This window comes from Eurosta solidaginis, chromosome 1, assembly GCF_040869045.1.
Source record: "Eurosta solidaginis isolate ZX-2024a chromosome 1, ASM4086904v1, whole genome shotgun sequence".
Lineage (NCBI taxonomy): Eukaryota > Metazoa > Arthropoda > Insecta > Diptera > Tephritidae > Eurosta > Eurosta solidaginis.
In genome coordinates, this window is record NC_090319.1 from 362,860,828 (window position 1) to 362,932,916 (window position 72,089).

Below are 72,089 nucleotides of genomic sequence, written 5' to 3' on the forward strand. Positions count from 1 at the left end.
AAGGTTAAGGAATACAAATATCTAGGAGTAGTTATAACGTACAATGCATCGTACCAAAAACATTTGTCAAGTAAGCTTAAATCTGCAAAATACGCTATAAACAGCACCTGGAGATCTTTTTTGTCTAAAAAATACATTCCTCATAGTCATAAGTACAAACTATTTGAAGCAGCTGTACGAACAATATTGGGCTATGCATCAGAAGTGTGGGGAATTGAATATTACGAAGAAGTAGAAAAGTTGCTGAGGTACTTTATTAAAAGCCTGTTCAGATTACCGCGTAACACCCCGAACTATATGATTCATCTCGAAACCGGACTCCCAGAATTGTATATTGACTTCTTGAAAACATATTCCAATTATATTTGCAGGGTTATGGAAATGGGTAATAACCGTCTTCCAAAGCTAATCGCAATGCACTTGCTAGAAACTAGGTCTCAATGTTTCCAAAAGTGGGATGCGCTTGCGGTACGGTGAACCAATTCTAATAAATGATAACACTTTGTGGAGACATTGGCACCGCAATATATTAGCTAAAATAGATGCAGTGAAAAGGGAACATTTTCTGTTAAAATCTCAAGCTAGCGAAGTAAGACGAACTTACCCCGTCCTCGAACATAATCTTTGTGAGCTTAATTATTTTAGAGATGAATTTAGCATATATGCGATCAGCAATTTGTTTCGCGTAAGAGGAGGACTATTGAAACTAAATTACGAACCTCATCTTGAGCAGCCAGATAATCGCTCTCCAATTTGCAACTCGGGAAACGAAGAAAACGTTACACACTTTTTAGGTAGTTGTCCCGTACTTATGGAATATAGAATATTATTTTTAAAAAAGTGTATTAACACACCAATAGATTAATGAATACCTAAATGGTAAAAACTGGATCACATTGAATCAGTACGTTAAATCAGCGTTAAAATATAGGAAGCAAATTTTAGAAGAGGAATATTGAAACTTATACAATTTAAGAAATATTTTATTATATAATGTACAGAAAAACCTACTACAAGTACTTATAAACTGACGGCTCTACGCCAAAGTTTAGTTATAAAATAAAATTTGATATTGTAACTAGCAGATCCGGCAGACGCTGTTCTGCCCTAAATTTGGCCTATCTGCAAATATTTTAATAAACTTTTTCCGCCTAACTCTGCCCTAACCCTCTACACTTTTTCCTAATCTTTTTATTCTCTCCTCCCTCCATCTTTTTCGCTTCATCTCTATCTCGGTCTCATTCTATCTCTTTCTCAGTCTTCTTCTCTCTTTTCTCTTCTCTCAAGTTTTTCTCCTTCTTCTTCATCTCTTATTGCCAGTCCGAGAGGGTGCTATATATTTTTTTCCAGTCCCATTCCGAGTCTCAGTCCCAGTCCCACTTCGAGTCTCAGTCTCAATACCAGTCCCAGTCCTAATCCCAGTCCCAGTCCGTCTCTGGTATACTTCCCGGAAAAAAGCATCGTAAATACTAATATAGGCAAATATATATACCAAATTTCAGTCAAATCGAATAGGACGTATGTAAATAGGTATGTGGGTATTATTAATTCATGTCTTTATTTCGGCTTCGCATGCATATTTATCAGTTTTGCCAGGTTGATGCGACTAAATCGAATATCACAATGAAAATTACTTTAAAGCTCTTAGCAACAGCTTTCATTTGATATCCATATTGTATAAACACATTCTAGGGGTACCCGGGTCCACGTTTTGACCTATATCTCGAGACCCTAGTCACCTAGGGGTATGAAAATTATCCTGTACTATAGCACTCATCAACAGCTTTCATTTGATATCCGTATTGTATAAACACATTCTAGGGGTACCCGGGTCCACGTTTTGACCTATATCTCGAGACCCTAGTCACCTAGGGGTATGAAAGTTATCCTGTACTATAGCACTCATCAACAGCTTTCATTTGATATCCGTATTGTATAAACACATTCTAGGGGTACCCGGGTCCACGTTTTGACCTATATCTCGAGACCCTAGTCACCTAGGGGTATGAAAATTATCCTGTACTATAGCACTCATCAACAGCTTTCATTTGATATCCGTATTGTATAAACACATTCTAGGGGTACCCGGGTCCACGTTTTGACCTATATCTCGAGACCCTAGTCACCTAGGGGTATGAAAATTATCCTGTACTATAGCACTCATCAACAGCTTTCATTTGATATCCGTATTGTATAAACACATTCTAGGGGTACCCGGGTCCACGTTTTTACCTATATCTCGAGACCCTAGTCACCTAGGGGTATGAAAATTATCCTGTACTATAGCACTCATCAACAGCTTTCATTTGATATCCATATTGTATAAACACATTCTAGGGGTACCCGGGTCAACGTTTTGGCCTATATCTCGAGACCCTAGTCACCTAGGGGTATGAAACTTATCCTGTACTATAGCACTCATCAACAGCTTTCATTTGATATCCATATTGTATAAACACATTCTAGGGGTACCCGGGTCTACGTTTTGGCCTATATCTCGAGACCCTAGTCACCTAGGGGTATGAAAATTATCCTGTACTATAGCACTCATCAACAGCTTTCATCTGATATCCGTATTGTATAAACACATTCTAGGGGTACCCGGGTCCACGTTTTGACCTATATCTCGAGACCCTAGTCACCTAGGGGTATGAAAATTATCCTGTACTATAGCACTCATCAACAGCTTTCATTTGATATCCATGTTGTATAAACACATTCTAGGGGTACGCGGGTCCACGTTTTGATCACAAGACCCTAGGCATGTAGCGAAAAAAAAGGTAGACGTTGGCCAACTCTCAGACCTACCCAATATGCTCACAAAATTTCACGAGAATCGGTTCAGCCGTTTGGGAGGAGTGAAGCCTCTAAAACCGTGACAGAAGAATTTTATATATTAGATCAACTTTGTAAAAAGATTCTGTTTAATAAAACAAGCTACTACTACTACTACTACTATAACTTTAGAAAAAACTTTGTAAAATGGGTGTTATACCTACCATATTAAGTAGAATAAAATGAAAAAGTTCTGCAGGACGAAATGAAAAGCCCTGGAATCTTGGCAGGAATTCTGTTCGTGGTATTACATATATAAATAAATTGCGGTACCCGACAGATGATGTTGTGGGTCACCCTGATCCACATAAGGGCCACTCCCTTTTAAAACACTCATTAATACCTTTAATTTGATACCCATATCGTACAAACACATTCTATAGTCACCCCTGGTCCATATTTATGGCGATGTCTCGAAGAGGCGTCCACCCATAGCACTAAGGCCCACTCCCTTTTAAAATACTCTTTAACACCTTCCATTTGAAACCCATGTCATACAAACACATTCCAGGGTTACCCTAGTTTAATTTTGCTAAATGGTGATTTTCCCTTATTTTGTCTCCAAAACTCTCACCTGAGTGTGTAATGTCCGGTTACATCCGAACTTAGCCTTCCTTACTTGTTTTCGTTTTGCTCTGTTTACTTTGTTTCCCTGTTTCTCTTTACATACTTGATGACATTAACTATGTAGCCAACTAATTCTGCTTGAAGTTCATAAGTTTGCATTTCAATTTTCGGAATGGTAATTTGTATGAAGAGGTAAATTGTATTGTGTGTCCACTTACTTAGGTTTGTAGTTTCTTTGCTAATTTGAGATGGACGTTAGATAGCGTAAAGCTTGTCTTGAAAGCTTCTCATAGTCTGCTGAGGTACGGCCAATATAAGAATGAGGGCCTACTTGAGTTCAAATAACATGATTAATATCTTGCAAAATAATTTTACCTGCGCCATATTTTGGCTGAGCCAGGTAAGGTTCAATAAAGACCTCACATAGACTGAATGTGTCCATAGTGTTACCATGATTTTTTTGACGACCAAACGGAAGAGCCCCAATCAGGTGCCCGGTCATATGTTATAGAATAAGTCCGTCTTCTTGAGACCCAGCTTAATTGCTGCCTCGGGATCTGACAACTCAGGCGCGCCTAATAGCTGGCGCCTTGACCTGGCGAGCGCAGGACATGAACACAGAACGTGCTCAACCGTTTCTTCCTGCAGCTCACACTTCCTAAACTTACTGTTACTGACGAGGCCTAACTTATAAGCATGTGACGCCAGAAAGTAGTGTCCAGTCAGTATGCCCATTGTGAGCCTTAAGCCTTCTCTCTTCAGAGATATGAGCCACTTTGTCAGTCGAACAACGTTGGCTTTGCACATGATCTTAGAAATTTTGCAGTCTCGCGCTTTTGTCCACGCCTTTCCCGCTTGACGGATTATATGCAACTCCTTTTGATTTCTCCCATACGGATTGGGACGTCTATCGTCGACTCAGCGAGTGCTTTGCCAACTCATCGGCCTTTTCGTTACCTTCTATCCCTTTATGACAGGGAAACCAGTAAAGATGTATGGTCCGACCTGAGCGAAGTTTTACCAATGCTTCTATGCATTCCAGAACACTTCGTTATGAAGTACTGTATTTGTCCAACCCCTTCCATTAATTTGGAACCATCCGTATATTTCTGAAAATATTATAAAATTATCATAACTTTTTTAAATGGATAACTTTTCAGGCCATAAAGCGCGAGTTCGAAGAAATGGTTTCATTACAGAAAGACATTTTTTTGCCAGAAAACCAAAATGAAAAAGTTCACTTTCTCTAAATTGATACGATGTCAGGGCGACGATACTCTATGGTTCTGGTGAAATGCGCAAATCAATTTTCTCGTTTGTATGCCTATGTTATTAGCATTGCATCAAGGGCTATTTCCGCTACTAAAATACCAACTCGCAATTTACTTTGCAATTATCTACAATTATTTTTCAATTTATGTTTTTACAACAATTTATTTGCACAGCAAATTAGCAACAATTTAAACAGACTGTGCCTTCAGCAGGTTAGTGTGCTAACCTTCTTTGCTTAAGAATTTGTTACATACACACGTGTGCATATGTCTGTTCACGCAGCACTTGATATAAAAGTAGTGCATCCTTTACGACAGCTGACAAGCGCATACAATTCACAACGATAACAAGCAAGGTATAAACAGCAGCAGCAACAGACCCAAAAAGATAAAAAAAGGACGAGAAGAAGAAGACAGCCACATCAAAATGTTACTAACGCATACGCACGTCACCACTTTGTTACAACTTTTAAGTAAGTTAACTGCGTAATCCAAGCAAACGACTACTGAAAATAATAGCTTCGACTTTAATGCCGAATTTACGGTGTAATTCCTACCGACAACATGCAGCCCAATGCAATCCAGCACCCATCAATATCAATCCTTCTGCGCTACTTACCTTTCGTACGTTCACTCACTGCTCTCACATTGACTCAACGTTTTTCTTTTGCAGTACAACGATATTTCTCACAGCTATCATTCATGTTGATAGTTCATGGTGGTGTTGGTGGCAGGAGAGGTTGTTTTGGCGTCAATAACAGCGCCTTACAACTCGAATACCTCGAGGCAGTACAGCTAGCATTCCGCAATCTATCTCAACAGGGACGCATAATTGGTCTGCAATGGATTGCTGTCAATCAGTTCAATGGTATGGAAAGCAGACAAGGCAGCATCATCAGCAATGTTGGATCTTTAGCGAATAACAGCAGCAACAGCCAAAGTGGCGACAGCTTGGACTACGATTATGAGTTGGAGCTGTATTTGCTGCGCGCTGTCGAAAGTGTCACTGAGGTAAGGATGCGCAGTTAAGTGCACGCTGTTCAGCACAAACAAGGCTAATAATATTTTCTTACCTTTACTTACCAATTACGCATTTACGCTGGCAGACAAATATACATACATACAAACACACATATAAGACAACCACTTACACTTCAATTACATCAATTTCACTTTCATCTTTTATTCGTTCATGCATTACATGACTTTTTACTTGCCCTGAATGCAAACGAAATATTTTTCAAATTATGTGCCTTTCACATTTTTTTCTTCGTATTTCTTTTATTTTTTCCCCCTTTGGCATTCTTAAGCAATTCCTTAAATCCTTTCACATGCATTTTATTGTTTGTGTTTTTGCAGGGCTTTATCACCATCCTTTCGGACACAGTGCGTTTTCTGCACGCTCGTTACTATGCAACACGCAATGCCGCGCTACGCCTTAAAGATAAATTTTATCTATTTTTGTGCCAGCATGAGAATCCTGAGGATTTTCTCTCCAATGAATTACTGCAATGTAAGTGAAATTTTACTAATATCTATAAATGTTATTTTGGTTGCATATCCTAAAGGTAAATCGATAACTAGTGAGCAAAATTGCTTGTTAAGGCTTGAAGGTAGTGTCAAATGGAACTTTTTGCATCGTTACTAGATCGTGTTCAGCTCAAAAAGGAACAACTTTGTTACTAAAGAAAGCTATGTATAAAGGTGATTGGCTACGCAAGCTCTAGATCTGGCAACTAGCTGGTGCTACATCTGCGTTTATGGACGAAGCCAAAGCACATGCGGCAGAGGGCAGTGTCTAGTTAGTATGCCCATAATAAGCATTTATTCTTTTTTCTTCGTCGAACCGTAGAATTCCCATATGATGATAGAAATTTCGCAGTCCTTCCACATCAAAATGTTACTAATGCATACGCACGTCACCACTTTGTTCCGCGCCTTTCCAGCTTGATTAATTATATGGAACTGCTGTCTCCGTTTTAATTCTCCCCAGCGAATTGAAACGTCTATCGCCGATTAATCGAGTACAGCACTGTCCTGTGCCAACTCATTTGGATACCTTCCTATCCCTTTATGACCGGGCTCCCTAAATGTATAGTGTGACCTGCGTGGGGTTTTTTCAGTGCTTGTTTGCATTCCAGGACTCTTTTTGATGAAGTACTGTGTGATATTATTACCTTTATCGTCGCCCGCCTGTCAATCTTATATATTACTAGAAGAACCGGCAGACGTTGTGCTGCACTAAATTTGGCCTATCTGCGTACATTTTAATAAGCTTCTTCCATCTAAATCTGCGCTCCCCCCCCCCCCCTTTCACTTTTTCCTAATCCTTTTATTCACTCATCCCTCCGTCTTTTTCGCTTCATCTATCTGCATCTTCGCCTCATTCTATCTCTTTCTCAATCTCCTTCACTCTTTTCTCTTCTCTCAATTTCTTCTCATTCTTCTGCATCCCTTATTGCCTGTCGCAGAGTGTGGTATGTATTTTATTCCAGTTCCAGTCCCACTCCAAGTCTCAGTCCCAGTCCTAGTCCTAATCCCAGTCCCAGTCCGTCTCTGGATAATATATTACTTTGTACTAAAGCACTCATCAACAGCTTTCATTTGATATCCATATTGTATAAACACTGTCTAGGCATTCACTGGCCCACTTTTTGGCCTATATCTCGAGACTCTAGTCACCCAGGGGTATGAAAATTACCCTCTACAACACTAAAGACTCTCCTGAATTAAAAAAAATTTCATAGTACCTCTAAATCGCGGGTCCCCTCAGAAACCCCCACCGTCTCGGCGGGCTTGGTGATGTGCTATACTTGATAGCATTCGCTATAATATTTTTTATTCATAAGCAGGTTTTTTAATTAAACACCAAGCAATTACACAGAAGTATATCCGCACTACCTGAAAATATGAGTGCCACTGCGTATACGGAACATTTTATTATTACGTATAAACAAATAAAAAAATGTGCAATAAAATAATATTGCGACTATAGACTGAGATATAGCCTATCCTATCTCTCAATTTAGATCAAACTACACACTGGGTGTAAAACAAATTCAAAATCGGTTCAGGAGTTTAGGAGTCCATCGCGCCCAAAAATGTTGTGACACGTGTATTTTATATATTAAGGTTTCTAATTCCTGTTTTTATGTACAGGTCCCTTTTTCTCTGTTATTTGGAATCCAAATCTATAAATAAAGTTTTGGTTTTAAAGATGGATATTCGTGCTATTAGCGAGCTTTCGGCATTATTGGTCGTAGTGCTTTTATTTAGCTATATTTTATTAAAATAATTTGTTAAAAATAAACGATTGTGAGCACACAAAGAAATCTATTTGTACTATGGCACTATTGTGAATATTTTGATTAGAACTAACACTGCATTACCGGCAGTTGCTAACTTTCGCGAGATGGCAGGGCAAGCGCATCTAAGTTTGTATTTGGTTGCGCAAGATGCGCGCGGGTCCGGCTAGTATATATTTATTCACGGCTAAAACATTCGCCTAAAGTCTCCATTACTAATACTTAGCATAGACTTGACTTGGCTTGCGAACTGTCACTTACAGTTCTGTTAAATGAACATTGCATGTTACTGATTACTCAAAACTTAACTTGACTCAGAAGTCTGTTGAATTTTGATTTTCTATGTAAGTTCTAAGTGACGTTTACATTTTGAGATGCCATTTGTTTGTTTCCATTTCATTTTGACATTTTGTCATACAAATTGACATTTATTTAAAAATAAATTTCAACGCTGATTATGATGCCAGATTTTATGCGCCAAGTGGAGTATAATCGTGGCTAAGTTGCCACCATTAAATTAAGTTGCCAAGTCAAGTCAGGTCTATGCTAAGCATCAGTAATGGGGTCTTAAGGGCACTAAAGTGATCTGGCAGCCAATACATTCAACTTATTTCTTGACCAACATTGTAAACACCAGATCCTCTTCAGTTAAAGTTGTGTCTAAAATGTCCTGTTATTTCCGCACCTTTGAACAAGCTCAGGAACCATGTAGTCTATTCTTCCTTCAATTTATGGGACTAATATTTTTATAGATAGACTAGCCTATACCTGCGGCCCAGTCCGCACGAAGAAAATAAAATGAAGCATTTTTTAAAAAGATGATCCCTAAATATTTTTGATAAAGTTCCAAAAATATTCTTCATATAACCCAGAGATGGTTTAAAAATATCGCGCAGCAGGCCTTCCGATATAATTTTCCAACAGCCTCGAAATGTCTACAAAAACATTTCAAAAGGGGCACGAAATCATCCTGAAATAATCTCGAAAAGAATTTCGAAATTATATGGAGATAGTGCCGAAATAGTCACGAAGTGGTTTTGGCGTAAGGTTTACGAAAACAATCAAGAAACTGATCCGAAACAGTCCCTATCTCGATCCCAATCACTAAAATGTCCCAAAATAGTCCTAAAAAATCATGAAATAGCCCCTAAATAGTCTCACAAAAATATTTCCAAAATACTTCTGCACACGATCCCCAAACGGACCCGAAACAGTCTGAAGTGATCTAGAAATAGTCCCGAAATTATTCCGAACACAATCCCAAACTAGCCCCAACAGTCCCGAATATATCCCGAAATTGTGCCGAAAATTATCCCGAGAACAATGCCGTTTTCATCCGGAAATATTTCCGAAGTCATCGAAATCACACGAAAATTGTCATGAATCGGTCCAGGACACGGTTCGAAAATTGTCAAAGATTTAAGACTTTGAGTTATGTGACGCGCCTTTCACTTTTCCAAAATAGTTGGACCACATTGAGTAAGACGCCTATTCAAAATACAACTGTTCTAAAATTAATAGTCACATTAAGGGTCAGTTATAAAATGGTTGCAGGGGACGGGGAAAGGGTAGGATAGGTTTGCATATCTAAAAACTTTTCCATAATTGCTTTGATCACTATCTTTGTGACCCATATACCAAGTATTATTGTTGTAGGACAAATAAGCTCAGGGTTGTCACAATTTATAAATACGGGTAAAGGGTCACGCCAGCTTTCCCTGTTTCGCGATAAGTGCCACCAATCGGAAGCTCCATGGTAGATCAAGTCTTCCTTCACATACCTCTTCCAGTTCACTGAAGGTCTCCCCTTTCCTTGCTTCCAAAAACGATAGATATACTTAATTGGCGGCCGCCGTGTGTTGATGGTAGCGTGCACCGCCATCCGCACCGAAGATCCTGGGTTCACACTCCGGGAAAAGCAACATCTAAATTTTAGAAACAAGTTTTTTCAATAGGAAGAAAATGTTTCTAAGCGGGGTCGCCCCTCGGCAGTGTTTGGCAAGCACGCCGATTGTATTTCTGCCATGAAAATATTTCAGCGAAAACTTATCGGCCTTGCAGATGCCGTTCGGAGTCGGCATAAAACATGTGGGTCCGTCTCGCCAATTTGTAGGAAAAATTAAAAAGAGCACCACGCAAGTTGGTAGAGAAGCTGTGCCTAAAACCTCTTCGGAGGTTATCGCGCCTTAAATTTATTTTATTTTATACTTAATTGGCCGGAAAGTTTGCCTTAAAAATTTTATTCGTCGCACTATTTTCATAACTGCGTAAATCTCATACAGCTCATACATTTCGATACTGAACTTAAGGATCTCGGATAGTATCATACATTTATCGGAAAACTTTTATTTCGGACATCTCATCTCACCTCAAAAACTTCGAGCTTATGTCCCTTAACAGTGTCGTGGCTGCCAAGCCGTGAATGCGCCGAGACCTTGTCTTGTCCTCATTACCGCAAGACCCACTTTGTCGCCTCTTTTTTTCTCAACATCATTTGGTAAAGACTTAGTGACTTTGAAGGGAACTAAAGTTTAGATATGGCAGCATACAAGCAACTTCTTTTCACGCTATCAAAGGCTGCTTTGATGTCGACAAAAAGATTTTGCGTACCTATTTTCTTATGGGAAGTCTTTGCCAGGATCTGAGCATCTGGTTGGTAGTAGATTTATCAGGTCACTGAGAAGTTACAATCGGTTCGTTGACATTCATCAGTCTCTCACACGGTACGCTAGATGGAACTTTATATGTGACCCGGCCTATAAAAAGATGGCTTATGACTCAAAAAAGAAATTGCGAGAAACAGCTGTTAAAGATAAAAAACTATCGAAAACAGAAAAAAGTGGAAAAAAATTTTTTGACCCATAAGCCACCTTTTCATAGAGCGGGTCACATATGCAATTTTAAGCAGGTTGTAATTAGCGCGATTTGCGGGATCGCCTTTCTTGTGAATTAGGCAGATCACACTTAGATGCCAATCTGATGGCATATGCTCGCCGACTTTACTTTGCATAGGAGTAGATCCATGCTTTTGACTAGCTTTTGTTATTCTTTATCTAAATGTTACCATTCGCTCTTTTCGTTAGGTGCTGAATCAAGAAGTTTCCCGTCATCAGCAGTTGGGGTATCGGGTTCGTCTTCTTCATCGCTATCTATCAATGAGTAGGAGGGCTTCCGCCACAACTTAAGTATACTTTGTACGTCGCCATTATCAGTTCTGCAGAAATCTGTCCGGTCCTGAAACATTCCGTCATACGCCAGTAATTTTGGAAGAACTTTCGGGTTTTATTCTTATCAGCCAGTATCTCAATCTCCTTGCACTCACACCATTCTGCCTCACGTCTTTTACTTTTAAGTAGGCATCACTCTTCTTTCCTCTCGCCCCATTAATGTTCCAGTACATCGCGTGATGCCGCGCAACGTGATCCTTTCCTCATTTACGGGTTATTTTGTGGTGTCTATATTAAAAATTCGTGATGTGCTTGTTCAAAATTTTATTAATAAATAAAAGTTAAAAACTGCGTCAAAAATATTTTCATACAACAACAACAACTAATAATCCCATATCTAAGTCTGGTAACTGCAATGACATTTGCAACTACAGACCGATTGTTAAACAGAGTACTCTTGCAAAAATTTTCGACCACGAACTTTAACGTAAATTGTTCGATTACGTAGGCAAGGCTATAGTGGAGTGTCAGCATGGATTTTTCCCAGGTATGTCTACTTCCACAAATTTAGCTTTAGTTACTAAGCAAATTGTGGGTGCTTTAGAGAACTCTGAGCAACTTGACGTCATATACACTGACTTCTCGAAAGCATTCGACAAGGTTGATCATGCTATTCTAGCACACAAGTTAGCCAAGTATGGAATCAATGGAAACTTGTTGAAATTCTTCACGAGTTTTCTATCGAACAGAAAGCTCTATGTGGCAATTGGAGCCGACAAGTCATCTCTACTTATAAACGCCTGGTCAGGTATTCCGCAGAGTTGCCATTGTGACCCTCTATTATTCTTGATTTTCATAAATGATTTGTCCCAGCAATTCAAATTCGCAAAATGTTTGATGTTTTCGAACGATGTCAAACTATTTCTGACGATCCGTAATAGCTCTGACTGCATTAACTTGCAATCTGATCTGAACTCTTTTGCCGATTGGTGCGCAGACAATAATTTATTTTTAAATACAAACAAATGCTGCGTTGTGTCTTATTCCAAAAAAACAACTGCGACATATTTTAGCTACAAACTAAATGCTAAATCTCTTGATCGTTGTCAAGAGATTAAAGATTTAGGTGTCATTTTTGACTCCAAACTCTCTTTTTCCAGTCATATTGACTTCATTGTTGCAAAGTCCTTTGCAATGGTTGGGTTCATTAGACGAAACACCAGTGACTTTAAGGACCCTATGACGTTTAAGGCACTTTATATCTCCTTGGTCAGAAGTCACCTTGAATATTGTTCAATAATATGGAATCCTTTTTATGAATCTAACTCCTATAAAATTGAAAGACTTCAAAAAGTTTTACGAAAATTGCTTTACGGATGCTTCACTGGCCAGACGGTCCCCATCGTATACCAGCAGGCGCAAATTGCTTTGTCTTCAGCTTTTGCATGACAGAATAACTTGTATCTCACTGATGCTTGCCTATAATGTAATAAACTTGAGTACAAATAAAAATCAATAAAAAATAAAAAATAATAATTATGCATTATTGGTCTCTCAAAAAAAAAAATATTAGACTTATTAAACAATCAATAACTTAAGAAAAAATGTCCGCATCTCTATTACAGTTTACCCACATCATCTAATGGTTGTCTCAGAAACAGAAAAACCCAAAGGTAAATAACACATAAAATATAAGTCACTTAAATCACACTAACAAATTTGACATACAAACTTTAGCAAATGGGGTGCGCCACAAACGTTACACCACAAAACAAGCAACTAAATCAGCATCACATTCACCCTCACTACTATCCAGCATCACCACATCACCATCGTCCACACAGCAAGACTCCAATATTCAACTTTGGACACAAAAATATGTTGGCACTCATGGAAATTTTGATGCTCTTCTATTGGACGCATTCTTGCCGAACAACAGTTTCGCCCGGAATGTTGAACTTTTTCCAAACAAACTTCACAATCTGAGAGGGCGGACCATGCGTGTCGGTTCTATTACCTACCTTCCATGTACGGTGACTAATTATGTGGTAAGAGTAATTTCCAACACTTAATATTTATTGTCATGCTGTTATGTATTGTACGACCCGCGTGTGGGCGATAGACGCGTGATGAGAGGGCGTTATTACATATGTAAGCCCTTAAGTACGAATAGCTTACAGATATGTGGGCCCAGATAAAGTGAGAATTAAAATATAAACACATGTAAGGGAAAGTCTTTAATGGTATTTGTGTGGTAAAACTGTTGTCAAGTTGTTTGCGCTGAGACTGTTTGTCTAGTGATTTTGTATGAGATAAAATCAGTGTAACGGGAACAACATCGAATGACAACGCAACAAAACGGCAAGACGATGGAAAACTTTTGTTCACACTCAATTGTTGACTTAGAAAGAATATACGAATGCATTGAGTATTTGCATATGTATGTGTATATGTGGTGTTTGTGTGCTAAGTTCCTGTCAAAAAAATTAGCGCCTTATCAAAAGGCTTATAGCATGTGGTCTGACATTTTTTATTAGCATGGTTCCTTCGTAGCGTGATAAAAGGTAAACGATCACAAGGTCAGTTGAAATTATTATGCAATTTGTCAATCGCTATTTTTGCTTAACTAGGATAAGTTTCCCTCTATTCAGAAAAATACTCATTGAACCAGTTTTCCATTATATTTTTCCTGCAATTAAATAGGAATGTTACAATTAAGGAAGTCTAACTTTGTGCGATATCGAACATTATATTTAACGAATTCTGGGGATTTCTGATATATATGTACCTTCTGCTAACGTTCGAATCGCCAAACTGTTGAATAAATTACTCCAATATTCAGTATTGCAAACTTGTCTTTACTTAGATTACTTTGGAAGTAGTACTTCGCAATTATACTTCACAACCAATAGCGTGTTTAAATCAAAATTAATTAGTTACTACTCAGCTTGCGCTGCTTTTATACTCTCTGTTGCCTCGTCCGCATACTCATCCAAAGGTCTAGACGTTTCACCTTCTAGAACTTTTGAATATCCCGCATGGTAATTTATTTATATGCGTGAGTAAGAACTACGGTTGATGACTACATGTTTGTGTGAGATATCTCTTCACTTCGAGCTGCTGGTTATGTGTGTTCATGTACTTCTCGTCGCCTTCAATGTATGTGTGTAAATGATGATTGATGTGTTCATGTACACAAGTGTGGATGGCTTCCTTTAATGTTTTTTTGTTGTGATTATTTACTAACAGAATAGTGATGTCAATATTCGCCAAAATATAATCAGCGTGTTCTCTCGTATATATTTATATTAAGGATCCATTTAAAGGGTAATGTCACGAGCATTAAATAATGCGAAAGCTTAAACATACTATCTAATCATAAGGATATATCGTGCTCCGCTAATTTTGTGACGGTTTAAACTTTAAAAAGTTTTATAAAAAAGGGGCGTGGTCGTTAGCAAATTCTCCCCAGATCTAAATTCTATGAGCCTTCATTCTGCAGCCTTAACGGCTTCTAATATACGGCTCACAAACCCTTTAAATTATTTTATTCTAAATGTGGCCAACACCACGCCCTTTATCAAAAATTTTACTATAATTATATATTTCGTTATAGACAATCATTATAAAGTGTCAACCATTTCATCAATTACTAGTTTTTGTTATAGAAGATTTTGAAAAAGGTAGGGGTGGATATTATCTGATTGCGACAATTATCCATAAAAAAAATGTTTGAGTTCTGATAAGCCAGTGTACTAAATTTGATGAAGATATCTCAATTTTCGCGTATTCGTGGGCGGACGGATGGTCAAACGTACGGCTGAGTGTAAAAAGTGGTCATGGCTTCAAGCCGATTACTCCCATTTTTACAAGAAACAGTTTTGCCATAGAAACAATTCTTATAGCAAACTTCATTAGGATTGGTCGATTTTTGTTCGAAATACGGCATGAATAGTATGACAAAGATATTGCCAAAAAATTGGCGGAGCCACGCCCATTTGAAATTTTTATTATTTTTCAATTTTCGTACTTTATCACACTATACCACCGCTGAGTTAAAGTGGAAGTGAAATTTAGTTAAATACCAGAAAGTTATTGAAGTTTTTGGTTTCAAACAATTTTTAAGTGGGCGTTGTCGTCATTCGATTTGGTTAATTTTCGCAAAGTTTATGTATAATTATCAAGGCAAATTTTAAAATTATATCTCCATCGTCTACAAATTGTATCTTCTATGAATGTGATGCCACGCCCACTTTCCAATATTTTATCGTATTTCTATTTTTTTCCATAAAGCAAGCGCACAGTGTTTTATCACTATATCGGTCTTTGGTAATAAATTATAAATTTTTTCATTTTTCGAAATTTCTTTAAGTGGGCGTGGCCACCAAATCTATTCTGCTGGTTTTCACAGGGTGTATATACAATAGGATGGTGGCTTAATGGCTTTTGATTTACGGCTTAAAAACTATTAAATTTTCTTCTTCTAAAAGTGGTAGATGCCACGCCCATTTTTCATTTTAAAAGTTTTTATTTTACGTCATTTCGTTAACTTAGCTATAAACTTTCTTTGGTACTGGATTATGGCATTTGTTCCATTGTTTTTAATTTTCATATGGAAAGAGTAGGCGTGGTATCGTCAATTCCGCCCATTTTCAAAGCCAGTCTATTCTTGATCTAGATAGGAAAGTACGCCAGATTTCGTTAAGATATCTCAATGCCTCCGCTTAGGTCAGTACAGCAAATCTCGTAAAGGTACTTAAATTTTTACTCAGTATGTAGTGTAAACGGAATAACGGACGCGCGTACATGGCCCACTCCAAATCTCTTTCGATCCTGATAATATTGATAAAATGAAATCTATCTTGATGCCTTTATGGCATTGCATACAACCGGTAACCAATCTGGGTTATATCACTCTTGTGCATAAGTTCACGCTGGGTACAAAAACAAAGACACACTGGACATTAAGCACCCAGCAGGGAATGATGCTAGTTCCGAACTATCGGTACTCGTTCTAACTTTGTCTTCTTACAAAGCTTTCAACTGTCATTTTCAACATTTTGATGTCCTACGAAATTGTAATTGTCCCCTTTTCCAAAACTTTTGAATTCGTTCTCAACTGGTTCAGTCGTAGGTTATTCTATTCTATTATTCTATTCATATAACTTAGACCAAAGCGCTGCTGTCAAAAATGTGGCTACCAATTGTATCGCTGCTCATCTGTACACGGCCTGCTTTCTGAACAATGCCATTGTAACTCCATTTCTATAGAAAGTTCTAGTTTTGTTCTACCTTGACATCGGACCTCTGTGAATAAAAAAATCTTGCTAAAAGATTTGTCAGATTTTGGAACAAGTAGCGCTGCCACTTTGTAAATAATTCTCACGCACCCGTTTTCTTGCTGGGTTTAAACAAAAATAACATATCGTTTCAAATTCACAAAGGCCCTTGCCAACAGATTTTTCGAAAGTGCGTTTTTCGCAGATTCTGGTATGGACATATAAACTTTTGTGTTATTTTTATACTCAGTTGAGCAGAGCTCACAGAGTATATTAAGTTTGATTGGATAACGGTTGGTTGTACATATATAAAGGAATCGAGATAGATATAGACTTCCATATATCAAAATAATCAGGATCGAAAAAAAATTTGATTGAGCCATGTCCGTCCGTCCGTCCGTCCGTCCGTCCGTTAACACGATAACTTGAGTAAATTTTGATGTATCTTGATGAAATTTGGTATGTAGGTTCCTGAGCACTCATCTCAGATCGCTATTTAAAATGAACGATATCGGACTATAACCACGCCCACTTTTTCGATATCGAAAATTTCGATAAACCGAAAAAGTGCGATAATTCATTACAAAAGACCGATAAAGCGACGAAACTTGGTAGATGAGTTGAACTTATGACGCAAAATAGAAAATTAGTAAAATTTTGGACAATGGGCGTGGCACCGCCCACTTTTAAAAGAAGGTAATTTAAAAGTTTTGCAAGCTGTAATTTGGCAGTCGTTGAAGATATCATGATGAAATTTGGCAGGAACGTTACTCTTATTACTATATGCACGCTTAATAAAAATTAGCAAAATCGGAGAGGGACCACGCCCACTTTTAAAAAAAATTTTTTTTTAAAGTAAAATTTTAACAAAAAATTTAATAATTTTACAGTATATAAGTAAATTATGTCAAGATTCAAATCCAGTAATGATATGGTGCAAAAAAATACAAAAATAAAAGAAAATTAAAAATGGGCGTGGCTCCGCCCTTTTTCATTTAATTTGTCTAGGATACTTTTAACGCCATAAGTCGAACAAAAATTAACCAATCCTTTTGAAATTTGGTAGGGGCATAGATTTTATGGCGAAATCGGTTGATGTCACGCCCAGTTTTTATACACAGTCGTCCGTCTGTCCTTCCGCATGGCCGTTAACACGATAACTTGAGCAAAAATCGATATATCTTTACTAAACTCAGTTCACGTACTTATCTGAACTCACTTTATCTTGGTATGAAAAATGAACGAAATCCGACTATGACCACGCCCACTTTTTCGATATCGAAAATTACGAAAAATGAAAAAATGCCATAATTCTATACCAAATACGAAAAAAGGGATGAAATATGTTAAGGTAATTGGATTGTTTTATTGACGCGAATTATAACTTTAGAAAAAACTTTATAAAATGGTTGTGACACCTACCATATTAAGTAGAAGAAAATGAAAAATGTCTGCAGGGCGAAATAAAAAACCCTTAAAATCTTGGCAGGTATTACATATATAAATAAATTAGCGGTATCCAACAGATGATGTTCTGGGTCACCCTGGTCCACATTTTGGTCGATATCTGGAAAACGCCTTCACATATACAACTACCACCACTCCCTTTTAAAACTCTCATTAATACCTTTAATTTGATACCCATATCGTACAAACTCATTCTAGAGTCACCCCTGGTCCACCTTTATGGCGATATTTTGAAAAGGTGAACACTTATAGAACGAAGGCCCACTCCCTTTTAAAAATACTCATTAACACCTTTCATTTGATACCCATATCGTACAAACAAATTCTAGAGTCACCCCTGGCCCAAGTTTATGGCGATATCTCGAAACGGCGTCCACATATGGAACTAAGGATTACTCCCTTTTAAAATACTCATTAACACCTTTCATTTGATACCCATATCGTACAAACGCATTCTAGAGTCACACCTGGTCCATCTTTATGGCGATATCTCGAAAATGCGTCCACCTATAGAACTAAGGCCCACTCCCTCTTAAAATACTAATTAACTCCTTTCGTTTGATACCCATATTGCACAAACGAATTCTAGAGTCACCCCTGGTCCACCTTTATGGCGATATCTCGAAAAGGGGTCCACCTATAGAACTAAGCCCCACGCCCTTTCAAAATAATCATTAACACCTTTCATTTGATACCCATATCATACAAACAAATTCTAAAGTCACCCCTGGTCCACCTTTATGGCGATATCTTGAAAAGGCGAACACCTATAAAACGAAGGCCCACTCCCTTTTAAAAATACTCATTAAAACCTTTCATTTGATACCCATATCGTACAAACAATGTCTAGAGTCACCCCTGGTCCACCTTTATTGCGATACCTCGAAAATGCGTCCACCTGTAGAACTAAGGCTCACTCCCTTTTAAAATACTCATTAACACCTTTCGTTGGATGCCCATATTGAACAAACAAATTCTAGGGTCACCCCTGGTCCACCTTTGTGGCGATATCTCGAAACGACGTCCACCTATGGAACTAAGGATTACTCCCTTTTAAAATACTCATTAACACCTTTCATTTGATACCCATATCGTACAAACGCATTCTAGAGTCAACCCTGATCCACTTTATGGCTATATCCCTAAATGGCGTCCACCTATAGAACTATGGCCCACTCCCTCATAAAATACTCGTTAATGCCTTTCATTTGATACACATGTCATACAAACACATTCCAGGGTTTCCCTCGGTTCATTTTCCTACATGGTTATTTTCCCTTATGTTTTCACCATAGCTCTCAACTGAGTATGTTATGTTCGGTTGCACCCGAACTTAACCTTCCTTACTTGTTCTTTGATTGTTTATCATTGGCTTACTTATTTATTTTGTTTAAGTACTTTTGTTTACTTTACCCTCGGCTCCTTAAACATACATATATACAAGGCGAATTCATTATAGGTGGTGTTATCCCATCAGCTGATTGCTTCTTCTTGATAATTTTTCATACAAAGCCTTGTACAACAAAATGTCAGTTAATCGAAATCTATGAAAATTTTCTTTTGACTTGACATTCATCTGCATGGCGAATTGATTGAATTCGCTTTGCCACCACCTGGTATAGATTCGCCTTGCATATATATGAACATCAGGGTGCACTTAATAAATATGAAGACATAAGAAAGCTTGAGGCATAATTTTGAATAAAAAAGCGTAGCATTTCAAATTTTTGGTAGCCTGGCAATTAATAGTGCATTGAGCTTAAGCGAGTTGTCGCGAGTTTAACATCTGCCTGTATGATGTTTGTTAGAACAAGAAGAAGAAATAAAGACATAAAATTTGCAGAATTTACCATAAGCAGGACGTCGAACTCAGTGATTCACTTATCTTTCAATTCAAATGTTTGTCAATAGAAATTCATTCCTTAGAACTCTTTCATTGGGCGCTTTCAGCAAACGCAGCTGATCAGTCTTTAAGTGATAACTTTCTGAACGCACCTTGAAGTATTTTTCGATATACTAAATGTATGAATTTGCTGTCAAACTATTGAGCATACAATTTTATATACACATTTTCTCACCGTTTTTATTCGGCTGTCCGGCAGTTCTTTGATACTTTAAAGTATTGGTTATGCATAAATGTTTTCCGCTTAATATAATGGTGAATTGTAAAAATAATTTAAGAAGTCCTTTTCCTTGAATCTTTAATATAATTATTTCATTTGGCAGTTGGCTCAACTCCGCTAATAAAACAAAATTTACATCACTTAACTGACGGAAACATGTTTGCAACGTATCAACAAAAATTGTGTTCGCTAAAAGCGCCCATTCATTCTACTTTGTGGTTTCCCGGCATTAGCGAAAAAGTCACTCACAGCTGAGAAAACCAGTCTTGAAGTTTTTGAAGTGGTTTTCAAAAGTTGCAAACTTAATGGCTTTTACTTTTATAATATAATTGCTTGCATTTCAAAATTTTAAACCATTGTACATAAAGCAAATGTGATAACTTCTGCATATACATCAAAATTACAAATAGAACCGATCACCTGATTTTTAATTGACTATCGTGGTTTCATTCTGTACCTCGTTCTATCACACGCTAAAGATATCCGGCCCTATGCGCCACCATATTGAACATCCTGTCAAAACTCTGGCAACACGTTAAAAAGTAGCCATCTTGAACATCCTGTCAGGCAGTTGACGGATAAGATATCATACTTTCTTTGTATACAATGGTCATAATATTTAAAAAAAATTGTATGTTTTTGCCGAGAAAACTATGAGTTGTAAATACAGATATCGAATCGCCCACTAACTCAATTTCGAGAAAAAAATTACTTTTTCAGCTATGCCCGATAGTCACAGAACTATATCTATTACCACAAAAATATTATTATTATGTTCTCATCGATCACGCTTCTACTAAATATTAATATAAGGACGGGTGTAGTAGATTTTTCTTCGGAACGAAGCTATACTTCAAAGTCGCCTACTCAGTCTACAGCATAGCTTTGCACGGTGTAATTTATTGCAAATATTAGTAGACCTTTCTCAGAAAGCACCATTCGTACAAATAGTTTCAGCTGAAAACATACTTATGCCTGGTTTTTAGTGCGAGTTTAAACTACAGTCAAAGTTGAATAGAGATTAACCTTGCCACTTTGTTCTATAACATGCAATTTTTCTGCTCATCTCAGCTTAAGCGGCACTTAAGCGTGAGATAAGTATGCCGTTATTAGCTGGAACTGTACTCTCTTTTTTTCAATAATTGCTACTTGGAATGATAGTTTTAACACCGCCCTAAAATTTTAGTTTGCGGGGATAGTAATCTATTACCAAATTAAAAGTTTTCGGCTAATGGAAATTAAGAATACTTCCATGCCCTTTCTTTGTATCCTGCAGCACCCGGATTCCCTCAGTATCAGCGCTATTTGTACCGAGGTATATAATAGGTACATGTTCATTGGAAGCGGGTTCAAAATAGAATCTGGAGCCGTTGTGCGGCTGGTGCGGCGGGCTCCGGAGGCTCCAACGCACAGAGTGCGCTGAACTTTCTGTAGGCAAGTGATATTATACTTCTCACTAAGTTTTTGCTAGCACCACTTCCCCATAACATCTTTGATCCGAAACCTCATTTCTTACCGAACATCACCTTAAAGTTTTATACAGTCGTGTAAGCTTTTCGTGTTGGTTCCTCGATGCGCGCTTTTTACTATAGTTTAAAATCGATATTTAAGCCTAGATATTCGGTTACTGGGCGTTTAGTCTTGGTAATACAAAGATAGGTGGTTTACACTTCCCAGTGAAGGGTAGTAGATCCGTCTTGTCTGAATTTTGTTTTTTTTGTGGTTTGCATTATGCTTTTGCCTTTGCCCACCTACTTAGTTTTGCCAATGTTCTTTCCATGATTTAACTCATGACTGTCGGAAATGATCCCGAAATCAGGATCGCCACATCGTCAGCGTACGCCACAATCTTTACACCATTTCTGTCGAGTTTTGCTAGAAAATTGTTTATAGTAATGAGCCATATCACAAGTGGGGGCTCCCAACCCTGTGCTGGCTCAGTGAGGGAATTCTTCAAACAAATTCTGAAATATGGCATTTTTGAAACAGCTGATTAGATTGGGTGATATTTACAGTCCATCATGAAAAGTCACCTTTTAAAAAATGTATTTTCTACATACATATCTCTTACCACAAGCAATAATCGCCTAAGTCCTATACTTAGACTTGGACTTTGACAATGTTTGCTTATGACCGAAAATATTAGAAGATACTGCATTACATAGACGAACAAACCAGCTAGGTTTTTGCAATTTTTACAAATAAATCAGCTTACAAAAATTATATCTGCTTATTTAAAACCCATTTTTTATGCATAAACAACATTATAATCCCTACACACGTCAAATGCTATGCACTATTTTAGTAAATAACCACAACAACAACAAGTATGGAAGGCTAATTTCGGGTGTAATTGAACATTACATAATCAGCTGAGAGCTTTGGAGACAAAATAAGGGAAAATCACCATTTAGCAAAATTTACCTAGGGTAACCCTGGAATGTGCTTGTATGACATGTGTATCAGATGGAAGGTATTAAAGAGTATTTTAAAAGGGAGGGGGCAATAGTTCTACAGGTGGACGCCTTTTCGAGATATCGCCATAAAGGTGGACCAGGGGTGACTCTAGAATTTGTTTGTACGATATGCGTGTCATTTAAAGGTATTAATGATGGTTTTAAAAGGAAGTGGCCCTTAGTTTTATAGTGAAGGCGTTTTCGAGATATCGACCAAAATGTGGACCAGGGTAACCCCGAACATCATCTGTCGGGTACCGCCAATTTATTTATATATGTAATACCAGGAACAGTATTCCTGCCAAGATTCCAAGGGCGTTTGATTTCGCCCTGCAAAACTTTTGCCATTTCCTTCTACTTAATATGGTAAGTGTTACACCATTTTAAATTTTCTAAAGTTATATTTTGCGTCAATAAACCAATCCAATTACCATGTTTCATCTCTTTTTCATATTTGGTATAGAATTATGGCATTTTTTCATTTTTTCTAATTTTCGATATCGAAAAAGTGGGCGTGGTCATAGTCGGATTTCGGCGATTTTTTATACCAAGATAAAGTGAGTTCAGGTAAGTACGTGGGCTAAGTTTAGTAAAGATATATCGGTTTTTGCTCAAGTTATTGTGTTAACGGCCGAGCGGAAGGACAGACGGACGACTGTGTATAAAAACTGGGCGTGGCTTCAACCGATTTCACCCATTTTCACAGAAACCAATTATCGCCAAAGAATCTATGCCCCTACCAAATTTCATAAGGATTGGTAACTTTTTGTTCGATTTATTGCATTAAAAGTGTTCTAGACGTATTAAATGAAAAAGGGCGGAGTCACACCCATTTTGAAAATTTCTTTTAGTTTTGTATTTTGTTGCACCATATCATTACTAGAGTTGAATGTTGATATAATTTACTTATATACTGTAAAGATATTAAATTTTTTGTTAAAATTTGACTTTTAAAAAATTTTTTGTTTAAAAGTGGGCGTGTTCGTAATCCGATTTTGCTAATTTTTCCTTAGCACACATATAGTAATAGGAGTAACGTTCCTGCCAAATTTAATAATGATATCTTCAACGACTGCCATATTACAGCTTGCAAAACTTTGAAATTACCTTCTTTTAAAAGTGGGCGGTGCCACGCCTATTGTCCAAAATTATACTAATTTTCTATTCTGTGTCATAAGGTTAACGCACCTAACAAGCTTCATCGCTTTAGCCGTCTTTGGTAATGAATTATCGCACTTTTTCGGTTTTTCGAAATTTTCGATATCAAAAACGTGGGCGTGGTTATGGTCCGATTTCGTTCATTTTAAATAGCAATCAGAGATGTGTGCCCTGGAACCTACATACCAATTTTTATCAAGATACCTCAAAATTTACTCAAGTTATCGTGTTTACGGACGGACGGACGGACATAGCTAAATGAATTTCGTTTTTCTCCCAGATCATTTTGATATATAGATGTCTATATCTATCTCGATTAGTTTAAGCCGTTATGGATTGCCGTTATGCGAACAAAGTTAATATACCAGGCATGCTTAACGAACGAAACGATATCATTTCGTTACGATAATCAACGTTAATAAACGAAACGAAGTCATTTCGTTTCGTTTATTAACGTTAAGAACGCCAAATTAACGTTAATTTGACGATCTTAACGTTAATAAACGAAACGAAGTGACTTCGTTTCGTTTATTAACGTTGATTATCGTAACGAAATGATATCGTTTCGTTCGTTAAGCATGCCTGTAATATACTCTGTGAGCTCTGCTCAGCTGGGTATAAAAACTTTAAAGCAAGCCGCATGTGTACATGAACACATCAATCATCATTTACACATACATACAAGGCAACGAAGAGATATATCACACGCACACATGTAGTCATCAGCCGATGTAGTTGCTCACACATACACACGCTTATGGCTATACGAAAAGCATAAACTACAAATATACTTGTATATAGCTGGAAACCAAGCATGTTCTCGAACAGATTTTCGCGAAACGACTAGACCTTAGGAGTAATGGGTGAACGAGAAAACCGAGAGTATAAAAGCAGCACAACCTGTGTAACCAGCAATCAGTTTGATTGAAACCCGCTTTTGTGAAGTACGTGATATTGAAGTAGAATTGTACTACCCCCAAAGTAGACTAAATAAAGACCATTTTGCAATACTGAATATTGGAGTTATTTATTTTACTGTTCAGCAATACGAACTCTGTAGAAGGTGCAAAATATCAGAAGTTCTCAGAATTTGTTACAATATGTTATTTTTACATTTTAGCCTGTAGTGCAAATTCCCTTCTATGTTATAGAGCATATATGTTTGTATGTATGTATGCCCGTTATGTGCCCATGTTAACTAACTTCTCAATTGTTCTGAATTGCTTGTTTTCTCTAATTTAATTGCTAATTGTATTGGATGGATTTTACTTGCAATTGAATTACTTTTAAAACTATTATGGTTAACCTAAATAAGCAAAAGCAGTTTGTAAATTTTCAATAGTTTATTAGTTAAAAGCATTTTGTCAGTACTTTTCTACTTATACCTTATTTTAAATTGACTTGTTTAATTTTTATTTGTTTGTCTTTTTAGCCACCTCGTATCGGCAATGTCGATGGATTGGACTCAAACCTCAGTATATCATTCTATGGTTCAGAAGCAGAGATATTGAAAACTTTTTGTATTTTGCACAACTGTCATTTGCGAATGAAGTCATGTAAGTAGAAGCCCCGTCACATAAGCAGTTTTTTCATATACATGCGTTTAACTCAATCTTATGCATTATGAGTAGACGAGCCGGTTCCGTTCGCCTCTTGCGCACCAAATATAAAGGTCTCATATCAAATATCAACAGAAATCAGCTGTTCTATCAATCAAACATTTATAAACTTACATGCGTCAGCGTTGCCATCAGGCAAATGTTAGCAACTGCCGGTAGTGCAGTGTTAGTTCTAATCAAAATATTCACAATAGTGCCATAGTACAAATAGATTCCTTAGCGTGCTCACATTCGTTTATTTTTGGCACATTTTTTTAATAAAATATAGCTAAACAACAGTGCTTTGCGAAATTTTGCATGTGAATGGGCAAGGCGGAATGAACTTCAATTGCCAAGTCTGAATTTCCTTCATATTTATAAACGCAACATCTTGGTTGATTGTGGCGATATTACTGAAATGAATTAGCTTGTGTTGAACTCATTTATATGCTTTATTTTCATTGTGCCGCGGCCTTAATTTTTTCTACACACGACATGAAATCTAGAAAATTCAATTGTTGAGCTAAATAAAGAGACGATAGGTTTACAAGTGAAGCTTTAGGTCAAACATACATTTTTTTTTCTCTCAAAGAAAAGCCTATAGCTATCAAGACTTCCTTATTCTGGTGGTCTTTTTTTTTTTTTTTTGAAGAGTAAGTCACAGGCAAAATTTCCGAAGTCGGACTAGTTTTTTAAATATCACGTTTCCGGCGTCAGCAGGCGAAATTCTTCCCCTGTCGTTGTTGTGTTAACACTGCTTCGCCTTATTCAAAAATTGGCTTCAAATTCTTCTAATGGGATTCCAAAGAAACTAGCAATTTCAACCGGCGTATATCATAAGAAAGTTACTGTTAGAGGCATAGGTTTCACATTACAAATAAAAAGATGGTCGATGTCATGTGGGGACACATCGCATGCTGTATATATTATACGTTCGTCGGGGTTGATTCTAAATAATTACGAGTTTAACCTGTTACTATATCCAAAACGAAGTTAGGACAGGGTGACTCGTACTTCTTTTGTAAGGGTAGGATAGTGGATATTGATAAGGGGTTTCACCGGATGACACCTAACAAAAATGTTTACCAATTCTGTGTAGATTTTGCTGAGGGCCTCCTTATCATAATCTCAATAAAAATGCCTGCGTAGGCAGATTCTGGATTTCATCATTGTACTTACGGTGATTTTTCCTTATCGCACTTGGAGGCGGGTCCATATCAAGCAGTTATTTGTTATGGTGGGTAACATTACCACAATACAAGATATTTGTACTTATGTACATGCCAGAATAGCTCTAGCTTGAAATGCATAAGCAAATGAATTTCACTTTCGACCACACACAAATAATCCATAGCGCCACAGTCATAGCGGCATAGTTAAATTACATTGAACCCAGCGGGGAGCCATATCCATTTACAGTCGCTTAACCCATAAACATAACTGATCGACAGTGTCGGTTTGTCGGTGCGACTGACCTAACATTATTACATAGTTAGGTAATAAGAATATTGTACTGAATAGGTATATAGAAATAGAATGTAGTTATTTTTAGTGTATAAGTATTGTACAAAAATACTGTAATAGTATTGTAAGAAAAATTCCTATAAAAGGGAAAGCATTTGTTAATAAAAACATATCATTAATCTGATTTCGGCACTGAACATTAGCGCCAGCAAAATCTATTTTGTTTTAATTTAACTGGCTTACACTACATGGCGATCCTGCCATCACAATAAACAATATTAAATATTACAAGTGTCCTGGTTTGTGACAATTTAGCAAAAACCGTTTGTTCAGAATTTCGTTATGCTCTTTGATGTTGAGCTCTAAAACTTTTCGCCTCACATTGCGTTGTCATCGGATTCTTAAGTACGTCCAAAGTTACAAAACACTTGCTCTACGCAAAGTTACTGAAAATCGGTTGCGAAATCTCCCAATTATGTATTGAAAGCGACTTAATACTTACATATAAATAAAGTCAAATATAACGCAGTTATATATTTCATGACCCATTTCGCTGAAAACCTTAATTTAGCTGTACCCCCAACAACAAAGGAATCGCACATATATTTTCATCTACAAATGCTATCATATTTTAACGAATTTCGGGGAATACCATTTATTTTGCACCTTCTGCTAACGTTCGTATCGCTGAATTGTAGAATAAATATCCAATATTCAGTATTTCAATATGGTCTTTATTTAGTCCCCTTTGGGAGTAGTACAATTATACTTCAATATCACGAACTTCACAACTAATGCGTGTTTAAATCAAACTGATTCGTTATTACTCAGCTTGCGCTGCTTTTATACTCTCTGTTGCCTCGCCCCATATTTCTCCAAAGTTCTACACGTTTCACCTTCTAGAACTGTTGTATCTCCTGTTTTGTAATTTAGTTATATGCGTGTGTATGTATGAATAGGAACTTGGGCTGATGACTACACGTGTGTATGTGAGATATATCACTCCGAGCTGCTGGTTATGTGTGTGCATGTGCTTTCCATGTATGTATGTGTGTAAATGATGATTGATGTGTTCATGTGCACAAGTGTAGCTTGCTTTAATGTTTTTGTGTTGTGATTATTTACTAACAGCATAGTGATGCTAATATTCGCCACAATATTTTAGATGGCGCCGACAATTGGGGCTACATTCATGAGAACGGAAGCTCGGGCGGTATGTTGGGTGATGTTTATACACAAAATGTTGAAATGGCTATTGGCTGCATCTATAATTGGTATAATGATATAACCGAAACATCGGCTACCATTGCACGTTCTTCGGTGACAATTTTAGGACCAGCGCCTGCGTGAGTATTAATAAAATATTTGTACTTGTTTTTTTTTACTAAATCTGATCTTTGTATCATGTATTTCCTAGTTTATTTCTCGCTTGGTGTGCTAGTAAAATGCCATTTAGCAACCAACTCTGGCTTTTTCTAATTATTACTGTCTTACTTTGTGCCTTAGTAATGTATATAATAAATTACTGAATAATTGGCGATGGAATCAAAGTCGCAGCTTTCCACATTCCCCAGCTATTTCACAAGCCATAATAGATATGTTTGCGGTATTCATACAGCAACCATTAGGTCCAAAAAGGTGAGCATGCTCCTCCAAATACAAAATCAAGACCATCGTTGTGAAGCAATGGTAATCTTAATCATAAGTCCTTCGAGCAATCTATCGCTGAAACATAAACTGAATCTTATTTCTACTTTAGTGTGAGCTCGAGGTATATATTTACAAGTCGAACATTAACCTTTTTAATATTTCCTACCTTCAACTAGTTTGCAAACCTTTGCTGCTCGTTTCTTTCTGTCGACAATCCTCTGCGCCACAATTACATTGGAGAATACTTACTGTGGTCAATTGAAATCCCTACTAACTGTACCACTTTTCACCGATGCTGCTGATACTATTGAAAAATGGTCGAAAACTGATTGGCTATGTTATGCGCCAACAATTATTTGGTTACAAGCTATTGAAAGTTCAAAGACCGAGAAAGTACACAAAATGTTAAAGAAATTTACAATACGAGACTATGGTTTTCTCTACAATATTAGTTTTCGCTCGGACATTGGATTGGGTATTGAACGTTTGATGAGTGGTACTTTCACATTTGGTGACTACATAACAAAGCCAGCATTGGATTCGAAAATTCTAAATTGTCTTTATTAGTGCTATAACTTTTTATTGAGAACTTTTTATTTCTAGATTTTGGAAGATGATTTATATTTCGATTGGACGCGCGCCGTCTCCATAAGAGGTTGGCCACTTATGAACCTCTATAGTAAACATATAACCGCTTGCATTGAATCAGGATTGTATGTCTATTGGGAAAGGGAGGTGAGAAGATGAGCTCATTTAGTCATTTAGAAAGCATAAGTAGATATCAAGAAGGAGAAGAGTTATCTTTCGGATTTGAGCAGAGATATCAAATAACAATTCAAGAAACCGATGCCGGTATATTAAAAGGAAAAAAGCAGAAGAAAAATAAAACGGAAATTGGGGTAAAGGAAAGGAATTGACGACAACCGCTAGGTTTGTCATCGACGGTTTATGGGCGTGCTGTGCATTTATTTTGAACGATTTATAGGTCTGATATCGGCGTGTATCAAAAAACTTTTTTTGCACTTTAAGGTTTGAATATCTCAAAAACTTTAAGTGTCTTCGAGAAAATATATGAACTTACTTACTTAGCGGTTATGGCCGTCCAACAAGTTGCGCCGGAGTATCATCTTTCATTCGCATAACATGGCCTAGCCAGCGCAAATGAAAGTTATAATTGGATTAGGCACTGGTGTTAGAAACCGTCAATTAAATGAAGGGAAAAGTACAGATCTTCGGCATTGTTTATTGGTCTTCTTCGGCATACCTTTGATAACCTATCGGTACTTTTTCATTAAAAAAATCGATATTTTTTGAGCAACAAATCCATGTTAAACCGATCATTTTTGATAACAAATTGATAAATTATCGATAGCAAATCCATATTTTTTCTATAACGCGTCGATATTATTTCGATAACAAATCAATACTATTTCGATAACAACGCGATAACATTTCGGTAAAAAATCGATATTTTTTAAATAACAAACAAATCGGTACTTTTCTGATAACAAAACGAACATGTCGATAACAAACCAATATGGATCCAACAGGATGTCAACAATAATAACACTACAAATACCATATCGTTTTTATTCTGCTATTTGCTACCCTCTCAAACACAACGTAGCTCATAGTAGAGCCCTAGAAATGCTATCAAATTGGTATATTGCGGCTCTAATCTATGCTCTGTTCATGCACTGCAGAACATATTTTTCATCGCTTCTTCTATTTGAGGTAGCAAATGCAAATACTGCATAGATCCTCCCAATATTTCGGCTATCTATGCGTCAAATGTCGTCCAAATGCATTCAACCATTGTGGCTTTATTTACAAAAGATAAACATTTGAACAGCCAAACATTTTAATTTTCACATTATTAATATTTATAACATCAATTGGTAAAACTTCATTTTCAGGGTGCCTCAATGTACTTGGATCATCAAATTCAAGAAATTATTTTGAAGTTGGCTTACGGACATGCAGAGAAATTACCACCGCAAAAATTGACGTTAGAAAATATTTCTGGTGCACTTTTCGCTTTGCTTTTTGGTTGTTTAATTGCCACCATTGCGTTCGTAATGGAGTTAATCGTTCATAACTTATGCAAGCAGAAATGATTGAGTCATAACATAAATAATAAAAAATAAAATGTTAAATATGTTTCTTATGTAATCACACTTAAAAAGTACATTTTCACTATTTTAATTTTTGTTACGTTGATCTGAATTGAAATGTCTTTTTTTTTTTTCAACCTGCTGGAAATTCACAGACTTCGCAAATAAAATCAATTTTCTTAGTCATTTAACGTCAACATTTCGCTTAATGTAGGACAAAGAAATACATTTTTAAGAGAAACAGATATAACAAAAAGTGATTTAAGACTTTCGCAGAAACTGTCGTTAAGGCATTAAGGCAGCCTTACTGATGCTCGTAGCATATAGAAATCACGACATTAAAAAAAATGAGCGAGTACCAGGTATTCGTAAAGTTCGGTGTGTAAGAAAACTAATGTTTTTTAACACGAGCGCTCCCACGAGTTGAAGTTAAACCAGTACAGAGACAGCTTCCCCAGAAACAATTACCTTATCTGTAGTAACTGATAATTGTTATCGACAGCGAATAATTATCGCCGAGTCATCGGCTTTTTATAGCCGGATTAGAAATGAGTCATCGATTTTAGAGTTAAGTTGTATCGAAATGGTGTGATGGCAATATTAAAAATTTAGAAACAAGTTTTTTCAATTGGAAAAAAGTGTTTCTAAGCGTCGTCGCTCTCCACAGTGGTTTGACGTGAAATTTTAAGGAAAAATTAAAAAGGAGCAGGACGCGAATTGGAACAGAAGTTCGACCTTGTATTTAATTTATTTCTTATCGATATCTCTTTCATGAAACACCGATAACTTTCTGACAACATATCGATAACTTTCCAATACCTAGTCGATAACCTTTCGATAACAAACCGCTAACTCGTTGCCGATAAATGATTTATAACATTTTGATAACAACTTTGCCTCATCGGTAGCAGCTTATAGAAAACCGATAAATCTCTATAACGGACCGTTGAAAACTAATAATTGATAAATCGGCGTCCGCGTTCGGATTCGATTCCGAGTTCGGTTCGGATATCGGGTTCGGTTCCGGCATGGGTTCCGGGTTCGGTTTCGCTTTTTTTCTTTTCGATTCCATTCTTTCCTTTCCTTTTCTTTCCTTTACTTTTTTATACTCAAAGTGCTTGCACACAAAGTATATTAACTTTGATTGGATAACCGTTGGTTGTGCAGGTATAAAGGAATCGAGATAGATATATACTTCCATATATCAAAATCATCAGTATCGAAAAAAAATTTGATTGAGCCATGCCCGTCAGTCCGTCCGTTCGTCTGTCCGATAACACGATAACTTGAGTAAATATTGAGATATCTTCACCAAATTTGGTACACGAGCTTATCTGGACCCAGAATAGATTGGTATTGAAAATGAGCGCAATAGGATGATAACCAGACCCACTTTTTATTTATATACCATTTTGGAAAACACAAAAAACCTGATTATTTAGTAAGTAATACACCTAGATTGTTGACGAGTGCACTGATATTCAGACTCTTGATAAAAATTTGTTTTAAAATGGACGTGGCACCGCTCACTTGTGATAAAATCAATTTTACAAATATTATTAATCATAAATCAAAAATCTTTAAACCTATCGTAACAAAACTCGGCAGAGGGGTTGCCTTTACGATATGGAATACTTTGAAGAAAAATTTACGAAATCAGTTAAGGGCCACGCCCACTTTTATATAAAAGATTTTTAAAAGGGTCGTGGACGAAAATAATAAGCTATAACTTAGCAAAAAATAGTTTTCAATCAATGATATTTCACTTATTAAGTTTTATTGTAAGAGGAAATGGGGAGACATTTTTTTAAACGGGCGGTGCCATTTGTTTTGTAGAAAAGTAATTTATCTGAAATGAAATGTACAATTGAAGCTCACGCTGAGTATATAATGTTCGGTTACACCCGAACTTAGACACCATAACTTGTTGTTTTTTCTTTTCTTTTCTTTTATTTTTTTCTTTTCCATTGCTTTTCTTACCATTACCTTTTTTTCTTTTTTCTTTTCCTTTATGTTCTTTTCTTTTCTTTTTTTTCTTTTTTTCCATTGCTTATCTTTCCATTTCCTTATTTCTTTTCCTTTTTTCTTTTTCTTTATGTTCTTTCCTTTTTTCTTTTCTTTTCCTTTATATTCTTTTCTTTTAGTTTTCTTATCTTTTCTTTCCTTTCCTTTCCTTTCCTTTCTTTTTCCTTACTTTTCTTACCTTTTCTTTCCTATCCTTTTTTTCTTTTATTTCCTTCCTTTTTTCCTTTTCTTTCCTTTCCTGTCCTCCCTGTCCTTTCCTGCATTCCATAAAGCGTACCAATACCCCACATCAAACCTGCATTTACGATTATCCTTTCACTTTGTAGCATACGCTTGCATTTACGTTTTACCTATAGTGTGACCTGAGATGTTTATGTATCAACAATTAAAAAATATTACTTGGTGATACTTCTTTATCTCAACGCAAAGAATCTACCCTGCAGCGCGTGGAGGAGATAAAAAAGTGTTGAAGAGAGATAAAAAATTGTTGAAGACAGTCGGCTCTGACCAAGCCACTTTTGGAATGTCTGAGTAAATTTCCTCGAATGTTTAGCAGACCTAGGCTTAACTAAAGAGAATGATAGACATTCTGCCCCACATTACACTTGCACATATAAAGAAGGAAAAGCTTAAGCTGGTATTCCTTCTTCATCTTACCATTAATAAGAAAATTTGGTACTTCTTTGTTACCAGGCATAACGTTTAGTGACATCGTTACTAACTCCTAATCGCCACGAAATGTTTTCAAATATCAATTTCACCCTTTCATCCAACACGCACACAACTTAGGAGCATACGATGTTTCACGCATTGCAGCATACACACTTAAATGAAATGACAAATGTCTGACGATATTACAGACGAAATTGACACAAAACATGTGTTGTAATGCCGAGTGTAATGCCACGTTCATGCCAATGATTAAGAGACTGAATAGACCGAATTCAACAAAGGCTGTGTGTGAGTGTGAAAGCGGCTAATCGAAGTCACTCGATTGACTTTCAACTACTCAGCAATAAGAGGATAACCAGCTAGTAGATTTACTTGCCAATCAAAATGTCTTTGTATGTATGTATGTATGTATGTATGTACGTGATATAACAGTGAGCCATTCAATTAACCAAACACCACAGACTATTAGGTAAGCAATGTGCTTGCGAAATCTCATGGACAACAATGTAAACAAACAAAAACAAGAATCACAACAATAACTAATGTAGTCATATGTATGTACATAAAGAATATGTATGTACACATGCATGTGTGTTTATCAAGCTGGTATGCATTTCTCAACATTTTTGCTCAAAGTTAACCTTAAGCATTATCCATGCACACACGAGGCGTTACAAGGTTTGAGAACTTGTGAGCAAGACCTATGTTAGGCTAAAATAGAAGATAATCAAATCCCCACATCCACTCACATACAGTCACACACCCACACAGCATCTCGCAAACATTTCATTCACATTTAAGTGAACTTAACGCAATGTAACGTACGCCATTCTAGTGTTGAGTGACCCAATGAAAGCTCACTCAGCCAAGAAGGAAAGTAAGGCTATTCAGCCGATTTGGCGGTTGTGCTGTTGTGATTGTGGCCATCACGTAAACCTGTATGGCGTGGTTACATAGCGTAACATGACATGGCATAGCACAATGAGGGCAAAAAAATGAAATTAACGGCAATATCGGTACGGACTCCAACAATGCAAGCGTGGTTGTTGTTTTTGTTGTTTCCATCATGATTGGTATAGTTGATGTACGGCCAAATCTCACTACAATTAAGCGCTTGGATTATTTTTATCGCACATTTGTAAGGGATATGCCATCAATGCATGTTAATGAATGGGCACTAGGGAGCATTAGTGGATTGAATATACAGACGAATGATATATTTATACTTTTTTATATATAGTAATACTGCATTGATTGAATCTATATAAAAAGGAAGTTTCCTGTCTTCACATATTGACACAAAAGAAGTAAGACTTGTTGATAATTTCCTGGCAGAGTTATTAATCAGCTTCATAACTCTAATACAATTTTAGTTATATCTAAAGCTGACAACAGAACGAGAAGCGTTGCTATAATACATATAATGATAGAAATCTATGTTGGTTTTGTAGCAGTGTAAATAGGGTTACACTGAAATAACAGTCCTTGGTCGGGAAAAATCCCGAGTCGCTCCGGTACATAGAACCGACTTCCTTGGGAAGCGGATTGCTTCTAATGAAATCTAAATTGCTTCTAATGATAGAAATCTATGTTTTTATACTCAGTTGAGCAGAGCTCACAGAGTATATTAAGTTTGATTGGATAACGGTTGGTTGTACATATATAAAGGAATCGAGATAGATATAGACTTCCATATATCAAAATAATCAGGATAGAAAAAAAATTTGATTGAGCCATGTCCGTCCGTCCGTCCGTCCGTCCGTCCGTCCGTCCGTCCGTCCGTCCGTCCGTCCGTTAACACGATAACTTGAGTAAATTTTGAGGTATCTTGATGAAATTTGGTATGTAGGTTCCTGAGCACTCATCTCAGATCGCTATTTAAAATGAACGATATCGGACTATAACCACGCCCACTTTTTCGATATCGAAAATTTCGAAAAACCGAAAAAATGCGATAATTCATTGCCAAAGGCGGTTAAAGCGATGAAACTTGGTAGATGGGTTGAAGTTATGACGCAGAATAGAAAACTAGTAACATTTTGGACAATGGGCGTGGCACCGCCCACTTTTACAAGAAGGTAATTTAAAAGTTTTGCAAGCTGTAACTTGGCAGTCGTTGAAGATATCATGATGAAATTTGGCAGGAACGTTACTACTATTACTATATATGTGCTAAATAAAAATTTGCAAAATTGGATGAAGAACACGCCCACTTTTTAAAAAAAATTTTTTTTAAATTCAAATTTTAACAAAAAAGTTAATATCTTTACTGTATATAAGTAAATTAAGTCAAAATTCAACTCCAGTAATGATATGATGCAACAAAATCCAAAAATAAAAGAAAATTTCAAAATGGGCGTGGCTCCGCCCATTTTCATTTAGTTTGTCTAGAATACTTTTAATGCCATAAGTCGAACAAAAATTTACCAATCCTTCTCAAATTTGGTAGGAGCATAGATTCTGTGACGGTAACTGTTCTCTGTGAAAATGGGCGAAATCGGTCGAAGCCACGCCCAGTTTTTATACACAGTCCACCGTCTGTCCTTCCGCTCGGCCGTTAACACAATAGCTTGAGCAAAAACCGATATATCTTTACTAAACTTAGCCCACGTACTTATCTGAACTCACTTTATCTTGTTATAAAAAATGGCCGAAATCCGACCATAACCACGCCCACTTTATCGATATCGAAAATTACGAAAAATGAAAAAAATGCCATAATTCTATACCAACTACGAAAAAAGGGATGAAACATGGTAACTGGATTGGTTTATTGACGCAAAATATAACTTTGGAAAAAACTTTGTAAAATGGGTGTGACACCTACCATATTAAGTAGAAGAAAATGAAAAAGTTCTACAAGGCGAAATCAACAGCCCTTGGAATCTTGGCAGGAATACTGTTAGTGGTATTGTATATATAAATAAATTAGCAGTACCCGACAGATGATTTTCTGGATCACCTGGTCCACATTTTGGTCGATATCGCGAGAACGCCTTCACATATACATCTAAGGGCCACTCGCTCTTAAAACCCTCATTAATACTTTTAATTTGATATCCATATCGTACAAACACATTCTAGAATCACCCTGGCCCACCCTAATGGCGATATCTCGAAAAGGCGTCCACCTATAGACCTAATGCCCACTCCCTCTTAAAATGCTCAGTAATACCTTTCGTTTGATACCCATATCGTACAAACATTCTAGAGTCACCCCTGGCCCACCCTAATGGCGATATCTCGAAAAGGCGACCACCTATATACCTAATGTCCACTCCCTCTTAAAATGCTCAGTAACACCTTTCGTTTGATACCCATATCGTACAAACATTCTAGAGTCACCCCTGGCCCACCCTAATGGCGATATCTCGAAAAGGCGTCCACCTATAGACCTAATGCCCACTCCCTCTTAAAATGCTCAGTAACACCTTTCGTTTGATACCCATATCGTACAAACATTCTAGAGTCACCCCTGGCCCACCCTAATGGCGATATCTCGAAAAGGCGTCCACATATAGACCTAATGCCCACTCCCTCTTAAAATGCTCAGTAACACCTTTCGTTTGATACCCATATCGTACAAACATTGTAGAGTCACCCTTGGTCCACCTTTGTGGCGATATCTCGAAAAGGCGTCCACCTATAGAACTAAGGATTACTCCCTTTTAAAATACTCATTACCACCTTTCATTTGATACCCATATCGTACAAACACATTCTAGAGTCACCCTGGCCCACCCTAATGGCGATATCTCGAAAAGGCGTCCACCTATAGACCTAATGCCCACTCCCTCTTAAAATGCTCAGTAACACCTTTCGTTTGATACCCATATCGTACAAACATTCTAGAGTCACCCCTGGCCCACCCTAATGGCGATATCTCGAAAAGGCGTCCACCTATAGACCTAATGCCCACTCCCTCTTAAAATGCTCAGTAACACCTTTCGTTTGATATCCATATCGTACAAACATTCTAGAGTCACCCTTGGTCCACGTTTATGGCGATATCTCGAAAAGGCGTCCACCTATAGAACTAAGGATTACTCCCTTTTAAAATACTCATTACCACCTTTCATTTGATACCCATATCGTACAAAAACATTCTAGAGTCACCCCTTTCCCACCCTAATGGCGATATCTCGAAAAGGCGTCCACCTATAGACCTCATGCCCACTTCCTCTTAAAATGCTCAGTAGCACCTTTCGTTTGATACCCATATCGTACAAACATTCTAGAGTCACCCCTGGCTCACCCTAATGGCGATATCTCGAAAAGGCGTCCACCTATAGACCTAATGCCCACTCCATCTTAAAATGATCAGTAACACCTTTCGTTTGATACCCATATCGTACAAACACATTCTAGAGTCACCCCTGGCCCACCCTAATGACGATACCTCGAAAAGGCGTCCACCTATAGACCTCATGCCCACTTCCTCTTAAAATGCTCAGTAGCACCTTTCGTTTGATACCCATATCGTACAAATATTCTAGAGTCACCATTGGTCCACCTTTATGGCGATATCTCAAAAAGGCGTCCACCTATAGAACTAAGGATTACTCCCTTTTAAAATACTCATTACCATCTTTCATTTGATACCCATATCATACAAACACATTCTAGAGTCACCCCTGGCCCACCCTAATGGCGACATTTCGAAAAGGCGTGCACCTATAGACCTAATGCCCACTCCCTCTTAAAATGCTCAGTAACACCTTTCATTTGATTCCCATATCGTACAACTAGAGACACCCCTGGTCCACCTTTATGGCGATATCTCGAAACGGCGTCCACCTATGGAACTAAGGATCACTGCTTTTCAAAATATTCATTAACAGCTTTCATTTGATACCCATATCGTACAAACATATTCTAGAGTCACCCCTGGTCCACCTTTATGGCGATTTCTCGAAAAGGCGTTCACCTATAGAACTAAAGCCCATTCCCTTTTAAAGTACTCATTATCACCTTTCATTTGATACCCATATCGTACAAACACATTCTAGAGTCAGCCCTGGTCCACCTTTATGGCGATATCCCTAAATGGCGTCCATCCATAGAACTATGGCCTACTCTCTCTTAAAATACTCTTTAATACCTTCCATTTTATACACATGTCATACAACCACATTCCAGGGTTACCCTAGGTTCATTTTCCTACATGGTGACTTTCCTTATCTTGTCTCCATAGCTCTCAACTGAGTATGTAATGTTCGGTTACACCCGAACTTAGCCTTCCTTACTTGTTTTATATAAAACTGTAAAAGTTAGCTTGAAATTATGTATATAAAAACAAGTAAGGAAGGCTAAATTCAGGTGTAATCGAACATTACATACTCAGCTGAGAGCTTTGGAGACAAAATAAGGGAAAATCAACATGCAGGAAAATTAACCTAGGGTAACCCTGGAATGCGTTTGTATGACATGTATATCAAATGGAAGGTATTAAAGAGTATTTTAAAAGGGCCATAGTTCTATAGGTAGAAGCCATTTAGGGATATCGCCATAAAGGTGGACCAGAGCTGACTCTAGAATTTGTTTGTACGATATGGGTATCAAATGAAAGGTGTTAATGAGTATTTTAAAAGGGAGTGGGCCTTAGTTCTATAGGTGGACGCCTTTTCGAGATATCGCCATAAAGGTGGACCAGGGGTGACTCTAGAATGCGTTTGTACGATATGCGTATCAACTTAAAGGTATTAATGATGGTTTTAAAAGGGAGTGACCCTTAGTTGTACATGTGAAGGCGTTTTCGAGATATCGACCAAAATGTGGACCAGGGTGACCCAGAACATCATCTGTCGGGTGCCGCTAATTTATTTATATATGTAATACCACGAACAGTATTCCTGCCAAAATTCCAAGGGCTTTTGATTTCGCCCTACGGAACTTTTTCTTTTTCTTCTACTTAATATGGTAGGTTTCACACCCATTTTACAAAGTTGTTTCTAAAGCTATATTTGTCGTCAATAAACCAATCCAATTACATGTTTCATCCTTTTTCTCGTATTTTGTATAGAATTATGGCATTTTTTTCATTTTTCGTAATCCTCGATATCGAAAAAGTGGGCGTGATCATAGTCGGATTTCGGCCATTTTTTATACCAATACAAAGTGAGTTTAGATAATTACGTGAACTGAGTTTAGTAAAGATATATCGATTTTTGCTCAAGTTATCGTGTTAATGGCCGAGCGGAAGAACAAACGGTCGACTGTGTATAAAAACTGGGCGTGGCTTCGACCGGTCTCACCCATTTTCACAGAAACCAGTTATCGCCATAGAATCTATAAAAAAATGCCCCTACTAAATTTCACAAGGATTGGTACATTTTTGTTCGACTTATGGCATTAAAATTATTCCAGACAAATTAAATGAAAAAGGGCGGAGCCACGCCCATTTTGCAATTTTCTTTTATTTTTTGTATTTTGTTGCACCATATCATTACTGGAGTTGAATGTTGACATAATTTATTTATATCTGTAAAGATATTCAATTTTTTGTTAAAATTTGTCTTAAAATTTTTTTTTAAAGTGGGCGTGTTCGTCATCCAATTTTGCTAATTTTTATTTAGCACACATGTAGTAATAGGAGTAACGTTCCTGCCAAATTTCATCATGATATCCGCAAAGACTGCCAAATTACAGCTTGCAAAACTTATAAATTACCTTCTTTTAAAAGTGGGCGGTGCCACGCCCAATGTCCAAAATTTTCCTAATTTTCTATTCTGCGACATAAGATCAACCCACCTACCAAGTTTTATCGCTTTATCCGTCTATGGTAATGAATTATCGCACTTTTTCGGTTTTGTGGAATTTTCGATATCGAAAAAGTGGGCATGGTTATAGTCAATCGTTCATTTTAAATAGCGATGTGAAATGAGTGCCCAGGAACCTACATACTAAATTTCATCAAGATACTTAAAAAGTTACTCAAGTATCGTGTTAACGGACAGACGGACGGACGGACATGGCTCAATAAAATTTTTTTTCGATACTGATGATTTTGTTATATGGAAGTCCATATCTATCGCGATTCCTTAATACCTGTACAACCAACCGTTATCCGATCAAAGTTAATATACTCTGTGTGCAAAGCACGCTGAGTATAATAACATCAGTTAACGCCTAGGATTCTTTATAGCAGCCACTCTACTCTGAGCCCTTTGCATACCAATAAATAAGTCAAATTTGGAGACAAAGTAAAAAATTAGTGTTCTCTCTTTAAGAAGTTGTTCACCTCGACCACATCCTCATCAATCTGATGTCTGTTGAGATCCCCAGGCTTCTGGGTATTCAAAAGATACCATTTGTTCAGTATTTCATTTCTCTCCCCAAAGGGGGGTAGGTAATCTTGCCTCATTGTTTAGGTGGTATTTTGGGGATATAAGAAGGCAGCTCGTAGCGATTCTGAGGGCAGTATTCTGGAAGGCCTGCATTTATATCCTGATCGAACGTCACACCCAAGATTTTTGGGTGTAAAACAGTCGGCAGCGTGATGACATCGGATGTTCCATATACCTCGTCCATGTTGTAAATAAGGTCGCCGATTATTTGGTCGGTGACAATGTCAGGTTTCGCGAGGCGAAGAAACTAAGGAGATCAGGGAGATAGCTGCTTATTTTGTTACAAATCTAATCGATGTGTGGGCCTGGGCCTGTGGCGTTTATTGTGCAGTCATCGGCGTAGGGGTGCATTCTCTGAGTGTTGTATATTTGATCTAGAAAACGTGGAATATTTTCTACGTTTCCTAGTCAGGGAGAATTGACCTACTCTGTGTTTCTTCAGCAACTTAATATGAAGGAATAAAAATAAACATAGTAATAACATTACAAACTTTACGAAATTATTCAATTTTACTGTTTTTACGAGCAAACCAGCAAAATAAAGTATCCTATTTTGTCTGTTTGTGATTAAAAACCTTCAAATTTAAAAGCATTTTCTGTTCGAAAATTAAGGTATTGTCGGGAGAAGAATATATCTTAAATGTGATTAATCTTGAATAATCATTTATGATTCCTATTTCGAAACGCTTTTTATTCATATTTGATATCATTGTAAAATTGAGCTTTAATTGTTATAGAGTAATATTTGACTAATTTTTAGAGTCATTTTCTGATCATATTCGTGAACATATTTAAATCGTTTTGGTTGAGATTTTTGAGTCATTTCTGAAGGCGATTATGATGCATTTATTCCTCATATCTCATTCTAAATATATACTACATAATAATCTTATTTCATCAGGGGAAGAAAGCATGCGGAAGTGAGCTATTTGAACCACAGGTCACTCGCAAACAAACTTGACCTGCGACTACAACATCCAACATCAGGTATGATCGTCAATATCTTAAAATACGATACACCACGGGATGTTGAAGACATATCCAGGTACATATGTCAAGAGAGTTTCACTTACCTGGTCAAATAGCTCACAACTTTTGTATTGTCCAACTATTATGTATTTTCTGGGAAGCCGAAGGTGGAGAAATGGTTGGGGAAATCTCTGGGCACGAGCAGCATTTGCATTACATTGTCTTGAAGAATGTCTTAGTAATAAAAATTTTATATACATATTTTTTCTGAACTGCATGATTGGAAATATTTGTGTATGTGGAAAAAATAAGATTTTCAATGAAAAGTAAAATTTTAACAAGTATGAAATTCATTATTCAGTCAACAGATATAGTCACAAAAGATTCAGAAAGCTGAATTAAAAATGATTATAAATTTTTTTTTTTTTTTTAAGTTACACATTTGATTCACATATGATTCCAAAATGTGATTGGAAAACTATATTTAGTTTTTGATCATCAAAGGTAAGCATATTTGATTTTTCTTTTTGTTGGTTTTTATGAAATATTAAAATTTAATCCTCAAAGGAATTCAAAAATGATTCCAATCGAAAAATGTTTTTCAGTTTTTTATCATCAAAAGTATTCATATTTGATTATTTCTTTTGTTCAATTGTATGATAACTCATTATTTAGTCAGAAAGAGTAATCAAATTGTATTGATATGTAGAGAAATTCAAAAATTAATAATCTGAATGCTGAGTGGGTTCATATCTCATACAAAATAAGATAGTACATGATAATCATATTTCATCGGGGAAAGAAAGCATGCGGAAGTGAGCTATTTGAACCAAAGGTAATTCGCAAATAAACTTGACTGATATACACCTGCGACTACAACATCCACCATCAGTTATGATCGTCAATATCTTAAAAAACGATAAGGTACGGGATGTCGAAGCCGTATTCAGGTATGTCAAGAGAGTTTCACTTACCTGAGGTTCAAAAGCTCACAACCTTTGTATTTTCCAACCCTATGTATTTTCTTGGAAGCCGAAGATGGAGAAATGATTGGGGACATCTTTATATACAATATCTTTTGTGTAAATAAAAAAAATGTATATATTTTTTCTAACTTCATGATTGAGAAAATGTGTGCAGGTGAAAAAAATAAGATTTTCAATGAAAAGTAAAATTTTAACAAGTATAAAATTTATTGTTCAGTCAGCTGATTAAAAATGATTATAAATTTTTGATCACCTAAAGAAAACAGTATTCAGTTTTTGATCATCAAAAGTATTCATATTTGATTATTTATTTTGTTCAATTGTATGATAACTCATTATTTAGTCAGAAAGAGTAATCAAATTGTACTGATATGTAGGGAAATTCAAAATTTAATCACCTAAATGCTGAGTGGGTAAGCACTCAAACAAAACACGATTCAAGCATGTATATTAGACCGAAAAAAAACCTTAAAAATCAAAGTCAAAGAAAAGTCAAAAAAATTAAAATATCGCAGGTACGAAAGTAATTTTTTTGGGTATGCGTAGTGGAGCTTTTTTGTTCGTGAGCCCAAATCATATTGGCGACCACCGTGGTGTGATGGTAGCGTGCTTCGCCTACCACACCGTATGCGCTGGGTTAACGCCCCGGACAAAGCAAGATCAAAATTTTAGAAATAAGGTTTTTCAACTAGAAGAAAATTTTTCTAAGCGGGTTCGCCCCTCGGCAGTGTTTGGCTAGCGCTCCGAGTGTATTTCTGCCATGGAAAGCTCTCAGTGAAAACTCATCTGCCTTGCAGATGCCATTCGGAGTCGGCATAAAACATGTAGTTCCCGTCCGCCCAATTTGTAGGGAAAAATCAAGAGGAGCACGACGCAAATTGGAAGAGAAGATCGGCCTTAGATCTCTTCGGAGGTTATCGCGCCTTACATTTATTTATTTAAATCATGTCGAAAAATCTATGGCGCGATATCGGTTAACTATCGTCCATACAAATCGACCCACCCTAATTTATATACAATTTTACGTAAACACACTTACATTTATTTGTCACTACATGCAAATTATTATATCGTTGCATGCCTTTTATTAATTTTGTCCCTTTCTAAGCTCAGCTAATCCTCGACTAATTGACAGTCGTACAACCGCATTTTACAGAAGCACAAAAATTGTCATTTAAATTTTAGAACATAATATTTTGTACTTGATGTAAACGAGATACTGTCCATTATTTGTAGTGCGGAATGTCATCGCATGTCCTTCGAGCGTTTAATTAGGTGTCAACATTGCATTTAATCAAACAAAACAATAGCAACACGATGAGTGTAACACAAAATGATAGGTAGTGAAGAGCTGTCACGCAATTTGTGCAATTTGCTTAGGCTTATAACAATTCTAACACTTATGTGAGCGTATGTATATGTGTTGGTGATGTAAATGTATTAGAAAGCCTTGCTTCCAACACCTGCCTATCTACTTTTGGTTTTCTCAAAACCTGTGAAAAAGGTCCCAATTATTAAATTGCGAAGGCCCTCGATAAGGTGCAACAGCCTTAGTAGATCACGATTCTGGTCATAACCAGCCATCAGCATTAATATCCTGAAAACCAAAACGATCTTAACAATAGGACAAATCGAGTCATAACCGTTTTCGATACCTTTAGCCATGAAATGCTGCTTCTGGGAATTAATAGGCTCTTATGATCTAATCATTTCTAGAACGAATAAGAATAAGGTTACTCAATCTTTCAGATCGACATTTCCCCAAATTTCCCTGGCATCTCTATTAATTTAAAAGAAACCAACAAAATAAAAGAAGATCTAAAACAAGATATTAATTTTGTATGCTCTTACAAATGTGTATGTAAAACAATATTGATCACGGCTACACTCAAAGAATAGGATGACAGTTTTGATGATACCAAGGAAACTTGCGAAGCGTCGAGCTAAAGTATGGTTCTTAGCGTATGTTAAATTTAGAAATTAACTTCTAAGTCAAGGATCAATGCTAGATACTTGGCATTACCCGCTCCTCTGATCGATATGGCACTACCCGCTCCTCTTATGGGTGTAAAATACTCTCTACCAGCTCTTCAACATCATGTCTCGGTGACAAATATGTGGAAATGAACACATTTGGCGACTTTTCACCGCTACATAATCATTTCCAGCTCTCATTTTATCGCCATTTTCCAGAACTGCTAACGTTCTACTACAAAGAATCCCTAGGTCTTAACTTTACCATGGCGGTTTGCTTGTCCTCTGCGTCTCTTCAGAGGACAGTCTTTGTTAGGCGCATTTATTAACATCATGGTTACGATTTTATAGCACTCCTTCAACTGTTACGCGGTAGCAACATCCTTGGGTTTCTCCGGTTCCGTATCCATACAAGTCTTAAATTTAGTTCACTCTGTTGCTCTAGGCTTTCTAAAGGGTTTTTTCTTTTTTAAATTGCTTGAAGGGATGTTGCAGCTGATATATGCATGGTCTGAAAAGGCAGACTTGTCATTGGTATTGCTGCCACTCCTCTTTCATTGAAAGATGGTGCCCTCATTATGAGTAATAAGGCATTTTAATACCTACTCCTGGTTCCGTCACCACTGCGAGATTCCTTATAATTCAGTAGCATACATGAAAATGTTTCCATGCCATAATTACAGCATACCATAGAAGTAGTTACTCCAAATAAAAGCGAACTGAGCCCAGAAATGTTTTTCTCCCGATAAGGGTCATGGTTCCTGATTTAGCGACACGACACATTATTTTTAGGCCCCCAAGCACAATTGAGGTGTTTATGCCGCTCTAATACCTTCGTCGTTTTGTCTTCTTCCACTTGCGAATTTTTATTTAAACCCCTCGAGGTCTCCTTCTATCTCTCATTGTAATGTCAACAACCAGATGTAAGCCCACCTAGGGCTAGGACACATCTATTTTAAGGATTTTTATGTTTCTGGTACATGCCCTCTAATCATGAAGCGCAATCGATTTACTGTCAATGGAAGAGAGTATTTATGGGCTTTAGTTCCATTTTTTGAGAAGCTCTTTAAATATCTGGACCCTAACACTAGCTGGCAGCCGCACTCTTCACACCGCAGTAAGCCATAAAGAAAACCAAGGAAGAAGTATGGATAGCCAAGGACGAGGCTTGAAGCCTTCTGCTCGTCGACTAACAGCAGTCGTCAATCGCGTAGGTAGAACAAGGAACATAAACACACTCACTTCGTAAGAAGAGAGGATGGGGTGTGGAGGGAATCTGCTGATAAATCACTAAACATCCTATTGAACACTCGTTTTCCTGACTGTGGTAGCCCCATAACTGACCGATGTATGCATAGCCCGCTGCTTTGTCGGACAGGTTGCTGGACTCTGTCATTAACAAGGAAAAAATAGCATGCGTAAATGAAAAGCAAGTCTACCGAAAATGCAATCCATAAGCTCATAGGTACCAGAGAGAGATACTTACACTACAAATAGCACTCTCTGGCTGCCTTTTTGGATATAGAGGCATCCTTAGCCATTATTGAAATCAGCGCGGTTAGCAACACTCTGGAAAGAACTGTCTTAAACAGCCTTGTTTCTATTGCACGAAATTAATTCTAGATAATAGGGAAATACAAGCCAACAGGAGTTCGTTTCTGTGGGTGGTCGACCTGATTATTATAGATTATATTGGCACTCATTAAAGATGGAGTGAAGATACTCCGTAAAATTGGGCTGATACTGTTTACTAAAAAAGACAAAGTCCCACAGTTTCGATTTTGAAACTATTGTCGAAAACGCCTATATAGCCTTCTATTCATGTAAAAAAATCCTCAGCAGAAATTGGGGTCTAAACCCTTATTATTATGTCTTATGATGTGACTATATGCGGCTGTCGTCAGACCCATACTAAGAAATGGAGCTATAGCATGGTAGCCGGCAATGGACAAATGGTACAACATTAAAAAGATGAATAGAATATAGCGAGCAGCCTTGGGAGGGCTAACAGGTGGACTTTGGTCGTATCCTACTGACGCACTTAATGTGTTCCTACCTCTGGGCTTGTGCATACGTGAAACTGCAACTTATTTAGCAGTAAGAGTTCATGAGTTTAACTGTTGGAACGCGAGGCAGTATAAATACAGTAGTATACTCAAAAGTCTTCCCGGTGTGGCTCCGCGATCAGATTATTACACCCTCTCGCTTAATTTGGACAGGTGTCATAAGGTGAAGTTCCCTTAAGAGTGTGCTATAGGGGTGACGGTGTGCAAATCTAAATGATCTTTGAAAAGTATCAGCAGGTTCATTTTCTGTGCCAAATGGCTCGAACGGAGTTCCGAATTTCCATACTAAACCAGCCACTGTCTGCTGTGCATCAAAATGGCGCTCCGTGTGCTACTTCGGCTCGGTTCTTTGGTATTCGGGAGGCACCGCAACCAACCAACCAATCCCTTAAAGTCGGCTTTTCAGAGTGGTCTCACTGAAAACCCCTTTGGTCCTGCCGTAACTCATTGTTGCACACTACTTAGGTACCACACATGACACTTGATTGATCACTTTGCTAAAAATTTGCGATATAACTACTAATTGATTTGTTTTTGATTTATTTTATAAATAAAATGAAATAAGGAATGAAAAATATATGTTTAATATTTTCGGAAATATAAATTCCCTGCCATCATGTAACATTATATAACATAACCTAAAACTACCCCTATGTTCATAGACATAAATACATATTGCGGCGAATGTTGACATCACTATGCTGTTGGTAAATAATCGCAACAACAAAACACAGTAAGCAGGAGATATCTCACATACACATATGTAGTCAGCCGAAGTAGTTACTCACACATACACACGCATATGGCTAATGGAAAAGCATAAACTACAAATATACACGTATATAGATGGTTAACAAGCATGAGATACAACTGTCCGCGAAATTACTAGACCTTAGGAGAAATAGGTTAACGAGAAAACGAGAGTATAAAAGCAGCGCAAGCTGTCATCAGTTTGATTTAAACACGCTATTAGTTGTGAAGTACTCCCAAAGTAATCTAAATAAAGACCAGTTTTCAATACTGAATATTGGAGTGATTTATTCAATAGTTTAGCGATTCGAACGTTAGCAGAAAGTTTCAAATAAGCGGAATTTCCCTAAATTCGTTACAATATATATGATAAAGATTTTAAGATGCATCCCCCTGCACTTGACGCATTCATTATAACTTTGGTTGCAAGAAGCGTAATTGCAACAATTTTACTGTACACACATTATACCAGTCGTTGTAAGCTTACTTAAACCGTTATGTAGTATATGAATTTCTTTTTTTTTAATCTCTCAGCCAACTAGTTAGGACTTGTAAGTTACGCGCAACAAATAAAATACTGAATACATTTAAGCGGCCTTGAATTATGAGCGAGCACCCATACACCCACACACACATCCTTATATGAAACATATTGAAAATGTTACTAAGCGTTAAATCTGCCACTTTGAAAATGTGGCAAAACGTTGCATGCATGTTGAAGAAACAAAGCGTAATGCAAGCAAATCCTTTAAATGAATATTCTCGCCTACGTGGTCATATTTTCCATTACGTCTCGTTAGTTTCGTAATTTACCACAATATGGTAAGCATCCTTGAAAATGTGTAATGGCAAACTTTCAGTAGCAGTGAGGATAAAAAAAAAGTCGAAACGCAATTGCAATAACACAGTAATAATGTTGAAACACAAAACGTTAAAGTAAGTTAAAACTTAAAAATTAATTTGAAGCGACAAGGAAACGATAAAACAACAAACAATAAGCGTTGCATGAAAAAAAAACCGAAATCGTGCCACACATTAATATTCTGAGTGCATTTGGTGCTACACTGCGTATGCCTAACATTTTGCACTTTAAGACTTCAGAGGACGCTTCAAATATGTGCTAAAAAGATACTGAATTTTTTTGAAATATTGCATGAATACATAAAAAGGTGGTTTGTACAAGGGACTAGACCCATGTACATACATACATATATATGTACTAGGGTGGATCAATTTTGTTGAAAAGGCACATCCAGTTTCTGAATCTATGGGTCATACTGAGTAATATTTCCCAATGGACCATAGGTCTGAAATGAATTTCGAGCCTCCCTAATTTTGCTAGAAAATACTTTTTTTTAGAAATTTTTATTATAATTTTTGTTAGAAACGATTTTGGGCTATTTAAAAATTGAATTTGCAATATGGACAATAATAATAATAAAAATTTCTAAAAAAAAATATTTTCTAACAAAATTAGGGAGGCTTGAAATTCATTTCAGACCTATGGTCCCATGGACAATATTACTCAGTATGACCATAGATTCAGAATGTGGATGTGTACCTGAAGTTTTTTTCCCCCCATACAATTTGACCCGCCCTAATATGTACAGTGCAGTCGGAAAGTATTAGAACAAGATGAAAAATTGAGTTTTTGTCAGTTTATCGTATCATTTATTAAAATATTATTCACATATTCGCAGTAGTTTTGTACATTCAACTTAGTTCTCTGATCCGAAGACATTTTTAATGAATTTTATTGAACGTTCCATCAAAATTTATAAGAAAACAGAGAGTTAAGCGATTTGCTTGAAAATGGCCACCTTTTGCATTGATGATTGCAGCGCACAATTCCGGCATTCTTTCAAAGAGTTTTTTAAGAGTTTGATACGGAATATTATTCCACGCTTCGTTCAAACAACCCCACGGTTAGGAAGGCTTGTTGGCTTTAGATCTCTCACACGTCGATCCAATTCTTCCCACAACAGCTCGATGTGACTTAAATCGGGGGATTTTCGTTGCTACTCCATTGTATCAAAGTTACCTGCATCTAAATTCTAAATAAGAAGTACAATGTTTTGATATATGTTTCGGACCGTTATCTTGTTCGTAAACGAATCCACCACCAATCAAATTAATGCCAGATTGCGTTGGAGTAAACTGTGGTACTGCTCTTTTTTTCATAATCGCTTCAATTTTTTTATTTGACCAACGCCAGCGTAGCTGAAACAACCCCAAACCTTCACTGAGCCACCGCCATGTCTCACAGGTGGCACAATGCAATCTGCTTTGAATCTTTCATTGCCGTTTCTGCGAACATATTGACGCCTATGGCTACCGAAAAGTTCAAATTTTGATTCGTCCGACCATAAAACTGATTTCCACAGTCAATATCTTCTTGAGCGAACTTCAGTATTTTCTCTTTATTTACTGGCCGTAGAAGTCGCTTTCTGACAGCAATGCGTCAAATCATACCTTTTTCTTTAAGCCGGTCTTTGACTGTCGTGAGCGATATTGGTGAATCCAAGTATTCATTGATTGCAGCATGAATTTATGATGCAGATTTCCATTGATTGGCCTTACTTTTGCATATATTTTGTTGTCGATTCTTGATTTGTCTTTTTTGGTTGACCAGATCGTTTTATGTTAGTTTTTGGCCAGTTTCCCGATATCTTCTAATGCCCGTATGAACAGAACACAGATATATTTTCAAAATTTTGGCTATTACTGGATAGTTTTTCCCTGTTTTTTGCAAAATAATGATTTGGGATCGTATTTCGACGGATATGGCCTTTCGCTTGATCATTTTCAATCTGGAAAAATACAATTGTGAGGCTATTTCAACATCAACATCTTTTTATACTCAGTTGAGGAGAGCTCACAGAGTATACTAACTTTGATTGGATAACGGTTGATAGTACAGGTATAAAGTAATCGAGATAGATATAGACTTCCATATATTCCAAATCGGAGAACGACCACGCCCACTTAAAAAAAATTTTTTTTAATCAAATTTTAACAAAAAATTCAATATCTTTACAGTAGATAAGTAAATTATGTCCACATTCGACTCCAGCAATGATATGGTACAAAAAAATACAAAAATAAAAGAAAATTTCAAAATGGGTGTGGTTCCGCCTTTTCGGAATTAATTTGTCTAGGATACTTTTAATGCCATAAGTCGAACAAAAATTTACCAATCCTTGTGAAATTTGGTAGGAGCTTAGATTACAGGACGATATCTGGTTTTTGTGAAAAATTGCGAAATCGGTTGAAGCCGCGCCCAGTTTTTATACACAGTCGACCGTCTGTCCTTCCGCTCGGCCGTTAACACGATAACTTGAGCAAAAATCGATATATCTTTACTAAACTCAGTTCACGTACTTATGTGAACTCACTTTGTATTGGTGTAAAAAATGGCCGAAATCCGACTATGACCACGCCCTATTTTTCGATATCCAAAGTTACGAAAAATTACAAAAAAAATCCATAATTCTATACCAAATATGAAAAAAGGGATGAAACATGGTAACTGGATTGGTTTATTGACGCAAAATATAACTTTAGAAAAAACTTTGCAAAATTGGTGTGACACCTACCATATTAAGTAGAAGAAAATGAAAAAGTTCTGCAGGGTGGAATCAAAAGCCCTTGGAATCTTGGCAGGAATACTGTTCGTGGTATTACATATATAAATAAATTAGCGGTACCCGACAGATGATGTTCTGGGTCACCCTGGTCCAAATTTTGGTCGATATCTCGAAAACGCCTTAACATATACAACGAAGGGCCACTCCCTTTTAAAACCCTCATTAACACCCTTCATTTGATACCCATATCGTACAAACAAATTCTAGAGTCACCCCTGATCCACCTTTATGGCGATATTCCTAAATGACGTCCACCTATAGAACTATGGCCTACTCCTTCTTAAAATACTCTTCAATACCTTCCATTTGATACACATGTTATACAAACACATTCCAGGGTTACCCTAAGTTCATTTTCCTACATGGTGATTTTCCCTTATGTCGTCACCATAGCTCTCAACTGAGTATGTAATGTTCGGTTACACCCGAACTTAGCCTTCCTTACATGTTTTATCTTGTTCTAATACTTTCGACTGTACTATATATTTCGGGCCTCTAATTTTAAATTCATTCATTCTTTTTAATAATTCATAACATATTTATAATTTATTATTGTTGAATTTAGAGTCCTTTTGAGTTGCTTTAGATTACTATATCTTAATGTTTTGTTATTGAAGCGATAAAGGCACTTCCCTTAGGTTTCAAGGGGTATTATCGGTGGTCCCTTGCCGTTCAGGTTAAAATCACCAATAAGGTATAAGCCCGACCATCTCGGGTACAATTTAAAATCACCACATTCAACCTTCTTTGCCATTTCGCCACTGCGCCCTGATTCCATAAGGCGCATGGGGTCGCCAAAGTCTCGGCTGCTAATGAAACGGCATTCGCCACGGTTAGGTGTGTTAAACAATTGGGTTTGATAAGCTATAAACTGCGTTAGCAACCTCTTGAAAATATTGCGCTTCACATCCTCGTGAATCTTTTGTGTGTCTAAGTCTTCCCAAGGCCACCAACCTTGTGGGGGGTATCTTAATATGTTAATATTTAATGGGGGAGATACATAAGTAATCTTCTATTCCCCATATTTAATGGAGAGTTTTGGGCAAGCCTTTATTCTTATTTATAAAAATGTTCTTTTTTACCCCTCTATCCACAAACAGAAGACATCAATGAAAATCAATATAGGATGGTTCTTAGCAGCCGTCGTTGTGTGGTGGTAGCGTACACCACCTACCACACCGCAGATCCTGGGTACACGCCACTAGGAAGCAACATCAAAATTTTAGAAACAGGTTTTTTCAACTAGAAGAAAGTTTTTCTAAGCGAATTCGCGCTGTGGCAGTGATTTGGCAAGCAGTCCGAGTATATTTCTGCCATGAAAAACTTCTCAGTGAAAGCTCATTGGCATTGTAGATGCCGTTTGGAGTCGGCATAAAACATATAGGCCCCGTCCCGCCAATTTGTAGGAAAAATTAAAAGGAAACCGACACAAATTGGAAGAAAAGCTCGGCCTCATATCTCTTCGGAGGTTATTGTGCTTTACCTTTATTTTATTTTTTTTATAGGGATAGAAGATCTTTATTTTAGTGATAATAAAAAATCTCATATTTTCACATTCTTAATATACTGAAGATTCCAAATATTCTTCCTTCTGTTTGAAAAATTTTGGGGATTTGCTACAATTTCTTAACCATTTTTTGAATTTTTTCTACTGGACACTCTTGATTTGTATCATTACTGCTCAAAATTTTGATAGGCTGATAGATGTGCAAATAAAATCCAACAACACAAAATAGCTACAAGAAAAGGCATGTCGATAGACATGGTACTGCATAGGGTGGTTCCAAATATAGAAAAAACTTTGGAATATAAGTATACCTTAGTATTCTTCTTATAAATTGTCAGGACTTTCAACAATGTCTCTAAACAGGCGATCATAAATAGTCTTAATAATATTGAACTACATCCAGCCCTAACCATATAGATCGATGGCATGCTTAGTTGCAGGAAAACTACTTCGCAGACGTGAAAATATGAGGACACCAAATCGCCAGACAGGGGCACAGAACAGCGAAGGTTATGATCACACCTGCTGTGGACGCTGGTTATCAAACAACTGCTCAGGCGGTTCGATGAGGAGTCCGTTAAACTCATGGCATACGCAGATGACGTTGCAGTTCTTATAAATGCAAAGCACCTTCCAACAATTAACTCTTTGACGAATCAGGCGCTTCGGTATTTATATACCTGAGCATATAATATTTGGATGAGTGCCAAAGCGGAGAAAACGGGATAAATTCTAGTTCACCGATGGAAGAATTAGGATTTGCGGTTTACTGCGCTGATCCGGACCGCCAAAGTATCAAAGATCATGCGCGGATCTTACAACCTTATATTAACAATGTTACGCTTATCATTGAAAATAGGAGACTGCAGGCTCATGATTCATATTCTGACGGGACACTGACTTCTGGCGTCACATGCTTGTAAATTAGGCCTTGTAATATCAGATGCAAGAAGTGCGTGTTAGAAGAGAAAACGATCGAGCACGTTCTGTACTTATGCCCTGTGTTAGCAAGGCTAGAACTTAAGCTATTATGAGTTGCGCAGCTATCATATTACACATTAAAGTTGAAAATTTCGAACGAATTAACATACAAACTTGTATATTATTGTTGTATATTTGTGGTCAACTTTCCCAATATCAGTTAATTTTCCAAATAAATTTACTAAAATGCTTGATGGTTAACCACTACCATATCCGACTAACATTTATTTAATACTTTAATTGACATTGAGCATTGATAATCCCCTGTGGGAATTAAAATTTTGAAACAAATGTAAAAAAAAAAGGTTAATTTGAATGTATCGAATCGAGATATACCCATTCGCACAAATTGAAAATATCATTAAATTTCCTTCCTAGTCTGTTTTTTTTTTTTTTGTTTTCAGAACATTATATACAGGCATGATTCAATCACAAGAGGTTTGCTCGGCTGACACATTTTTTTCAATTACAGCCATTTTGCTCCCAAATCGAACTGACATCCGTTAAATGTGGTTTCTTTGCGATTTTTCGTAAAATATTAGTAGTAGGAATAGGAAGCAATCAGTTTACAAATAGCTGCATAATTCCTTAGAACATTTTTTTTTTATTTATTAATCATGCCATGATCTATAAGTGTGGCTGACATAGGTATGTTCGGAACATACGTCTCCGTTTAAGAATTTGCAGAATCTTTTTATATTTGGAATATTCGGGCCTCGTGAGTTAGTATCAAACGAACGTATTCCGAATATTCTAAACTAACGGTTTATCCGGAACACTTGCATGAATACTTAAACGGAAAAGAGCTTTCCGAAATTTCAGAATAAAAAGCTAAATTCCCCATTTCAGTATTTTTCACAAAAACGCCCAATATTAGAATTAGGTTGAAGAACGCCTTATCTCAGAATGCTTTCCATTAGCTGCCTCTTATTTCAAAATGCATTTAACTTATACTCAGGTAGGGAGTTTTTGAATTCTTCAAACAAATTCTGAAAGAATAACCAAACCAATATAACTCTTTATTAATTCACGAAATATTTAGTAGAAAATAAATTATTTCCTCCAAAACTTGTTGGCATTTACAAATTTATTATCACCACTAATATACTACTAAAGGTATTTTTCTACTACAATTTTCGCTGAAGTGGCTTGTATTATTCTCCGTTTTCTGTACTTCGAAAAAGCAACCAGTTCAGATTTTATTAAATTTGGGAGTACCAAGGGTCTTTCATCATTGGAGAACAAACCTCTAGTAATTGAATCATGATAAACAGGGAAGTTACAAAGTACAATGGGGGACTCTCGCGAAGCCAAATATATACATCTTACATATTTTTGGGTGTGCAAAAGTTAAGGCGAGACTCCTATTTTAGAGAGAAATTATGTTTAAAAAGAGATAATGGAACATTAGAACCCTGAAAGAAATATGAACTTTGACTTGTTTCATGATGCAGGATAGCAATTCCACTTTGACGGTTTTTGGCATAAATTATTATAGTTGTTGGTGATACGAATTGCCAAATAGTGAAAAATCTTTGCCACTTTATAAAATTATGACTTAGAAATTTTTTATTTTTACGCGGTGTTTCTATTCAACTATCAGTATTTAATGGAACAATATTTACAGGGCTGGTTAAATAAGATTAATAGAACACATCAAAAAAAGCAAAATATATCGGCCTTTTAGGAGAGTTGTGCTTCTTCAGCAACGACTTCTTTCTGTAAATGGAAAATTCACTCTTCAAACCACTGCTAAGCAGTTTGCTTGCACCTTTCAACCATTTTAAGTAATGCCACTACGTGGTATTTGCTCCGGTCACAGCATATTGTCCGCATCTTTCCTTTTCTCAGGCCTTCAAGATTCGTCTCTTCGATCATCTTCTCAGAATCGCAGAGATAAAACCGGAGTCTCTGTGTTACCTTCCTTTAGCTTATCACTACGAAGCAGTAGCGCTCTTTGCTGCGATAAGGAAACTGTAACTTCGAAAAGGCAGACACAGGTTGGGAAAGGTGCTGTTCAAATATAGCGCAACGCACTCGTACAAGCGCCTAAGCCACTCAGTGACACAGTAGGGCTAAGTCATTACACCAATGATAAGCTGTTTGTCCTAGTAACCTAGGGCCTAAATAACAAAAGAAACAATGATGTCTATTTGCGAAGGTGTCAAATTCGGCATGTAGTATTTGTGTGTTCCTGGGCCGCTGTTGGTATCAATACATGCCCGGAATAAAATTGACTCGTGCAGAGAGGCCCTAAGCCCCTAAGTCTTACGTAGTAACTTTACCTGTGCTTTGCGCTACACACAAAAAAAAAATATACACTTTTCGAAGTAATCTCAACACTTATTTTGGTTTACTTTCAAATTTAGCACCAGAATAGCGTAATGTTTGCAAACTTTGGTGTATTTGTACAGTATTACACTTTTCGAAGTAATATTAAAACTAATTTTGAAGTCAACGCTATTGCTTGTTGTGCTGAGTAATGGCAGATGCGAAAAGCAAACCGATGTGGTGTGAAGGTAGCGCGATCCGCATTTCAAACCGAGCGTCCTGGTTTCAAGTCCCGACCGAAGCAACATTCAAATTGTTATACTCAGTTGAGCAGACCGCCCACTTTTAAAAGAAGGTAATTTAGAAGTTTTGCAAGCTGTAATTTGGGAGTAGTTGAAGATAACACGATGAAATTTGGCAGGAACGTTACTGTTATTACTGTATATATGCCTAATGAAAATTAGCAAAATCGGAGAACGACCACGCCCACTTTTTAAAAAAAAAATTTTTAAGTCAAATTTTAAAAGAAAGGTTAATATCTTTACAGTATATAAGTAAAGTATGGCAACATTCAACTCCAGTAATGATATAGTGCAACAAAATACAAAAATAAATAAAAATATCAAAATGGGCGTGGCTCTGCCCTTTTTCATTTAATTTGACTAGGATACTTTTAATGCCATAAGTCGAACAAAAATTTACCAATCCCTCTGAAATTTGGTAGAGGCTTAGATTCTAGGACGATAACTTTTTTCTGTGAAAAAGGGTGAAATCGGTTGAAGCCACACCCAGTTTTTATACACAGTCGACCGTCTGTCCTTCCGCTCGGCCGTTAACACGATAACTTGAGCAAAAACCGATATATCTTTACTAAACTCAGTTCACATACTTATCTGAACTCACTTTAGATTGGTGTAAAAAATGGCCGAAATTCGACTATGAGCACACCCACCTTTTCGATATCGAAAATTACGAAAAATGAAAAAATTCCATAATTATATACCAAATACGAAAAAAGGGATAAAACATGGTAATTGTATTGGTCTATTGACGCAAAATATAACTTTAGAAAAAAACTTGGTAAAATGGGTGTGACACCTACAATATTAAGTAGAACAAAATGAAAAAGTTTTGTAGGGCGAAATCAAAAGCCCTTGGAATCTTGGAAGGAATACTGTTCGTAGTACTACATATATAATTAATTTACCCGTACCCGACAGATGATGTTCTGGATCACCATGGTCGACATTTTGGTCGATATCTCGAAAACGCTTTCACATATACAACTAAGGGCCACTCCCTTTTAAAACCCTCATTAATACCTTTAATTTGATACCCATATTGTACAAACGCATTCTAGAGTCACCCCTGGTCCATGTTTATGGCGATATCCCGAAAAGGCGTCCACCCATAGAACTAAGGCTCACTCCCTTTTAAAATACTCATTAACACCTTTTATTTGAAACCCATATCGTACAAACAAATTCTAGAGTCACCCCTGGTCCACCTTTATAGCGATATCCCTAAATGGCGTCCACCTATAGAACTATGGCCCACTTCCTCTGCAAATACACTTTAATACCTTCCATTTGATACACATGTCATACAAACACATTCCAGGTTGCCCTAGGTTCTTTTTACTACATGGTGATATCCCCTTATTTTTTCTCCACAGCTCTCAACTGAGTATGTAATGTTCGGTTACACCCGAACTTAGCCTTCCTTACTTGTTTCTCTTTTTTTATATTTTTATAATTATATTTTTATAATAGTTTTTCCAGCACGTTTTGAGAATAAAATTCACACTAGTTTGGTTTTTATGTTTGCATCAGTACGCATCAGGTACATACTTTCCCCTTCGTATTGTAACGAATTTTACTTGCAAATCCTCTTATTTGCAATCCTCTGCTAAGTTCGAATCACTAAACTGTTGAATAAATAACTCCAATATTGAATAATGTAAAAATGGCCTTTATTAAAGTACTTCACAATGACACTTATACTTTGCTACTCGCTGGCTTAATAACCAAACTGATTGATAACTCAAATTGAACTCTACTATTGGCCGCCAGATCGCGTGCTTAATCAATAACTGATTGATTGCTTAACTCAAACTGAATTACAGCGCCTCTACATCTGTTGCCTTTTATACCCTTTGGCACATTTTTCCAGAATGTACTAGCATTGTCCATGAGCTCTCAAACTTCTCAGCTATAACTAAAATTGCACAATTTTATACATCTTTTAGGCGCTTCCAGAATCTACTAGTCCAGTAGCTCTCAAACTTCTCAGATATATGCATGTGTTTGCGCATTGACTCTCCGCTGCTCATATTCGTACATGGTACATATGTGTAGACGCAATTATTTATTCGTTTATGTAGATACATAAAGGTCCTTTCAAGTGTATTGTGCGAAAGATTGAAGCCCACCGTGAACCGGCTGATTGGACCTTATCAGTGCGGCTTCAGACCTGGTAAATCTACCATCGACCAGATTTTCACAATGCGCCAAATCTTGGAAAAAACCCGTGGAAAGAGAATCGACACACATCACCTCTTCGTCGACTTTAAAGCCGCCTTCGACAGCACGAAAAGGAGCTGCCTATATGCCGCTATGTCTGAATTTGGTTTCCCCGCAAAACTTATACGGCTGTGCAAAATGACGTTGAGCAACACCATCAGCTCAGTCAGAATTGGGAAGGACCTCTCCGAGCCGTTCAAAACTAAACGAGGTTTCAGACAGGGTGACCCCCTATCGCGCGATTTCTTTAATTTGATGCTGGAGAAAATTATACTAACTGCAGAACTTAACCGCACTGGAACAATATACTATAAAAGCGTGCAATTACTGGCATATGCTGATGACATTGATATCATCGGTCTAAACACCCGCGCTGTTAGTTCTGCTTACTCCAAGCTGGTAAAAGAAGCGGTAAAGATGGGTTTGATGGTGAATGAGGACAAAACGAAGTACCTGCTGTCATCGAGCAAAGAGCCAGCGCATATGCGCCTTGGCAACCACGCTACTGTTGGCAGCCATAATTTCGAAATAGTAAAAGACTTCGTTTATTTGGGAACCAGCATCAACACTAGCAACAACATCAGCACTGAAATCCAGCGAAGAATCAATCTTGCCAATAAATGCTACTTTGGACTAGGTAGGCAATTGAAAAGTAAAGTCCTCTCTCGGCGAACGAAAATCATACTCTACAAGTCACTTATCGTACCCGTCCTGCTATATGGGGCAGAAGCATGGACCATGACAACAGCAGATGAAGCGGCTTTGGGAGTGTTCGAGAGAAAAGTTCTTCGAAAGATTTATGGACCTCTACGCGTTGGCGATGGCGAGTACCGAAGAAGATTTAATGATGAGCTGTACGAGCTATACGCAGACATCAACATAGTCCAGCGAATTAAAACGCAGCGGCTGCGCTGGCTAGGCCATGTTATGCGAATGAAAGATGATGCTCCGGCCAAGAAAGTGTTTCTATCGGAACCCGCCTATGGAAGCAGAGGTAGAGGGCGGCCCCCACTCCGTTGGAAGGACCAGGTGGAAAACGATTTAAACTCCCTTGGTGTAACCAATTGGCGCCTGTTTGCGGAGCGAAGGAGCGACTGGCGCGCCTTGTTGGAAGGCCATAACCGTTTAGACGGTTAAGCGCCAATTAAGTAAGTAAGTAAGTTATGTAGATACATAAAGATTGAATTATTGATGTGAATGTTTGTAGTTTACAGTCTCTCGCGCGCACATAGGGCGTATAAGTAAATGCATCTGTGTGTGACATCTTTCGGCTGCCTTATATATGTGTATACATGATTTGATTATTAACGTAAATACTGCTTGGCATGGCCTTAGCAATGCCTTAGTGATGAGATAACTTAGTGATGCTAATATCCGTGACAGTATTAATAAAAGAAAAAGGTAGAAGAATTAAAGAAATATATATATCATTAAGAGGCATTTCATTTTTGAGCATATGGTAGCGCTGTTACAAAAGGGAATGTCAAAAACACAGATTATGTCAAATGTGGGCAATGGCGGCCAAGAAGAAGAATAGGAACTACCTCTCTATATTGGTATCATCCAAGGCTATTTCAGTACCAGGTGGTGCTTTTTCAACAGTGGTGGATTATTTCCCATACAACGCCTTGTACTAAAATCTGTCAATTAATCGGAATCAATGAAAATTTTCTTTTGACTTGACATTCTTCTGCACGGCGTTGTATGGAAAATAATCCAGAAGAAGCAATCAACTGTTGAGATAACAACACCTGGTGCTGAATTCCCTTCGTATCATCGATTGTGTCTTTTTAAAAATATTTTATTTTTCTTTTTAAAGATTCTGTGTATAAATGGCCGGCAATAAAAAATTAATTTGTTTTAAAGATGAATGAAAAACTCAAAAACAAAAAAAAGCGGAAAATGGGACTTCCCATATAACTTTCAAATAAGGTTAGTATACTCAGCTTATTCAAGAAAGTCGCCCAAACTCGTTTGAAAAGTTAAGCTCAAATTTGCCACTACTAGGTATACAAATTATTTACAATATTCGTCCATCATACGTGCTTCGTTGTAATGACTGAACAAACCGTGGAATTGCATCAGTTGCTACTGACTAATTAACTCTTCTGCAAATATTGATTTGAATATGCACAAGGGTGAAGCAGAAGTCTATGTTTAACAAAAACTCACATACAAACTCATTTATTCCAAAACTGTTTTAAATCGGAAAAGCAAATTAAATTTATTTGGCGCACCGTTCACTTCTACTTTTTGACACTTGGGCTTATTCTGACCTTGTTCTCAATCTGGTCAGGGTTTTGATTCGTTGAACAATTTTGGTGTCTGCATAAATCTTACACAAAAATCGTTAGATTTTTCCCCGTACTTAACCTCGCCAACACGTAGAGTATTAAAACTCTTTCGAACAACTTTTCTCCCACAAAACAGACAGCTGAATACTCCCCTCGACACATGAGGAATATCGCGCTGCCGTGGAAAAGAAAAACGCTGGTTATAGGAACACGCTATGTACGGGCGTGGCAACACGGGGTATATTGGAGCGAGGCGAGAGAGAAAGAAAGATGCCTGTTTAGAAGAAAGAAACGTGAGGCAGAACGAAGTGAGAATGACAATATCCCGGCTAAAATATCACAAGGCGCCAGATAATGACGTAACACCCACCGAGCTGTTCAAACATGGAGGCGCACAGTTGGTAAAGAGCAAGCATTAAGTGTACTCTGCCTAATCCATAAGAAAGGCGATCCCGCAAACCGCGTTAATTACCGCGGCATTAACCTGCTTAATATCTTCTTTATATATAAAAAGAAGTGTACATTTTGATTGCCACTCCATAACTCGAGAACGGCTGGACAGGTTGCCATGAAATTTTTAGGAAATATACAGGAAGGAGAGATGATGGTTAGTTGATTTTGAAATCCCAAATCGGTTTAGCCATACTTATATATATAAAAATCAAATTCTGTGTGTGTGTGTTCGCTATGGAAACGTATTTCCCACACATCAGTCATCACCAAATTTTGGTTATGGGTTCCTTCGATCAACGGGAAGGGTTTAGGCTAAAAATAATTTCGATATATAAAAGCGGCGTGGCACCTCCCATACAAATGGAATCTTTGGTACTGCATACCTTTGAAGGTATACATGCCAGAACATTGAAATTCAATGAGGAGATATATGAGGTCAATCCCTAACACCACCAAGAAAATGCGGAATTTGGAGAAAGGGGACGTGGCACCTCCCATACAAATGGAATCTTTGGTACTGCATAACTTTGAAGATATACATGCCAGAATATTGAAATCCAGTAAGGAGTTATTTGAGGTCAATCCTTTACACCACCAAGAAAATATGGAATTGGGAAAAAGGGGGCGTGGCACCTCCCATACAAATGGAATATATTATACTGCATATATCTGGATGTCGTAATGGTAGGATAATTAAAATTGGTAAGGAGCTATGTGACGTTAAGTCCTAAAACCTCCAATAAAATGTGGAATGGGGAAAAACTAAGGCTGCCGTACAAACTTAAGTTATTTTAACACCTAAAGTTTGACTGCATTGTTGAGTTTAGCTGTTATGCCTTTTGGACGTTTAGTAATCTGCCGCTGTTAAAAAAATTGTTTAGCTTCAGTCTATCTACATTTTCTATAAAAATCAAATTCTGTGTGTGTGTTCCCTATGAAAACGTGTTTGATATACTTCGATCATCACCAAATTTTGGATCGAGGTTCCTTCGATCAAGACGAAAGTTTTTCATATTTCAGAATTAAGAATTTTAAATTTAAATGTTTTTGTTTACTTATATGAGTTTGCCGGGGATTGGCCGTATCGCTTTAAATGTATGAAAACATTTATTTCAAGCAATTTTTAATTTTATAATTTATTTAATAATTTGGAAAAAATTTTTTAAATGTTTTTGTTTTTTGGCTATGCGAAAGAACTATCCTAGCTCCCAAAAATGATCATGTTAACAAAATCAATGATCGCTTTCAAAATGAATTTCCTGGTGAAATGACGAAATATAAATCGATCGACACAGTTACAGATGAATATAAAATTGTGAATTATCCAAATGAATTTCTATACTCCTTAGAACCAAAAGGAATGCCTGTGCATATATCAACTTTGAAAATTGGCTCACCAGTCATGCTTCTTCGGAATGTAATCAAAGCAACAATCATCAGCGGTAAAAGCAATACAATAATATAAAATAAGATACAATAAGATACAAGAATAAAATGTTTTAACAGACAATTTCACCAAATATGCGTACAAAGTTCATTTCAATTTACAGAACAATAAATTAAATTATCAACAAACAAAACAGAAAAAATAACGCAAATCCATTCGATCTCGGGCGTTACAACGTGCGCCTGGTAAAGCTAGTGGTGTATAAAGTTCTATCTAGCGAAAGACTGAAGCCCATAGTAAACAAACTGATTGGACCTTATCAGCGCTGCTTCCGACCTGGTAGATCTACTGTCGACCAGATCTTCACGATCGAACTCGCCCCAAGCCTAACAGGAAAAATTCCGTAACGTTTAAGCATTTGCAATATGAACTGCCTGCTACGTTTGCAGACCCGATGTTGAAACTCGAACATATACCTCGAGGTATAGGAGGTATATAAGTGAACCTCATGTTCAGTTGAAAGTGCATCTTTAAAGGCTTGTAGGTTTGTGTTAGACCCAATATTTCTTAAAATATCTCACATTTCAATTGGATCATTATCTTAATCTTTCAATATATTTTTACATCAATTCTTTGATGCATTTTCTTTTCAGCTGTTCTAATTTTATTTTGCCAATAAGGCTTGAAAATGTCGAATTTTCCGTTTAAATTAAAATCCACAACTAAATCGCCGCTTAAGTGATTTGCCACTTCAACTTTGGCAATGCCGAGTGGCAAATAAATACTGGAAATGAATTTAATTTCCGCAAATCGTTACGAAACTAGCAACATTGCGACCAACCCAACTCGCTCGATACAACTAAATACAACAAACTAAATAACAAAATAAACTTCGAATATGAAGGTGAAAAATGGTTAGATTAACGATAAACCCAGGAAATCGGTATGTAACATTTCATTGAAATTGCAACTTAAAGTGTCAGTGCAATATGATGTCCAACATAATAGAAAAAGAGGAAGTTGTTGTTGTCGTTGCTACTCGCCCAATGGCATGTACGTGTATTGACAATGTAAGTTTGGTCGCTGATGAGGCCACAGAATAAGAGCAATGACGGAAGCAATGATGATGTTGGTTTGTAGGTGATCTGGGTTTAAGAAGTGATTGTTGTGAGTAAATGAAATTTTGTTGTTGGTGTAAATTATTTGCGCTGTTTTGGTATAAGGTATATATAGCTGTATATTCCCAGGAAACATTTTTGTCTGATATGAATTTGAGATGCATTTTAAATCAAGGATAATCCAGGTTAGAATAATGAAACAATGAATACTCGGGTAATGAAGTGGCCGCCTACCCTGGTACCAGGGTATACCCAGGCACACGATTATTTTTTTAGCATTTTTAGAGCTACGGCGACCGCAGATGCAACTTTTCCAGAAACCAATAATTTCGGGATTTTTGAAAGGACCTTCATCGGCTTCTTATCGCTAACAGCCAAGACCAACCAAATATTGTTTTATTACCGGCTTATTATTCACGGCGATCATTATCATCCTTGTAATAATCGAGTACTCCGTTTGTTATCGTTTTGATATCATCGAGTCATCGGTTTTTTATTGGGTTTTCACTGGCGTGTTATTGTGGGTGATGAGTCGTCGATTACAAATCGATAAGACGCCGACAAAAAATTAGTAACTCTCCGATAATAAATCGATAGCTTTTCAGTAGAAAATCGATAACTTTAAAAAATATCTTTAGCTTTTCAAGAACAAATCGATAATTTTTCGATAATGATGTCACGTTTTTTAAATTTTTCCCAAATTATTAAATAAATTATATCATTAAAAATTGCTTCAAATAAATGTTTTCATACATTTAAAAGCAATAAGGGCAACACCCGCTTTGTTCGTACAAAAAATCGATTAGTTTTGGATAAAAAATCAATAACTTTCGGATAGCAAATCGATAGCTTTTCTATAACAAATTGATAACTTTTTGATAACATGTGATTGTATTTTCGATAGTAAATAGACAACAAAGCAGTAAAATTTTATAACTTTTCTATAACAAACAATCCGGTAGAAAATCCATTACTTTTAGATAAAACTTCAATAACTCGTCTATACCACGTCCGAAACACACCGTTAATACACCGATAACTTGTCGATAAAAAATTGATAACGCACCAAAAACTCGTGGATAACAAACTCGATTACTTAAGAATAATACATACTTCGTTAATAAATTGATGACACGCCCTACGGTTTTGATTTCGGTTTTGGTTTTGACTTTTAACTTTTCCTTTTCTCTCCGCTCGGTTCCTTTATTTGCTGCCTGATTTCGCTTATATCAACATTGAGCAAAGATGTTAACACACCAAAAAGGATTGAAAAATTGCATAAGCCATGAATTTCAAAATAAAATTTTTGACACTGTGCTCAGTTATATTGAAGTTCAGCTTAAGAAATTGTTTCCTTTGCTTATTGGGTTGGAATTTTATTTTACACAAACACATACACGCACAAAAGGCCAGAAGAAATAAAAGAAAGAACAACATCATCATAACAGTTATTTCGATACCGTTACCTGCTGCCGGAAAGGATTTAGCTGCTATTGTTGTTGTTGTACATACATACATACACGGCTATATCGTGGTTAGCATTGCAATTCCGTTCAAGTGTGCAATTGAATGAAAACTTTACACTTCGAATAGGTGGAAATGGCATAAGCAACAACAACAGCAACAGCAATAACAGCAATTGTTTAAGTATATGTTTCAGTTAGTGCATTTATATGTACAAACATCCATATATACATTTGTAATTTTATTTGTAAATACATACTTAATGCTTACAAGACGATTTTATGTAACTTCGGAAGGGGAAGTCGAAGCAGAAAATGTTAGACACTTGAATACAACAACAATGTGGGCTTATACATTTACTCGATTTAAGTACAAAACAATTTTATAGCACTGCCAATACAAAATAGGATATGGAAGTAAATAAATATTAAATCAAAGCTATGAAATGGGAATGTTGAAGAACGTTAACCAAAAGCTAGTGATGAGTTCTAAGTTCCGATGGAAACCGACATTACAAGTGCACTAAGTAAAACTCGCTTAGTTAGCCAGAAAAACCCAAAATTATTTTCTTATTTATTTTTAATCTTTGTCTATTTGTTTTTCAGCCACAAAAGCGCTGTTAAATTCAATGAATTTAGTTCCCATATAAATCCACTGAGTGGAACAGTCTTCGCCGTCCCGCCTTTTGGGCTTATAAAGGTAAGCATTAATCGCATCTAATTATTATATCCTCGCTGAAGTTAAGTACCCTGCAGTCAAACCAACTAGTTGCATACTAGAAGATTACTAGCATTTTTGATTAACTTAATTCAATTATTCTCCCGGGAGATTTATAAGATATAATGGAAACAGTTTTCGCCTTGTCCGTCCTGATGTCACGTTGTTTAAATTTTTCCCAAAATATTAAATAAAATGTTTACTTTTTAAATAAAATTACTTATATATTAAATTAAAAAATTATAATTCTAAATTTTCTAAATAAACTCAAATTCATTTCAAAACATTAATATTTGAGGTACACCGTACTTATGCCACTAAATATATAAACCTTTTATACTCAGATGAGCAGAGCTCACAAAGTATATTAACTTTGTTCGCATAACGGTAATCCGTAACGGCATAAACTAATCGAGATTGATATAGAATTATATATAACAAAACTAGCAGACCCGGCAGACATTGTTCTGCCCTAAATTTGGTCTATCTGCATACATTTTAATAAGCTTTTTCCATCTATCTCTACCGTCCCCCCTCTTCACTTTTTCTTAATCCTTTTTTTCACTCCTCCCCCCGCTTTTTCGCTTCATCTATCTCTATCTTCATCTCACTCTATCTCTTTCTCAGTCTCCTTTTCCTTCTCTCTTTTCTCTTCTCTCAAGTTCTTCTCATTCTTCTTCATCTCTTATTGCCAGTCCCAAAGGGTGGTATCAATTTTTTCCAGTCCCATTCCGAGTCCCAGTCCCACTCCGAGTCTCAGTCCCAGTACTAGTCCTAATCCCAGAAAAAAGGATCGTAAATACTAATTTAGGCAAATTTATATACCAAATTTCAGGCAAATCGAATAGTACGTATTCAAATAGGTATGTGGGTATTATTAACTCATGTCTTTATTTCGGTTTCGCATGCATATTTATCAGTATTGCCAGGTTAATGAGACTAAATCGAATATCACAATGAAAATTACTTTAAAGCCCTCAGCAACAGCTTTAATTTGATATCCATATTGTATAAATTCTTTCTAGGGGTACACGGGCCCACGTTTTGGCCTATATCTCGAGACCCTAGTCACCCAGGGGTACGAAAAATTCCCCCTATCAAAGTACTCATAAACAGCTTCCATTTTATAGCCATATTGTACAAACACATCCCAGGATTACCTTAGCATAAAAAATATATCGAAGAATTAAATTTCCTTAGTGCACAAATATTAGCATATACATGCAAAAATACCAAAAAATAAATCTTTTGTTTAAGAAATTTAAGGAAATGTTCAATATTTTTAACGAAAGAGTATTTTTCAAGAATGCTACATACATATGTGTCGCCTGCCTCACTCAAAAGAAATTTGTGCGCACAGTTGACACCGAACAACCACACACACGCATTTTTTGGTAAAAATGTTACTTTTGTTTAAACAATTTGGCTGATATAAGAAAGGAATCAAGTTTTTTTTTTTGATGCAGATCGAAGGTAGATATTTCAAAGTTTTACTGAAAAGTAGAATTTTTAAATCCGTTCATCCGTTTATGAGTTATAGCTGTGTAAACAAAAATTGTATGATTTTTTACTACATTTTGACAATTTGCCACGCCTCTATAATATATACTTTCAAATTATATTAACTGTACCATCTCACGTAGCTAAACTTTCAAATGCAAAAAACCGTTTTAAAATCGGAGCATTCTGTGTGATGTCATGTGCGTATATCTCGAGACCATAGCTACTTTATTTTATAAGATTTATAGATAGATAGATGCAGATGATCTGGGCGAAAAAAGAAATTCATTTAGCCATGTCCGTCCGTCCGTTCGCCCGTCTGTCCGTTAACATGATAACCTGAGTAAATTTTGTGGTCTCTTAATGAAGTTTGGTATGTAAGTTGCTTCACACTCATCCTCAGATCGCTATTTAAAATGATCAAAATCGGACTATAACCACGCCCACTTTTTCGATATCGAAAATTTCGAAAAACCGAAAAAGTGCGATAATTCATCACCGAAGACGGATAAAGCGATGAAACTTGGTACGTAGGTTGACCTTATGCCGCAGAATAGAAAATTAGTAAAATTTGGGCAATGGGCGTGGCACCGCCCACTTTTAACAGAAGGTAATTCAAAAATTTTGCAAGCCGTAATTTGCCAGTCGTTGAAGATATCATAATGAAATTTGGCAGGAACGTTACTCCTATTACTATATGTGTGCTAAATAAAAATTAGCAAAATCGGATGATGAACATGCCCACTTTAAAAAACAAAAATTTTTAAAGGCAAATTTTAACAAATAATTTAATACCTTTACAATATATAAGTAAATTATGTCAACATTCAACTCCAGTACAAAAATAAAATAAAATTTCAAAATGGGATTGGCTCCTCCCTTTTTCATTTAATTTGTCTAGAATACTTTTCATGCCATAAGTCGAACAAAAATTTACCAATCGTTGTGAAATTTGGTAGGGGCCTAGATTCTATGACGATAACTGTTTTCCGTGCAAATGGGCTAAATCGGTTGAATCCACGCCCAGTTTTTATACACAGTCGGCAGTCTGTCCTTCCTTTCAGTTGTTAACACGATAACTTGAGCAAAAATCGATATATCTTTACTTAACTTAGTTCACGTACTTATCTCGACTCGCTTTATCTTGGTATTAAAAATGGACAAAATCCGACTATGACCACGCCCACTTTTTCGATATCGAAAATTTCGAAAAATTAAAAAATGCCATAATTCTATACCAAATACAAAAAAAGGGATGAAATATAATGATACTGGGTCACCCTGGTCCACATTTTGGTCGATATCTTGAAAACGCCTTCACATATACTACTAAGGGCCACTCCCTTATAAAACCCTCATTAATACTTTTTATTTGATACCCATATCGTACAAACACATAATAGAGTCACCCCTGGTCCACCTTTATGGCGATATCTCGAAAAGGCGTCCACCTATAGAACTACGGACCACTCCCTTCTAAAATACTCTTTAATACCTTCCATTTGATACCCATTTCATACAAACACATGAAAGGGTTACCCTAGGTTCATTTTCCTAATGGTGATTTTCCCTTATTTTGTCTCCAAAGCTCTCAGCTGAGTATGTAATGTTCGGCTACACCCGAACTTAGCCTTCTTTACAATTGAAGTTCAGAATTTTCAAGTTAAGCTCAGAAAGCTGTAACTGAAGAAAATTACAATTGTAGCTCAGAATATATATTTGTAATTAAAAAAATTGTGAAGTTTCGTTCCTAAATTTTAACGACTTTGGCCGGCCATTAAAATAGTTTGCGGTCAATCTACTAAACCAACGGAGAAGGAACGAGTCCGTTGTGGTTCACTGTGTCAAAATAGGCCAAGCTGCATTAGCACCCCCTATGATGAGTGTTAATGGAGTTCAGAATGGTGGTAGTGATATGCACTTTACGGAAGTAATGCTAATGGCTGAATAACCGAAGAATTTCATTTAATTGAGGGAATCATAACGGCTTTAAACGTTTTCGTTACTGACTAAAGCGATAATATCGGGAGATACTGGATGGGTTTCCGGTCTTTTGTAGTGGGTTTATCCTTGCCATTCTCCGGAATAGCAAATACTAACTAGTATGAATATCCCCACAAAGTTCTATTTAATGAACTAGAATGGATGCCGACTACTTTGGCTTTTGACTGCAGGTACCTTCACTCTGACGTACCTCATATTATTATACTCAGTTGAGCAGAGCTCACAGAGTATATTAACTTTGATTGGATAACGGTTGGTTGTACAAGTATAAAGGAATCGAGATAGATATAGACTTCCATATATCAAAATCATCAGTATCGAAAAAAAATTCGATTTAGCCATGTCCGTCCGTCCGTCCGTCTGCCCGTTAACCCGATAACTTGAGTAAATTTTGAGTTATCTTGATGAAATTTGGTATGTATGTTCCTGGGCACTCATCTCAGATCGCTATTTAAAATGAACGATATCGGACAATAACCACGCCCACTTTTTCGATATCGAAAATTTCGAAAAATCGAAAAAGTGCGATAATTCATTACCAAATACGGATCAAGCGATGAAACTTGGTAGGTGAGTTGAACTAGTAACGCAGAATGGAAAAATGGTAAAATTTTGGACAACGGGCGTGGCACCGCCCACTTTTAAAAGAAGGTAATTTAGAAGTTTTGCAAGCTGTTATTTGGCAGTCGTTGAAGATATCATGATGAAATTTTGCAGGAACATTACTCTTATTACTATATGTCTGCTTACTAAAAATTAGCGAAATCGGAGAACGACGACGCCCACTTTTTAAAAAAAAATTTTTTTTAATTCAAATTTTAAAAGAAAAGTTAATATCTTTACAGTATATAAGTAAATTATGCCAACATTCAACTCCAGTAATGATATGGTGCAACAAAATACAAAAATAAAAGAAAATTTCAAAATGGGCATGGCTCCGCCCTTTTTCATTTAATTTGTCTAGAAAACTTTTAATGCCATAAGTCGAACAAAAATTTACCAATCCTTGTTAAAATTGGTAGGGGCTTAGATTCTAGGACGGTAACTGTTTTCTGTGAAAAAGGGCGAAATCGGTTGAAGCCGCGCCCAGTTTTTATACACAGTCGACCGTCTGTCCTTCCGCTCGGCCTTTAACACGATAACTTGAGCAAAAATCGATATATCTTTACTAAACTCAGTTCACGTACTTATCTGAACTCACTTCGTATTGGTGTAAAAAATGGCCGAAATCCGATTATGACCACGCCCAATTTTTCGATATCGAAAATTACGAAAAATGAAAAAAATGCCATAATTATATACCAAATACGAAAAAAGGGATGAAACATGGTAACTGTATTGGTCTGTTGACGCAAAATATAACTTTAGAAAAAAACTTAGTAAAATGGGTGTGACACCTACCATATTAAGTAGAAGAAAATGAAAAAGTTTTGTAGGGCGAAATCAAAAGCCTTTGAAATCTTGGAAGGAATACTGTTCGTGGTATTACATATATAAATAAATTAGCGGTACCCGACAGATGAAGTTCTGGATCACCCTGGTCCACATTTTGGTCGATATCACGAAAACGCCTGCACATATACAACTAAGGGCCACTCCCTTTTAAAACCCTCATTAATACCTTTAATTTGATACCCATATCGTACAAACACATTCTAGAGTCACCCCTGGTCCACGTTTATGGCGATATCTCGAAAAGGCGTCCACATATAGAACTAAGGCCCACTCCTTTTTAAAATACTCATTAACACCTTTCATTTGATACCCATATCGTACAAAAAAAAATTCTATAGTCACCCCTGGCCCACCTTTATGGCGATATCTCGAAAAGGCATCCACCTATGGAACTAAGGCCGACTTCCTTTTAAAATACTCATTAACACCTTTCATTTGATACCCATATTGTACAAACGCATTCTAGAGTCACCCCTGGTCCACGTTTATGGCGATATCTCGAAAAGGCGTCCACATATAGAACTAAGGCCCACTCCTTTTTAAAATACTCATTAAAACCTTTCATTTGATACCCATATCGTACAAAAAAATTCTAGAGTCACCCCTGGCCCACCTTTATGGCGATATCTCGAAAAGGCATCCACCTATGGAACTAAGGCCCACTCCCTTTTAAAATACTCATTAACACCTTTCATTTGATACCCATATAGTACAAACAAATTCTAGAGTCACCCCTGGTCCACCTTTATGGCGATATCTCGAAAAGGCGTCCACATATAGAACTAAGGCCCACGCTCTCTTAAAATACTCATTAACACCTTTCATTTGATACCCATATAGTACAAACGCATTCTAGAGTCACCCCTGGTCCCCTTTATGGCGATATCACGAAACGGCGTCCACCTATGGAAATAAGGATCACTCCCTTTTAAAATACTCATTCACACGTTTCATTTGATACCCATATCGTACAAACAAGTTCTCGAGTCAACCCTGATCCACCTTTATGGCGATATCCCTAAATGGCGTCCACCTATAGAACTATGGCCCACTCCCTCTTAAAATACTCTTTAATACCTTTCATTTGACACACATGTCATACAAACACATTCCAGGGTTACCCTCGGTTCATTTTCCTACATGGTTATTTTCCCTTACGTTGCGACCATAGCTTTCAACTGAGTATGTAATGTTCGGTTACACCCGAACTTAACCTTCCTTACTTGTTTTTTATATCGTTTCATAAATTTTACAAAGCCGTAAAAAACTTGAATTGTACATCGAAAAATGCAAACTAGTCCATAAAATAACGGAGTTCAGGAATTATGCATATTGCCTGGAGCGCTATACACTGCGGGGCGCCAATTGGTCTGCAAAGCAGAACTGGATAATTTATATTTTTTTATTATAACTGATTTCTGGAAAATATTACTTCGCAGTAGAAAAAATTGAACCTAAAGCTTCGTTAGAATTACCTACTTTTATAATCTCGTATGGAGATGATGTTTTTCCAAACTTGCGAGTAGC

At 36.8% G+C, this 72,089-nt stretch overlaps 1 protein-coding gene across 1 annotated transcript; it reads left to right on the forward strand.

Moving 5' to 3' along the window:
- The first annotated feature begins 5,100 nt into the window (after window positions 1–5,100).
- Ir92a (Ionotropic receptor 92a) lies at window positions 5,101–29,075 on the forward strand. Its single transcript, XM_067774667.1, is given in 11 exon segments — window positions 5,101–5,146; window positions 5,347–5,684; window positions 6,033–6,186; window positions 12,771–12,818; window positions 12,883–13,193; window positions 25,061–25,184; window positions 27,856–28,036; window positions 28,108–28,214; window positions 28,217–28,328; window positions 28,517–28,836; window positions 28,944–29,075. Coding segments are annotated over 11 exon segments (1,755 nt in total). The 3' UTR covers window positions 28,958–29,075.
- Window positions 29,076–72,089: the final 43,014 nt, after the last annotated feature.